The sequence below is a fragment of the Manacus vitellinus genome, unplaced genomic scaffold (assembly GCF_001715985.3).
Source record: "Manacus vitellinus isolate BGI_N305 unplaced genomic scaffold, ASM171598v3 scaffold_12_pilon, whole genome shotgun sequence".
Lineage (NCBI taxonomy): Eukaryota > Metazoa > Chordata > Aves > Passeriformes > Pipridae > Manacus > Manacus vitellinus.
The window spans coordinates 5,955,520-6,007,633 of NW_021938949.1; the positions used below are offsets into that span (position 1 = coordinate 5,955,520).

Genomic DNA, 52,114 nt, shown 5'->3' on the forward strand with positions numbered 1-52,114 from the left:
GGCGGGATGGAGCGCAGCGGTTGGTCGGCCTGCCTGTCAATCCATTCTTCTCTAGAGTCTCATTGGTTGCTTTCCCTTTCTTCTCCCCCCACCCTTCCCACGGAGCATTTCCCCCTGACGGAAAGGGGCGGGAGGGGGATGATTGACAAGTCATGAGACCAACTGGGAGAAGGGGCGGGTCCTGCTTGAAGAGTATGGCGGCATGATTGGGTGGAGCGGCCGTCAGTCATGTTTCAAGCCGAGAGCGGATTGGTGGAGGCCGCGGAGGGGGCGGTCCCTCCCAGCGCAGCCTGCGCTGCGGTCACATCCGCTGGTGCCGCTCTCGCCGCTCCCTCCGCGGCTTCCTGAGGGAAGAGGGATCTCCTGAGGGGAGCGGGACCACCGCGCTCCGGGGAGAAGCTCCGCGCCGCGCTCCGAGGAGCTCCCACGGCCATATATGGTCCCTCCATACCCTCCTTCGGCCTGGTGTTTCCATAGGGAAGAAACAAAAAGTGGTGTATAACCAGAACTGGTGTTGTTTCAGTTTTTTCCTATACAAGGAAATGGGGAGGCGGTGAAAAACGTTGGAATCTGTACATAGTTTTCAGCTCGTATGCCACACACACTATAGGGTTACATAATGGAGTTAGGCAAGAGGGAAGGGATGGGAATTTTGCCGTGGTTTCTGGAGAGAGAGAGAGGAGGCTTTGCAGAGGCTTCTTAAGGACTGTGCAACAAGAAAACAAGTGGTGAAGCACCACCACGTTATTTTATCCATCCATTTCTCAGTGAGTGCTAATTGCATTCTATCTCAGGAGCTGTACCCTTGAAATCTTCACCTGGCAGATTTTGATAAGGTTCTCAGTTCCTTGACCTGCTGCTGCAGCTTCCAGAAATCAGAGACATCTGTGACCCTCACCTGAGGACAGACTCGCTTTCCATTTCCTTCAGAGGTGCTGCCATTTTAAAAAAGGGAGCAGGGAAGCTGGGAGTAAAAGAGTTTTTAATGATTTGTGTATAACCATAATGTTGGGTGGCAAAGCAAACAGACCTGGGTTTGTAACCTCAGGGGGTGAGGCAGCAGCAGGACACCCTGTCCTGCCAACACACCTGTGCCATATGGGACACCTGTAATAACACGGAATGTTCAGTCTCCTGGCTCGTACTCCTTGTTAGCCTCTCCCTGAAATCCCTCTTCCATGCAGTCTGGGGATTACAGTCCAGCAATAAACCTAAAATTGCCCCACAGGTGGAAGAAAAAGCTGCCGAGAGCCAGGAAAGAGCCTGATTATCCCAATGCGTGCACAAGTTGCACTGAATGTTTCAGAAGATTAGAAGTGAAATCTGGAGTGAGGATATACCCTCTCTTTGATCCTATGTAATCATTAGACCTATTAAGTCATCCCAGTGCAGCCCACAGGGGCTGCACATCCTTCCTGTGTTAACCCATTACCCTCTGAGGTGTGTTTGCCCACAGCACCTCCAGCCACAGGCACCTGATTGTGGCAGCTCAACACCACCCACCCTCATGAATTTGACTTTCTTATGCTGCTCGAGGCATCTCAGCTTCAGAATATTTCATTCATTATTACCCAAAATAAGTTCCAAGGGTTCAGGTGCCCTGATACCTGTAGCAGGACAAAAGTACATTGACCCCCAGGGGAACCAACCAGTTTTCAAAAGCAGCAGTCACAGAGAGCCAGCCCTTTCTTCGCAAAAGCCACCTAAACATCCCTCAGAAGAGAGGGAAGTTAAGGATTATCAGTCCAAGGTGGATAGAAGGGAATGGAATGGGTGATTAATGTCCCAACAGCATCTAATATTTATTCTCTGCCATCTGAGTATTTCCAGTTAAACAAAACCCCCAATATTGCTACAGTCTAAATCCAAGCAGAAAGTTATTCTTATTCTGCACCAACCTACTGTTACTAATCTGGGGCTTTTCTCCATGGCTACCACATCAAAACAGGAGATAAAGATAAAAGAGAGAATTTCTGCCAATGAAATTTAAGTCCATCTCGCTGAAAAAATAGATACCAAGAAGACAATACATATGTTCAATGTCCTGCAGGCTCTGAAATTTTCACGGAGATTTCTGTGCCACTCTGTCTTGCAGAGTCCCCGTGGTTACTCCATGTAGGGTGTGGTGTCTTGTGCAGAAATAACAAGAACTGTGAGTTTAAACACAACTGTTTTAAGAAACACCTACAATTTTTAGTGTTTTCCTCTCAAGTAAATATTTTCTTTGGAAAAATACTAATTTTTCTCCCTGGCCATTTCCAGAGCAACTATCACAGTTAACTACTTTCGCTCCCTGAGGTTCCTGCTCGCTGCTTGAAGACCTTCTGAGGATGTGAGGAGCATCCTCTGAGCCACAATGAATCCACACACAGGACACCCATCCTGGACCACACCTGCTGTCACTGTGAGCTGAGAACCCACTCTCACCTCCAAAAGGCAGCAATGGAGAAATTTAAAGATCAACTCTTAGGGGGCATTTCCAAGGTATGGAGGTTGCCTTTCAAAATTGAAGTTCCCCCAAGGTTTTCTTGGCACCTTATTCTTCACTAAAAGGGGTCTATTTAAGCTAGAACTTCAACTTGAGGTTCTTGTTGTAAATCTTTTTGGAACCAGAATAAAATCCTCTCTAAACTCATGTGGAAAATAATGTCTCTTGAGATTTTTTGAAGCCAGCTCTTGACTGGGGGAACTTGAGGCAAGCTCTGGGGGAGGGCAGTGTCATTAAATCCTTTGCTTTCAGTCTTGTGAAGACACCAGGATCTTTCCTGGGAAGTATAAAAACTTCCAACTCTACAAACACTTCTTGTTTGTTGCAGCCCACACAACAAAGGTGACACAACAGCACAGAGCAGCAGCCAAAACCAAATAGGAGTGGAAAATAGTGACAACACTTTATCAGGTAGTAATTGTCAAATCAGGGCCTGCTTGCTGCACACACACACACACATGGGTTTACAAGTTTGCTGTAGTTTAATTTACTCTTGGGCATAGCTTGGGAGTGTTTCTAGAATAAAGCCTTTTGGTGCAGCAGATAGCTTGGGAAAGGGTTTGCCTCTGGGGGAAGGAAACAGTTTCAATCCCTCCTGTGTCTCTTGGAGGAATTTTTAATTTTAAAGCATTGATGATTATGCTAATTAGTGCTTACCCTCAAATGCCAGTGGAATATAAATGTTGATAGTAGCTAAAACATACTGCAAATGTGCAGCAAAGTCTTCCTCCAGAGAGTCATCTGCGTTCATGATGGCTCAGCTGGGAAGAAGCAGCGTTCTTCACATGGAAAAGCAAAATAACTGCCTCTTCAATCCATGTCATCCCAAGGTGGCACTTCTGGACTCCTCTGGATAGACATGAATCAACTGTTACCTTATCACTTGGGCATGCTTTTCCACGATATGTGTTAAAATGTCCAATTTAGCTCTCAGGTAAACAGGAACCTTTCCCTTTGATCGGGACTATGAGCAACATAGTCCAAGGACTGCACAGATGGGTGGATTTCAATGGATCAAACTGACTTAGAACTTGGTGACCCAACCCCTGCCGATTTCCTCTGGAATCATGGACTCCTGTATAGCTCACTTAAATCTACTGACAATAAAATGGTTTCTGCAGATCTCCTCAAAGCAGTGCACAGAACTCCAAGGATTCATGGCCCATAGATTGAAAAGAGTCCTAGAAAAACACAATGCTTGTGCTTATTCTTCTGAAGATCATTCATCAGATTTCCCATCAGCACTGTCATAGGATGAAATCTTGGCCCCAGCTGAACTCAACAGGAATTTTGCCACTGACTTGAATGGAGCTAAAATGTCACTCCTGCTATTTGTCAAGTCAATTATATCCAGACAATACTTTAACATCTGGCTTCAAGTGAACACAGAGAACAGTTCACTCCCTCGGTCTCTGAAGAAAACACAGGACATTGGCCATCTCCATAAAAATGAAACATTTGTTCTTGGCAAGCTGCTGTAATAGAGAGGGGATCCCTCCAGTGGCACTATCAGAACCCCATCCCTGTTCCTTAGCCTATAGTTATTGGCAATGGCATCAATTGATTCTCTGTCACTTTCTGGGAAGAATTTCAAAAGCACCCATCTACTGTTGCAAATCATTCTGTTGTAAAAACTTTGTTTAGAACAGCAGATCTGGCCTCACCTGTGGTTTCCCACAGACAAGGGGGGTTTTCACCCTGTTCATCTTCCATTTCCCAAAGCACTGGAATATTCCTTGTTGGGTCAGGGAGGAGCTTTTCTATCTAAACCCTTCCCTGAATATGGTGGTCAAAGGTAAAGATGAAGGATAACTGATTGAAGAACAGCTGGTATGAGGTTGTTTCCCTCTCTAAAAACCCACCTGAGACAAGACAATATTAATTTATTGCAAAATATCCAGGTGAGGTCAACGACAAGTGGGGCACACCTTTTCCTGGCAGAAAAAAATAAAGCTATGGAGGTATTTGATCAGTGGTGACTTTAAAAATCTATTTAAATGGAAAGGATCAGAGAATCATGGGATGGTTTGGGTTGGAAGGGACCTTAAGGACCATCCAGTTCCAACCCCTGCAATGGGCAGGGACACCTTGTAGTGGACCAGGTTGCTCCACATCCTGTCCAACCTGGTCTTGAGCACTGCCAAGGATGGGGCAGCCACAGCTTCTCTGGATATCTCTGGGCATCCACAACTTCTCTGAATCATTGGATGATGTCTGGAAGAACAGGGATGTACAAAGAGAGGGGCTTTTATGCATCAGGTGGACAAGGGTTAAGGTTCTTGTTCCCAGCTCCCAGTACTGGTGAGTTGCTGCACTGCTCACCTGTGCAAAACCAGCTTCCCTTGGTCTCATCCCGTCCCCTGGGAAGCAAAACCAAACTCAGCCTCCAGTATCTGATGAGCCTTAATTCCCAGCACTTAAATAATTAGCTTCTCAAATGTACGAAAACAACTCTCATTTTCTGGATTAATGAAGGGAGCTGGGTTCCACTGAGCACAGCTATTATGGAGCTGCTAATGCAGCGTTTGATTCCGTCGCCTGCCACTGAGCACAGAGCGAGCCGGGCTCCTGGGAGAGCGGGAACACAGGGAGAGCAACGCTGGAGGGTTACGGGGGAAGGCAGCGGGGGAAACCCTGGCAGTACCTCGTGGGTTTGTGCAGAGGGAGGGCTGGGCTTATTTCTGCGTCTGCTGAGTTTCATCTGGGTTTGTGAAGATGCCACATAACCCAAAGGAAGGCTAAAGCTCAGGGAGGCACTAAGGGTGGGTACTTTGCTTTAATCACGGGCCAGGCAAAGGCAGTTTCTGTAGGAGAGTAACAGAAATGTAACACACACAGAAGCCTAAATCCGAGGTAGCCACACAGCAGCTTCTGCCCAGGTGCTGTAGCCAGAGCAAATGGCAAAGAGCTGGAAGGCTACAGAGTGTTTTTGTCCTCCCTGCTCATTTGGCTTAGGAGCTGGTAGAAAACTGGTTGCAAAAATTCAGTCTTGCCTCATCTTGGCAGGTACAGGCATATAAACCCATCAAAACAAACTTCTGTTCTTTCTTTTGTATCTCAGCACAGGACTGGCAATTTCGCTTTTTCCCCAAGGGGATGGTGGAGGGACTGAGCAAATGTCAGAAGGGACTGCAAAGGCTGCTTTGCTCTGCCCTGGGAGATTTAAACTGAGGCCACATTATATGAACAACTCAATGCTATTAGGACTGTTCCCTTTCTGTCTCTTTATCACTGTTTTGCTGTCTTCTCCCAGACTGTTTCACCCAGGCAGAACCAAAAGCCCACACTGAACCTCTCTGTTCTACATGGAATGGGGGACAGAGAATAATTAGGAGATCAGGGATTTTGAGATGTAACTGCAGGCATTCAACAAAGTCATGCAGCTTCTCAGACAACTGGAGATGAAAAGGCCTGGATGTTGATTTCCTGAGATTGTTCAACCATCAAAAAACCCTTCAGTATGTGTCATTCTCCCCCATCCATTAGTACATCCAAATTAGTGGTCCTGCAGTTCTGGTATGGATTTGGAGCTAAATATCTTCTTACACTGATGTTCTTCTCCAACAATACACCCTCGAGTACCTAACATCTGTCACAGCTGCAAACCAAACCACACCAAAACTTTTGACCTCTGTAAGAAAAGCCTGGAATTGTAAGGGAAGTCCTGGGTTAATCAAGAACCTTGGTGCAGACATGCAGCAGGAATTGAGAGATCAAGAAGGAAATCCATGGAAGTGTGATGGTTTTTGCAGCAAAGTTTGTGCTTCGTAGCCCAGCTCTCAGAGCCAGGGACCAGGGACACAAGGGATGCTCAAGAACTTCAGCACCTTCCCAGATCAGGGGCAGTTTTCTAGAGGTGGGATGCTGCTTCTTATGTCAGGGCTTGCTGGGCTGCTGACTTCAGAGGAGTTACACCCCGTGCAATTTAGCTGAAGCAATCAGGAAATAATTATTACTGTGGAGAGTTAAAAGATGGTAATTTAACTGTATAAATAAATAACAGAAGTGACTAAAAAAGTCCACCCAAAGCCTACTTTTGGAGCACTATTTAATGTAAATGAATCACTTAGTGGACAATGCAACAATCATCTGTTCAGCTTCTATTCATTATCAAAAACAATACAGAAGGATTGGCAGGGAATAGCCGTGTGCCAGAGGGAGCCCTTTAGGAAATACCACAGAATCTGGACTGGCTTTTGTCTGTTCTTCTATTGTGTTCTGACAATGCTTTGCTAATGAATGTCCAACGTCATTTCAGTTGTCTTTTTCTTTTTTTCCCCCCAAAACCAAATCAGTGGTAATCTTGGCCTTCCAGGCTTGCTTGTTCCTGTTGGGAAGACTTCCACACATTATGTAACAGTTTTGCCAAGGTCCAGGAGGCTGAGGATGTTATCTCAAGTCCCCTGGGAAATCCCACTGTAGGTGATGAGACAAAATCCTTTGATTTGGGCAAAAAGCCATTAAGTTTTAAAGAAATCATCACCTATCTTTGAAACATGCAGCACTTGAGTGAGTTGTATACTCAGTAAATTCATCTTTTGTTACTCAATTTGCAAGGACAATAACCTCATTCTGAGAAATAAGCTACTTTTCCATTGGGAGTATTTACTCCCAGCATTATCATGGGAGTTATCTGCAGGAAACTGCAGGCTAAAGGGAACCCTCATTAGGGATCTGGGGAACTAAACCTACCAGGCTGACACCTATGCCAGCATGAACAGAGGTAAGAATATATCAAGCACTAAAATACTGTCAGTTATGCCTCAGAATCGATGATCCACTGACATTCACATCTCTTTAAGAGTTACTGGTTTGGAATATCTCAAAGTTCAAACCTGAAGGTGTAGCAGGTACCCAGAGGGGTTCCCTTTCTTACCTGGTTCCCTGGCTCACTCCTACGTTGCTGCTGCAACTTTCAGCTCCTGCAGTGTGGCTGGTTCAACACTGTGCAGCTCTGCAGTGTAAAATCACTGAAAACAGTCTGAGCTAAATAAAAAGGGCAACAATGATACACATGAGAGAATAAACAGGCTTTGCTGTTGAGAAACTGCATTTGGAATGGCACACAGACTCGACTTCTCAAGGTTGTCTCTGGGGTTATTTTATTTAGTATTAAAGAAAACCTTCGGCTCTGCAGCAAATCTCTGCAGCCAGAGATGATTTCTGTCAAATCCAGAGTATGTGGGTTTCTAGTTAAAATTTGAGATAGAAAGGCACACTTCATAAAATCTTGCTCTGAGCTCAGTCTTCCAAATAAAACAGACAGAGATGGCATCAAACCCCCCAGGGCTTAGGCTTGCAAAATCCCCACCAAGTTCACTGCAGGCTTGGTGAGAAATTTGGGAGTTTTACTCACAGCATGAACTCAGAATGCCACTGGAGGTGGGACTCGAGGGCTGACAGCCCCTCCGGGGACTATTTCTGATATTACTATTTCCAGCTTCTTCCTGTCCTTCATCTGGAGATCATTACTGCTGGAACAGGGGCTGCAGAATGGGTGGCACATCTTCTCCGTGTCACCACGACGCTCAGAATAGCAAAGGAACCTGAAATAGTTGGTGGTTTAGATTAATACTCTGGGCTGTGAGTGGTGATGCACAGTCCAGCTGCCACTTTGGGGACAGGACTGAGACCTCTGGGGCAGCAACATCTGAAATCAGTCCATCTGGAACTGCTACAGCTCTTTGGGGGACACCATTAGTATCACAACTACATCAAGACACATCATTCTTGGTACCTACTAGCTCCAGTTGCCATGTAGAGTGGTGAAAATGGGTGGTTATAACACCCTAAAACTGCAATCCTGAATGCTGCTCTTTCACTAAAAAAAGATTATCACTGGCCAGGGGTTGGGCAAGGAGGGAAAAGTACTGAGGTTCTGATAAACAATAGTCCGTTTCACAAGATCATTGCCACCATTTGCACTGATTGACACTTTTTCGTAGCAATCTCTGTTAAAAGACAAAAGATCTCAAGATCTTCTTTTGGAAGGAAAAAAACCCCTGACTATGTTAATGCCTGGTATATTAAAAGCATAATTCTAATATTGGGATACACTGGGAAGAAACTGGAGTAATTACTTCCCTTTTTTTTAATAAACTTCCTCTAAAAGATCCCCAAAAAATGTATTCAGTAAAATTCTGTTCCTCCTTGCTCTGGTATAGAATTTTTTTTTTGTTAGTCCCTCGAGTAGTTGCCTAAGTCAGGTCTCACTGTAATTACACACCTCGCAGCAGTGCGGGAGACTTAATTAAGAGAGTCACTGTAGGTGTGTTGTCAGACAGACAGAACCCAGTGCTGCTGGAGGAGGCACCGGGGTCCAGCTGCAGTGGGCACGTTTGGGAAGAAAATCCAAGTTTGCAGAGGATTTTGAGATCTTCCTGCAAACGGCAGCGTGGACACACCCAGCAGCTTCTATTCAAAGCCCCTCAACTCCATCATCAGGGAGTCTGTGGTTTTAAAAATCTCTCTGTACTCACCAGGAGACGCTCTGCCACACGGCAAGATTTCAGATTCTCTCCTCCCCTCCTCCCAAAAGTGTGACTCACCAGTTTCAAACGGTGACATTTCATTCCCAAACTATTCCGGGAGCATCTGGCTCCACAACACATGGGAATGTGGGGAGAAGGGAGGAGGGGAGGGACAGCCAGCTCGCACAGTGAAAACCACTCATTCTCTCCCCCACACAGGTATGTTGCTTTTAAATTTCAGAACCACGTAATTTGGGACACGCTGGCAAATTCCATCCGAGGAAAACAATAAAACAAGCACATTTCAGGGAGGAAAAAAATACCTTTACGAGCCAGCGATGCAATTCCCTGTCAGCCAGGAAGGACTGGGAGAGGGGTTTGCTCTCCGGATGGAATAGATGTGAGGAAATGCCTTGTCCCCACTTCTTACTGTCCATCCCTGCAGCTCTGGGCGAATTTCTGTGTGATGCAGACCCGGGGTTTAGTCACCACCGATATCTTACTAATGATGAACAAATGTATGTGCAGTGGGACGACGACAACAGGGGGGTGACAAATAAATCACTGTCAGCTCCCGGTCCCGAGAGGAGTTTTGTGTCACGCCGCAGCTCCGGGGACGTCACTTCCATGAGCACAACATTCCACACGTGAGGGGCGGGATGCTGCGGGCACCGGCCCTGGCACATGGAATCGCTGCCCCTGGGGCAGTGCCAGGGGCAGGAGCGAAATCCCTCCTGGCCTCAGAGTGTGAATCTGTGCACGGCTGATTGGGTGGGAGCAGCGATCCAGCCCCGTTCATTAATGTTTGTAAAATTCCACTGGGAGGGAGATGGGAGTGTCGGGGTGGCCGCTGGCAGCCTGCGAGGGCACTGGGAACACCAGCCGGGCACTGGGAACACCAGCCTGGCACTGGGAACACCAGCCGGGCACTGGGAACACCAGCCGGGCACTGGGAACACCAGCCTGGCACTGAGGTACAGGGACCAGCAGCCTGGCACTGGGGGACTGGGATCACCAGGCTGCAGGGACAAACCTCGGCCAGTGCCGAGGGGTGAGAGCTTCAGGGAGCCGTGGAAGGGGCCCAGCAGCTGGTTCTCCCATGTGTGTGCCGGGTTGGGATGCTGGGAACAGGCTGTCACGGCTGATGGCAGCACAGCCCTTCCCCGTGCATGTCTGCACAGGAAATGTTCGATTACAGTTTCATTCATCTCCTCTGCTGCCGTTCTAAAAGGGGAGGCTGTTCCTGTGGACTTTGGGACCTCGTGCTTGCAGATCCAATCCTATTCCCATTCTTTCCTTGGGGGAGCCCCACCGAAGTCAGTGCTCGTTCAAGGAAGAGGAGGCTGGCTCCCTGTTCGATCCTGGCATGCAGCAGCAATGACCTTGGCTAGGTAACCATCCCCTGAATACAAAGATGGATATAAAAGCATCAATTCCCTTTTTTAAAAACCAACCAGTCTTCTGCTAAGGTAGGGAAAGGCAGTGGTTTGTTAAATAAATGCGTCTGTCAGAGCTGGATTTTTTTTTTTTCCCAGCTTCCCTAAATGCCCTTCACCAGCAGAGAGGGGGAGGGGACCTGCTCTTTGAAGCCTTTTCCTTATGGGAATAGAAAACACGGAAAGAATTCAATTCTCTGCCACAGCCCAGCAGCACTGATCCAGGCTTCAAACCCCAAAGCCCAGGAGCCCGGCGGGCTGGTGGGTGCCTGGAGCCTGCAGTACCACAGATTAGCCTGGTTCGATATCCAGCATCATTAAGTGTCCCCCGTGGTGTTAAACACAGAAAGGAGAGGGAAAGGAATGGAGACTGGGGAAGAAAAATTAGGAAATTCTGTGCAGAAAGAACTGCGTTTATCCAAATCTTTGATCAAAGCACCATCTAGTGAAGAACAGGCTCCTTGCAGCTGGCAGCGCTCTGGGCAGCTGCACCAACATTTGCCTTTCACCACAGGTTTGCTTCTAAAAAACCCAAATATCACCCAAATATGCACAGCCCGCGCTGGATCCGAACGAACAAGAACGTGCCCCCAATCTGCTGCCCTCTGCGTAAATATTTCTCCAGTGGAAACGTGTTCCCCTCCTCCCATCATCTCCCATCGCCCCACTGAAACCCGCAGGGAACGGGGCACCACAGGAAGAGAATGATTTCCATGTTGTAGTTTGGGAGCTAAGGAAAAGAAAAGGTAAGTGAGCAGTCCAAGGTCGTGCAGGAAGCCAGAGGCAGATCCGGGAATAGAGATCAGCCACCCTGGACCCAGGGATGCCTGAACAATAGCACAGCCTCTCCCTCTGTTGTCATTTAACTCCTTCCTGACCCACCAAAACCCAGAAGAGTGGTGGGCTCTGCACTCCCCTGCACATGTACAGCTGTTGGGGGCCCAGCCCACAGCCCTTACCTGCTTTTCCCGCTCCAAACCAAGGAGGGAAGGCAGCAGGGAAGGACAGGGTTGGGTATCCTGAGAGCAGTGAAGCTGCATGTAGGAGATATTTCTCTACAGTGGGCCTGAGTTGTCCCCTCAGCAATTAAAACAGCCACAATTAGCATCTTTTCATGGAAATGGTACCTCAGCTTTGCCATTTCTGTGTGTGACAAAACGTTGTTATCTCCCCTGGAGGGATTCAACTCCATTAAAATGGTCGTGGTGTACGTTTGAGGATCTTCAGCTGCAGGAGGAGAGGATATTGCTCCCTCTCCCTCTTCCCCAGCTTCTGAGTTATCCGCAAGGATTGGGGATTTGCAGCACGATCACACATCAGCAAAGCAGTTTCACTAAGTCTACACTGTTCTCATACTGAGCTTGGAAATGCTGCAGTGCAGGGTCTGGAGAAGGCAGTAATTATAAACAACTGGAGCCAAACCTTATAGAAAATAACTGGAAAAGAAGAATAATACTCAGGTGGTGGAAAAAACCAGTGAGTGAACTGCAATGAACTGAACCTACAGCAAAATTCTCCCAGAGACAAGAGCTGAGAGAAACAGTGACCAAGTGTCCAGCGAGAGCTCTCTGAAAGGAGTTTGATGTCCTGGAGTCAGAGCCCAGTTCCAAACCAGAACTACCATGGGGGCAAAAATCAAGACCAACCTCTTGGGTCCACTGTGTGGAAGGGACACAGACAATTATCTGCAAAGAGCTGCAGGGGCAACGAATGGGAGAAGCCCCAAGAAGCCCTTATTTCTCTGTTTTCCATCATAGTTCTCTGGTTTTTTCCCCCTACCACCCTGGTCTGTTCTCATTCACTCCTATAGACCTGATCTATGGGAGCAGAGAGGGAAGGAGGAGAACCTGCACCCTCACATCAGAGGCTGAGACAAGAAAATCATTAATCACGCCACAGCCCTTTGAACATTTATATTTTCCAGCCAAAGGCACTGTGAAATTGGGAGCTTTCAGTTCAAACCAGTTCAAGGATGTTTTCCTCAGGGAAGGTTTTGGTTACCCCATGGGGATTTCTGCCCAGATCTTTGCTCTTAGGGTAAGCAACCAAAGCTTTTCTTACAGAAAGAAGCTACATCTTATACTCCTTGGAAAAAAAAGGGGACAAATAAGCGCCCAGAAGAACTAGGGCACAAAATTGCTGCCCTAGAGACTGGGGTTAAAAGGCTGCAGATCTGCACTTAGTGATGACTGCAGTAAAGCAGATGTCACCAAACACAAGTGCAAATAGTGCCCTGAGTTTGGAGATTTTTTTTTTCCCCCCTCAAAAAAGAGCTCCTGCACTTCAAGAGAGCAGCAATAGAACAGCAGGATGTTTGTCAAGGAAGTGTTAACATGCTAAAAGGATTCCAGCCCTTTGCAGTTGTGGCCTGACACGGTGAGAAAGAAAAGGGGAGAGATTCGAGTGCTAATAAAAACAACAGGCGTGGTTTTAGATTATACCAACATTTACCAGTTGGGGCTTGTACAGCCTCTAAAACCAGTCCTAGATTTGGGATAGATTCCCCACTAATGTTTCTGAGAACAAAGACATGTTGACTTATGTAAGTCACCTAACCACCATCCAGTGTGTGTGATGTGTCGACCAGCAGGTTTAAATCAGAGGTGAATTTGTTGCTAATTACAGCAGATTAACCTAAGAAAATGGAACCTCAATCAAAGCAATGAAGTCAAGCTTTATTTCAATGAATTTCCCTATCTAATTGCAGCTCCAGCCTTACCCTTTTTTTGTATGACTCACTAGGCACTTGGTTTCAATCAGCTTTGTCAGCACCTGCCAGTCTGGTGACAGACCATTCCCTGTTAAAATAAATGCCTGGCAGATACCAGGCAAGTGACCACAGGAGCTTGGGCACAGCTCCAGGGTAACTGCCATCCTGTGCATTAGGGTACAGCTCATCCTGCCTCACCTGGGTGGGAAAGATGCTCTGAAATGGCTTTTTCCAGCTCTGATTTTCAGAGGACTGAACTGACCACAGCTCCCTGCAAGCCTGCCATGACATAAACTACCTTCTTCTGGGTTCTATTTTTCAATTTCATGTCTGCAAATAAAATTATTGATTCTTCCATTTTGTTTCACGTTGGTCCTGAAGGCAAAAAAGTGCATTACCACCATTCCTTTCAGAATGTGACTTTTTAGGAAGATCTTGAATTCTTTTCTCCTTTTCCCTCAAGTATCGATCCCTTTCTAATGACAAACTTATGCTGAAGCTGTGAATTCATTTCAGTATTTTTCTTACTAGAAGAGAGGAACAGAACAAAGTTATCATAAAAACTGATGACAGAACTGTCTTTCAAAGACCTGTCATAAAAAGCTGTCCTTTATCTCACTGCTGTTCACAGGGACAGACATCTGGGATTAACTGCCCTTGTCTCTGGAAAACACTTCAGTATTTCTGAATTTGTAAAAGTACCTTCTGCTCAGACACACTGTAATAGGTGGGAAAGCTCCCTGTGCTGGGATGAAGCCATGTGCCTTTCCTTCCTCAGCCCTTACACATTTGGACTTTGGGCTTTTGGGATCACAGGGGCCTCAGGTTTCCAAAGGCCTGGTCAGGTTTGCACTATTGCCTCTTATCAGTGCCAGAACCTGGGAGAGGAGATTTAAAGCTGCAGAACCTGCAGCACAGTCAGGCCCCTTTCCTGCACAGAGCTTGTGGAAAAAGAGAGAATTCAGATTTCCCTGGTCACGGCTTTGAAAGGGGCTCTGCAGAAACACCTCTTTTTCTCCTCCTACACCCAGTGTGGAGTTCAGATTAATTATAGAGACTCCCCAAAACCAAGCCACAGGCACAGCCTGCCCAGCTCAGCTGTTCTGGAACAGCCAAATCTCTGTGTCTTGAATCTGATGGTAAAAACTGACATGAGCTGCAGATATTGGGTGAAGCCGAGCTGAATTCACCTTCCCATTTGTCCCCTTCCACCCATCCCTGAGCACTCCAGCCCCAGGAACAGCACCCCGGGGCCCCTCAGCACAGCCCAGGGACAGCTCAGCCAGAAGATGGAGGAGGCACAGGATAGAGGGACACAGAGCTCCTGGAGTGGGTCCAGCCGAGGCTGCAGAGATGATGAAGGGACTGGAGCATCTCTGTGATGAGGAAAGGCTGAGGGAGCTGGGGCTGTTCAGCCTCAAAAAGAGACACTGAGAGGGGACCCCATCAATGTCTGTCAGTGTCAGAGGATGGAGCAGGCTCTGCTCAGGGGTGCCCGGCAATGAGACAAAAGGCAATGGGAAGATCTGATGCCCAGGAAGTTCCACCTGGACATGAGGAAGAACTTCTTTGCTGTGCAGTGACTGAGCACTGGAACAGAGACTAGAGAGGGTGCGGAGTCTCCCTCACTGGAGATACTCCAGAACCATTTGGACACCAGCCCGTGCCATGTGCTCTGGGATGACCCTCCTTGAGCAGGGAGGTTGGACAAGATGACCCACTGTGGTCCCTTCCAACTCACCCACTGTGGGATTCTGGGATTCCAGGACAGGCAACCGAGGGGGAACGCCGGGGGTGGGGAGGGAGAGCGGAACCTCTGTCCGGCAGCGCTGCTCCCCGGCCGGGCGGCACGGGCGGGCGGACCGGTGAGGGCAGCCGCCCTCCTGCAGGGACTTCCGGTTGGCGTCACGGCGGGGCCGCCCATCAGTGGGCGCCCGGGCGGAAGTGCCCCGTCCCCGGCACTTCCGGCGGTGGCCATGGTGACGGCGGCGGAGGCCAGGTCGGGCCGGGGGGGACAGGAGGGAACAAGAGGGGACAGAGGGGGACAGGAGACACCTGGGAGCGGCCCTGTGAGGGGTGGGAGTCTGGGAAATGCGGGAGAGGTTGGGAGAACGCGGCCCTGGGACCTCCGCTCCCCAGTACAGAGTTCATCGCTGTTACCGCCATTAAATACATAATTATAGATAATTATATATTATCAATATATATGGGAGATACTCAGCCAGCTCTCTTGTTCTCAAGTTGTTTTAGGCGATTCTTGATTTGGTAAATGTCTGCTAAATAGTTTCTTTGGCACAACAATTTTTTTTTTTTTTTAATTTTCTAATTGTGCCACTTTTGTTTCTGTCCCAAACACCAGTCGAGGATTTCCGAGTGGACCCTGTGCCAGGGCCTCAGCACCCTCCCAGGGGAGATTACTGGCTTGACACCCATTCAGCGTGTGCACTGTAACATCAGTATATGCCCCAAAATTAATTACAGTAATAGAGAATTACAGCTGATTTACAAATTGCCTTTTTTTTTTTTTTTTCCCCCATCCAGAGCATGGAAAGACCAGCACTGGTCCTTATGGATGCTCTGAAATCGTTTGGTACTAGAAACAATCAGAGGGTCACTGTGAGTGTTGTCTCATTTTGAGCTCACTTCTGTCTTTTCAATCTGGGGGTTAAATTTCTCCCCCCTCCTTCCCCATTGGAAAGGTCACAGCCCGTATTCCCGAGGTTTGTTTTTAGAGGCAGCTCTTGGCTGAGCTGGCATTGGACACGGCACATTTGCTTGGATCTCTGCCACTTCCAAATTTAAGTGGGGGCTGTTACGGGACCGGAGGGAGACACCAACCCAGAGCCACTGCAAGTGAGCTCTTTTCTAAGGTAGGACATTGTGCTTTCTGCAGACTAAAGCCACTAATCAAGCCTAGAGCTGCTGTGCTTCTCCCTTAGGAAAACCAGATCTTTTTTTCCCCCCATTTCCTTTTATCCCCCCGGATTGGGATTTGGGACTGAAGCACCCCAGTTGCTGCCACTCGTCACGTAAAGGACAATGTGATTCTGGGAGGCTGAAGCTACAAAAGAGGTGTTTTTTGGGGGAGCTCTCAGGGGTTTGGTTTCTTTTAGGACTTGATCTCATCTTTGGTCCCTTTAAGTGAACCCTTGACCTTATTAACTAATCCTTGTTCCTTGAGAAACCATTGTCCTGGCTTTCATAGGATAACATCCAATTTTTGTTTTAAGGGGAAAGTTTTGATTTTTTGTTGTTTTGTTGTTTTTTGTTGTTTTGTTGTTTTTTTTTAATTGGATTGTTGTGATTTATTTTATGGGAAGCCTTCAAAAAGTTTCCAGTCACCTGTATTTGCTCACATTATCAGTGTTCTTATTTCTGCTCTCTAATAACCTGCATGTTCCAATCCTGCCTTTTGGGATGGAGAACTGGAAATTACAGGACTTGATTTGAACCTGTTAATGAGCAGTGGCTTTCCTCCTACTGAAAACTTGGTGTCATAAACATTTCCTGTTAATAACGGGGGTTTTTTCAGTGTGAATACCCAAATTTTTGAACAAAGGTGACAGTGGGGTCTCAGACCTTTGAGCAGGGAGGTGTGAGACACCCAGTTCATCTCAAACTGACTACAGAAATTCTTCCTTCCAAAATAATCTATTCAGCTGGGTTCTCCTCTCCCTCAAGTCGGAGTGAACTGAGATTTTCTTTGTTCTGGGGCTCTTTTAAGGGGCCATTTGAGCACCTTCCTTGGAAGAAGGTGCTGCATCCACGTGCCCTAATGGAAAGGGATCCAAATCTCTCATTGGCAAATCCTTCTCTCTCTTGCTCCACTCCTTTCTCTCTCCCATCCCACATTTCCCCTCCCCAGAATTTACTGGTTACCTGTTGATTCAAACACCAGCCTGGAAGCTGCCAAAGCAGATTGCTGCTGCTGACTGGGTTCTTGGCTTGCTGCAGCCCTCAGGCAGAGATGGATAATCTGCCCAGTTCCTGTCTATAATATGGAGAAAAAGGGGGGGAAAAAAGAAAATAAAAACAATAGAAGACCTGGAAATATTTTTCAAATCAAAAAGAATTAAAGGCAGAGCTTTTTTGTTTAGAAATTAAGTGAATAATAATTGTTTTAAGTTAACCAGGCACAACTATTTCATACTGAGGAGCAATGGATGCCATGTGTCTAAAATATGGCTTTTATTTGGTAGGTTTGGGGGCTCTTTTCCACCGTGACAGAGAGTTCAGGCCTTGCAAAGTCAACCTTTATTTTTACCAAAGACTGTGAAAGAACCATGCTGTAATCAAACAAGGAACTCCCTCCCATCTCCTAGTGTGATTTAATTAGGAAAGGTGTCAGGAAAGCCCCCCTTTCCCAGTTACCTTCTCACCTGCATTTCACTGAAATCAGAAGCAACCTGGTCAGGGCCAGATTTTTCCAGTGGCTCCACTTCAGCCTGTGCTCAGGAAGTGCCACTGCACCTGTCAGCTCCCACTCTGGGAATAATGTGGAGATTTTTGATTCCAAAATGTCCTGTCAGCCCAGTGGCAGCACAGCAGCTGTTGTCCCTGCCCACATCTTGTCCTCTGAATTTCAGGAGACCTTTGAGAAGCAACAAAAAGGCAGCTGCTTTCAGGGACCAGCTGAACCTTCTGATCCAGCCTAAAGAGGCCAGTGGCCTTGTGTCTAAACAAGAATTATTTTAGGGAAGATCCTCTCTCTTACGTTAAATCAACTGTACCAGTCCCTGGCTGTAAACCAGTACAAGACACACCCTGTGTGCACTCCCTCAGCACAGAGGTGGAGGAATAAGATGCTTTGCCAGTGGCCTGAGTTCAGTCCTCCTTTTGGGTTTCTGATTTCCCACTCTGGGCACACTCCCTGTGCCCAGGGAACCGGTGCCCTGGATGTCTCCCTGCATGATGCACAGTGGATCACACAGGGAAGTGCTCTGTGGACACACGAGTTAGCTCAGGAGTGGGAAGCTCCAAAGGACCTCGAGAAGAGTTGTGTACCAACTTGATGGGTTTTATTTTTAGATCTTGTCAAGTTTATTTAGAGCTGTCTTGGTGTTATATTATTGTGTTCCAGCTGTACCTCCAGTAATATTTACTTTATTCAGTTCACTGTTGTTTCAGAAAGCCTGTTCACTAACAGCTACTTGAGGAATTCTCTCCAGGCCCCTGATGGACATCCAGAAAGCCTGACATTTTCCACATTAGCTCTGTTCCATGGCATGTAGAGCCTCTGCCATCCCCTCAGCTCCATACAAACTCACTGTCACTCAGTGACACTAAATTCTGGCTTAGCATTGCAGTTACCTCTTGTTTTCTGCTTCTTGTGCCTTCTGTTTGAAGTAGCACAAGTTTTTTGCCCAGAACTTTCCAGTATCTTCCTAGTAAAGATCTGTCTTGCAGTTTGAACTGCAAGAGTTCAAAGTCTGTCTGCACAAGGACGAGGACCACTGAGATTTGGTTTTGACTTTAGGTGTGACCCAGAAGTGGTACAGATTCCAGGAAGGGGTTCTCATTGACTTCACTCTGACATCAAGCTTTAATAAAAGTTTGGGGGTAAATACAGTGGGGAAATCAGTGGCCTTTTCACAGCAGAAGTCTCACTTGCTCTTTGGCTGTAAAAAAAAACTACTCCCTTGAAGGAATGGCTTAGCAAGGAGATTAGGGCTATGCCTTGGTATCAGAATCCAATGCCAGGATGAGATTTCAGTGCATTAAGCAAATAACTTGCTCAGAGAGAAAACCTGGAGCCTCCAGAATACAGACTGGCTTATATCCATCTGGGATAATACACAGTAACTGATCTCTGGCTTGTAGGTACTGTGGTACTGGCTGTTTTAGAGAAATCTGAGAGGTTTTATTACAATCAGAAGAATGTGGAGACACATCCCAGCCCTGAGGAACTTTCACTCTAAATACACTTTGTACAAGAGGGTGAATCCAGAGCAAAACCCGGGAACAGCATCTCTGAACCCAAGTTGTTACATGACAGCTGACAGGATCCAATGCCAAGTGTCCTGCTGGGATGTCCAGATTAGCATTTAAATGCTTAAAATTGGGTACTGATGTGAACTTTCCAAAGTCTAAATGCAGGGATGAGGAAATCTGTTGATGATACCTCTGTAGGGGATTACTTTTTTGTCGGTCCAAGGCAAGGTTAAGAAAAATAATCCCCCTTGTTTTCCAGCCTCTGCTAATTTTCTTCACAGTGCAATGATCTGCTTCCTTTCATCCTGTGGCTCTAGGAAAACTGTTCAGAAAGGAAGATTCATGGATTTCACAAGCACAGTCATCATCCCGCTGCTTTTTGGCAGCCTGGGGATCTTCGGCCTTTTCCGGTTCCTGCAGTGGATGCGGATGCGAGCGTACCTGCAGGAGGCAGTGGTGGTGATCACAGGGGCCACCTCTGGCCTGGGAAAAGGTATGGACCCAAAGGAGGGCACCAAGGGCAGGACAGGCTGTGGAAGAGGCAGCTATTGGAATAAAGCAGTGATGAGCAGAAAGTTCCCTTGCTCTGAGTTTTGAGAGGCATGGCTTGCACTCCCACGTCAGTTATAACCTACAGCCAGCACAGATTTTGATGCAAGAAAGTCTGATCTGTTAAGGAAAATTTTAATCATCCTGTATAAAGTGGAGCTCATCAAAGCAAAGAATGAGATACACTGTTCTTGTGCTGTCAGGGGTCTTTTCCCTAAATCCTGAAAAAGCCAGAAGCCAAATTGTTTCTCTAAAACTTCCCCAAACTGGTGTTCTGCATTCATGTTGTACTCCCAGCTACCTTGCCAAACTTTCCACTCCCCACTGTGCTGGATGACACACACAAGGTAACTGTGGTCCCTCTTGAGAAGGGCATAAAGTCAAAAATGAAGAGGCACAGGCAAATTCAACCAGCTGATGGGGAGGGTGTGTAAACAGCACAATAACTGCATAACCAGCACAGTAACTGTGAGCACAGCAGCTGCCTCACCACTATCATGTGTCTGTCACACTCACAGGAGGGTGGCACGTGGCTGTGACCTTGCTGCAAATCAGCCTGACCATTACTCAGGAGCCATAAAGCCACCTCAGACCCCTGCCAGCTAACAGGGGTTTTACTTATCACCAGGTTTGATGTGGATCTGCTCTTTGTTATTCAAATGCTTACTTTGCTCTCTCCCTTGCTTCCTTCAAAGAATGTGCCAAAGCTTTCCATGCAGCTGGCTCCAAGGTGGTGCTGTGTGGCAGAGACAGTGAGAAGCTCAAGGAGCTGGTGCAGCAGCTTTCTGCTGTGAAGAATCACCGGAAGAAGGTGAGTGTGGGAGGAGGACAGGCTTCTGTGTGGCTGGGATTTCTGCTCGTGGTGTTAACAGAGGTTACAGAACTGCCTGTGGCTTGTTCTGTTGAGCAATAGGAAAAATGCAACTCTCTGCTTAGGGATAGATGTTGATATAGGAGTACATTGAGCTGGCGTGTCATTTCTTGTAAAACCCTACAAAAATAAGGCATCTGAAAGGCTTCTTGGCTAGAAATGGAAGGGAAAGCATGGGAGTGCAATGCCCAGACTCCTTGCACCTGTATGTCATATACTGAACCTGAAAAAGTGACTTCTGCTGGCTTTTATTTTTAATGTCTAGTTCTGCTGACAGTGGCAAAAAAAGGTATTGCTGGCTTCTGTAGAAAACACATGGGCTAAGTTTTGACTTTTTCAGATGCACTGTCTTTAATAAGACAACAGGAAACTTCAGTACTTGAAGATGATCTCCCTTGCCCTTTTCCTGGGCTCGGGTAGAAGGAAGGAGCAGACAAAGACAAGAGCACAACCTGCTTCTGTCATGTGTTCCTGCCATATGGAACTGCAGCACAAGGTCTGGATGGCCCTGCTCCTGTGCTTCCAGAGCTGCAAAATCCCATCAGGAGTGTAAACAACCAGCACAGCCTCAACTGGTATTTTGCTAACTTTGATTTATTCGCAGACACACAAACCCCACACTGTGGTGTTTGACCTCTCGGACACCAAAGCTGTGCTAAATGGTGCTGAGGAGATCCTGAAGCACTTGGGTCACGTGGACATACTGATCAACAACGCAGGCATCAGCTTCCGAGGCACAATCGTGGACACGGGGCTGGATGTGGATAAGAAAGTGATGGAAACAAATTATTTTGGACCTGTAGCCCTCACCAAAGGTACCTGTGATCCACGTGGATTTGGCTGAGGTCCCTGCAACCAGCACAACTAAACACAGCTTAACTTGTGTTTGTGATTGTACCTGGTGCAGTGCAGCCTGAGAGGGGTGGGTGGAAGGTTTTGGGTTATGGACAGGACTGAGGAGGTGCTTGGGCAAGACTGTGTGGGAAGAGCCTGATTAGAGATGATTCCTCGTTCCATCTCCTGACTCTAGGCTGGCAGGAATTTGGGAAGAGATCCAGTTCACTTCAGCATCTCTAAACACTCTGAAAGCTTTGATTCTTGACAGCAGCAGTGGCAGGAGTGTTGTCTGAATGAGTCTTTTCTGTCCTTTGCTAGCACTTCTCCCCTCCATGATCAAGAGGAGACAAGGCCACATTGTGGCCATCAGCAGCGTTCAAGGCAAAATAAGCATTCCTTTCAGATCCGCATGTAAGTACCTCCACAGAAGATGGGAAAGACATATTTGGGGCACCAGGCTGAATAAATACTTGGCTCCTGCTTCCACATTTAGCTCTCCATGGAGCTGGCTGCGTGCAGGGAAGGCAGAGCTGTGCATCACCCTCAGTGTGGTCACAAATCACTGAGAGAAGATGAGGAAGGTACTCTCAAATACAAAACCTGAGTCCTATCCCGAAGTTGTTAAGGGATGGAGAAGGACAATATGTTTTCAGTGTCCTGAAAACACCTTGATAATCCTATTTTAACACTTGAGAGTCCCTGTAAATCCATAATTTTATTGCATTTTATCCTTGCTGTTTGCTTGGTTAATCTCCAGTAAGAAAGTAGGAACCTTTTGTTTCAGTAATTTATGAAGTGCTCTAGTAAAACCAACGCCAAAATAAAAGCCGAAACAGTCATCTTGATCCAGCAAATGGTTCATGTTAAATCAGCTACGACAAGAAATAACATTGGTGAGATTACTGGAAAAAGCCTCTTAAAAGATGGATGAACCAAGAGTAGAGTGTTTAGCACACAAGCACCTGTAAATCGCTGAAAATAAACACTGAAAGGACAGTGGTGGTGGCATAAGATGGGTCAGGCACAATGCTGAGTGGAGGAGAGCCTGGAATGTCTGAGCCATGGGGTCTTGCAGGTGATGTGGGTGTGACTGCTCCAGGAATTGTGTTCTGAAGAGTCCTTGCCTGGGTCCTCACAGGGTGTGCAGCCCATGCTGAGCTCCTGCTGCTGGAGTCAGCCCTGCAGCCATGGTGAGGTGGTGGCAGTGACCATGGATATGGGAAGGGAGCAAGGAAACGGAGTCACTCAGCCATTTAACAGGGGGAAATCCTGCCCTAGGCCACATTTCCCTGCTCCTGCCTGCTTGTGAGATCTGGTTTTGACCCATGTGCAGCCAAGCTCTGAACCTGCTCTGCAAGTCCCCAAGTGCTCAGCACCGTGCAGGGACTGCCAGCTCTGCCCTCCCCAGACAGAGCCTGTCTGACCAACACGTCCTAAGCCAGACTTTGGGTGTCCTTTATCAGGAGTGGGAGGCAGCCTGGGTTCACTCTGGAGTGCTTTGGCAGGGCTGTGATAGTAAGCTCAGGATCCCAGCCAGTTTTCAACTTGAGTTTACAGTTTGCCTTCCTAAATTGCCTCTCACTCCCACTACCTGTTGCTGCCATTCACTAAACAAAAACAAACGTAGAAGCTGGAGAACAGCTGCTGGGTTCTTGCTGAGAAGTGGCTGCTCTGCAGTGTTAAAAAGCCACTTGGGCAGTGAATATTCCTTCAGCCCTGCTCCTTCTCTTTGGTGCACAGCCCTTTCCCTGTTTTTCAGATGCTGCCTCTAAGCACGCTACCCAGGCCTTCTTTGACTGCCTGCGAGCAGAGGTGGAGCAGTATGACATTGATGTGACAGTTGTGAGCCCCGGATACATCCAGACAAACCTCTCTCTCAACGCTATCACAGCAGATGGATCTCGCTATGGAGGTGAGATACGATTTGGTGCCCTATTTCTAAAGCATCTCCATCTCACTGGGTTGCTACAAGGTGTGCTTGCCTCTGGTGGGGACACAGGTTAGTTCTGAAGGATCAAAAAGCAACTTGGGATGCAGGGTAGGAACAGTAACCTCCAAAATTGAACCTTCCTAGACAGTGACTACTGGCCCAACCATGAGTTACGCCTGCCTGTGCTCCCCTACACAACTGGAGTAAAAGCCAATACAAGCAGCCATGTACAGTTAGAGCATTCCTAGGAAAGGTACCTAAGTGTGGGTTTACCTGCTGATACTGATGCTCACTGGGCTTTCCCTTGGCAGTTATGGACAAGACCACGGCCCAGGGACAGACGGCGGCCGAGGTGGCTCAGGTGGTTCTCAATGCAGTGGGACAGAGGAAGAAGGAAGTGCTCGTGGCTGGCCTGACTCCCTTCCTGGCTGTCTACCTGAGGAACCTCTGCCCCAGGGTCTTCTTCACCTTAATGGCATCTAGAGCAAAAAAGGAGAGAAAAGCAAAGGACTCTTAGAGCTCAGATTGCCTGAGCAGTACCTGCAGGGACAGGCTGAGCCCCTGCAGTCGGCTGGGACATCATTGGAGGTGCTCCTGCAGGAAAAACCTTTCTCAAAATACTGAAGTTTACTATTGCATGGAGAGTGGGAAGTGGTTTCCCCCACACTGGTGGAAGAAAGCACCTAAACCTCACCTGGAGAAGGAAGGGTGCTCGGACAACGGGGGAGAGCTGAGGCTGCAGGGGAGGGTGACTCAAGGGAACACTGCAGCCGGGGAGGCCCCTGTGCTGGAACACAGCACCTCACCTCACTCCAGGCATGCTCAGATCTACTGGGCTGCTACAAATAAAACCCACCTGTTTTGCCTTCACACAAGCAGATCTTGGCTTTCCCCACGCCATGGCCCCTGTGAAATACAGTCCTTGGCTCTCGTGATCAGTGTCTCCTTCCCACTCCTTCCAATCCGATCCAGAACATGCTGCTTGAAGTGGGAAACTGCACAGAGCTTCTGCTTGTTAACATGCCAGGTCATCTGATATGTTAAGTTCAAGTCCAGTGCCATTTTTAAAGAAGTAACTGATGTACAATTGAAGTATATTTGGCCATCATTTTACCTGTCTGAACTGTGTCTTACTGATGTACGGGGACATTTAACTCTGCACTGGCAGCACAGTATGAACCCCAAGCACCAGAGAATGCAGGAAAGCACTGAACAGATAGAACAGCACAGCAAGTCACAGCAAGGTGAGAGCAGCACACCTGGCCCAGCTGCAGGCCTGGAGCACAGAGCAGGTGTGATCCCGTGGATGCCAGGCCCTGTCTCCTGGATGCAGAGGAGAACCTGTGTGTGTAGGATGCACAGTCTGGCAGACAGACCCTTAGTTCTCATTGCTTCAAAGCAATCACAGATGCTAATTAGGATCACATCCAGTGGGGAATGATACCTGCCTGTTCACTCATCACAGGCTTCAGGGAGTGCTATATTCCATTCTTTGCCTGTTCTCATGTGAGAGATACCAGCTCCAGGAAAAAGGAATTGCTGCACAGAGAGTTCAGTAAGGACAGAAATAATCTTTTTAAACTTGTAATTAAAATAAAACCGACTAATAGGAAAACAAAGGTCCAGACCCCTGTTGCCACCTCCATGCACTTGCCAGCATTTTCCATGTCCTGCCTCGTAAGTCCTGACTGTGAGTGCTCATCTGATGACAAATAAATTACATTGCTATGAAATGAATCCTTTGGTCTACTCCAGCTCCTCACAGGAGGTAACGTTAGAGGAAGGGAAAGCAGGAGGGTTTTGTTTTCCTTTTCTTATATCCCTCACAAAAAAAATGCCAGGACCACAGAGGTTTGGTGAAGAAAAGGAACTAAAGGCCCTGAGAATTATTCTGCATTGAGTAAAAAAGAACAGGAAGGCATTTGGTGTGGCCAGCACAGGGTATTTCAGGGCCTTCTGCAGCAATAAGTAATAGTAGCTATGGCAGATGTGCCACCAGCTTCAAATCCATCCAGTAGACAGGACTTTGGAAACATGTCAGGATGGACAGGCTACCTGCCCAGCCTGGCCTAACCACAGAAAGACTAAGTAGTTGCATTTCTTCCCCTCCTCTCTGCCAAGGCAACTGTACATTGTTGCTATAAATAGACACTCTGGATCCCAGCTTCTTTTAACCTTGGAGGGAGAGAGCTCAGCCACTGTACAAAGTGCTGTTGCCTCCCAGAAAGGTCTCCCTGCCACTGGAGTTTCCTCCAGCCCCTGGCCCGCTCAGGTACAGCTGCCTGTGCAGGTGCTAAAGGTTGAGAACTCCCAGCAGCCCCAGCCTGCCCAGCACACACAGACAGGCTGCCTGTCCTGCTCACACAAAAGCTGCCTCAGCAGAAAAGCACAAATCACAACTGCAGATGCTGGAGGCAAAGACAGGGGGAGTTCTTGGTGCCTGCTGTGGAAATTTGGAGAGATACAGACAGAACAACTCCGTTTGGTGTCTGACCTTGTGAGAGGCCCTGCCAAGGTCGGTGTTTCAGCCGTGGAGGTCAGGCTGCAGCTACCACTGGAGCAGGGAGCACATCTGTGCACAGGCAGCTTTTATTGCAGGCTTTGCTCTTGTATCCTGATGCCAACACCTGAAGCTGTGCCAAGCTGTGCCCTGCAAACGCCAGCCACGCCCATTTTCCATCTGGTATGAAGAGATTATAGTCAGCCAGTCCCTATCTTTTAGAAGTAACAGGCAGACCTTGCAAAACAGTAAATACTTCCCAAGCTAGGAACAAGATTTTGAGTTCAGAGCTAAAAGATGCATTAATGCACACGACTGAATTCTACAGTTTCATGTAATGCAGTTACAAGATGCAGTCACCTGGATGCCTTGCAGCACAAGGAGGCAGCTCCAGAAGCGTGTTCCAGGCAAGAGCAGTGGAATTGCACAGTCAGCACACAGCACAAAGGTAGGACAGGTGGACTCCCACCTCGGCAGCCCTCAGCTGCACGTGGTACAAGGCATTTCAGTGGAGATGTAGCCACGTTAACAAGAACGGAGCAGAACGTGTTTGTAGCTGGAAACTTACTGTGTGCAGAGGAGTCATGGTTGGAGGTGGCAGGGCAGCAGAGAACTGCTGCTACCCCCAGCCATCAATGTTTAAGCAATTACCAAAAAGGTATCAACCTGAGGTAACAAATAAGGCTCCTCCAGGAAACACAAGCAAGAGGGATAGCAACATCCTACAGTTGTTCCTTCAGCAGATGGCTGCTGTGAGGTAACATGGACACTGCTGCCATGTGCAATGGACAAGAGGAGTATCAGGTCTGTGTGTGACCAGGCATTAATAATTATCACCACTGCAACTCTCAGAGCAAAGCCTCCACCCCCAGGAAGCACAAGAGCAAAGGGAACTGTGATAACAGTGACAAGAGAGCAAAAGCATTTGAAATTCTCATCCTTTAATGGTCAATGATAACTTCTGGCTGGTTCTGTGTAATACAATTAAACAATATACTTAATTGTTTCCAAAAAAAAAAAAAAAAAAGCAGCTCTCACACCCCCTCTTTCTATTGCTTTATTTCATCCACATTCCGCTGCTGGATTGGACTCCCCTGGCCTAACATACGGATCTCAAGTCATCACACATCCACATCTCAAGTGTAACGAAGAACTGAAAAACCTTGGTGCACCAGTGATTTGTTATTTGAAAAATAACAGCTCTATTAAACCAAATCCTTCCCAGTCTCCACTGCTTCTCAAAGAGGAAAAACAAAATGTTACTGTGGGAGTCTTAATACACTTGTCTTTGTGGGTTTCTCTCTTCCCTGCTGAAGTCATACAGCATAGAGTTCATAGATCTTCTTTACACAGTACACCAGGGCAGCGAGTGCTATCGTGTTGTGCAGTCTCTTTCTGTGCAGGTCGTCCTTCCTCACCAGCACCACGGGGGTGGACGAGGTGAGCGTATGCAGGGGCAGGCGGGAGAGTTTATAGGCATCGTACTCGACTTGGTACTTGCAGCAGGGATCAAACTGCCACGAGATCCCGTAGAGGGTGCAGCAGGCCACGCTCAGCACTCCAGCGGGCAGGGAGATGTAGTGAGAATAATCTACTGGAAGTGCCAGGGGGGTGAAGAGGCAGGTGGTGCCCGCCAGCACGGCCGTCTTGTGCAGGCAGTTCCCGACGGTGATCCATCGGGCCGTCTCGTCCCCGATGCGCGTGGGCTCGATCACGATGTACTTGTACTGCGCTTCCAGGGCCTGCTCCAGCTCATACTCAAACTGGTCCTGAGCATTCTCCCCGTTGTAGATCTCGTGCACAATGTAACAGTCCGTGGAGGACAAGGTGACCCTGTTAACGGGAAACTCGGAATTAAAACGACAGAGCCTAAGGATGGACTGTTCACCCACCTGGCTGTGAGAGCAGCAGAGAAGTGCCCCAAGTGAGGGCAGCCCCTCAAGGTCAGGCACTGCCTGTGTTCCACAACCAGCAGCTTTTTGAACTCAAGCTTCATTTCACATCAGCTCATTACACCTGCTGTACAATAATTCATCCCAAAATAAGGCAACATATTTTTCTTACCTTTTCCTGACTTGGGGGATATAAAGCAATTTGAGAAATAGGATCTTGTTGACAGTCCTGAAATGGTTCCTCACACTGATACCCAAGCAGTTTCTCTGGAGACAGTGGAAGTGTCACTCACACCTTAGTGACCATAATGCCCCACTGAACAAACCACACAGACTTCAGGAGTTTTCATAGAAAATAAACCCAGCAGCTCATCCATCAAGAGGACAAAATGCATTGGAAGGTTTTGAGAGGGGAAGCATCTCTAGATGAATACGTTTGCTTTCACCCCACAATAGTTACCTCCTTGCCACTGATGAAGCTTGATATTTAGTCCTCCATAGTAAACCCAACCTAGTAAATCCATAGCAAATCCAACAAGGATGGCCAAGATACATTGCTGAAACAAGGTGAGGAAGGCAGCAGAGCACTCTGTTGCAGAACACTCCCTCTCCTGACGTAGGATGCAGCAAAGCAAGAAAGGAACATTTTTAACCCAGACACGCTTTAGCAGTGAAGAAAGAGCTGCTTGTGTTACCTGGGAGCACATTCCCTACTGACAGGGGATTCACGGGACTTGTATTGGAGCAGGAGCTTTTAACTACCTGAAATCACATCAGTTTCCACCTTCCCTTCACCCTCCACCACATCACCACAGCTGCAGCCACATTCATGTACAGACTGCTAAGAAACAGGATTATGACTGCTCACCTGCCCTGAGAAAGGGTAAAAACCTATCCCTTGGAACACAGCAAAATCCTCCCTTCTAAGCAGAAATGACTATTTCTGACATACTTGTGTTTAACCAGAGCAAAACTGAGCACGTGGCCTCTCAAGGATAAAAATATCTAGCAGATTCCTTTAGCAGAAAGAGAACAAATCACACACACGTTTGACCTAATCTCAGCAGACAAAACAGCCTCATCCTAACAGCATTTAGACCCTCCTGATACCAGGAGGAAAACACTGCTGATGTGGAGAATGGAAGGAGCACTTTTTGCTCCATTAGTGCAGTGGTACTTATGTGCATGCACTGGAAAATAAGGGAGAAAAATACACATTCACAAGCTGCTGTTGCCAAACATTATCCTTAATGTGCAGCTCCACTCATGCTGCAAAGGGGATTGAGCAGTGGCCAGCTGTAATCAAGAATATTGTTAAATTACAAGCTGTTGCCAGAAGTAGCTGCGTTTGTAACAGCAGCAAACATCAATCAGCAGGACGGGAGAGGCACCACCCTCTCCCAAAGCAGAGTAATAAGCAATTTCATTGAAAGTCTGGCTGGAATTTATATAACCCACAATGAAAACTCAACTTACAAGGCAGTTATTGAGTTCTCTGCACTGCATTTCCCCCTTGGCCTGTTCATGGGTAGAAAGAAAAATAAAAATCCACCTGAATTCCGTGTATGCCAGGGGCTTCTTCAGGGCCATCAGCTTGTCAGACATTGTTTGAGAAATTACCATTAACTCTTTTAGCACAGGATGTGGTGGGCTCTGATGTTCTGTGGTGAATTGGAAGGTATTTAAAGAAAAAAAAATTTAAAGAAAGCACCTATATAAGAAGTTTCTAACAAAGAACCAGTTAAGCAGATGTTACACTGACATTAAGGACACTGCTGGTCATGGCTGCTGCCAGGGACTCTTTTTCTTGGTGGCCCAAGTGCAGCTTCTTCCAAATCAAAAACTCCAGTTTCATTACAAAAGACATGCTGAGACTTAAGGTAACTCTGCACACCACCACCCAGACTATGTGAAACCACTCGCTAGGGCATAATGACTTCATGGAAAAGCTATTGCTGAAAGGCATTTTTGAGCTGGAAGCTGACCCAGTGCTAACACAACCCTCCAGATAAAATTAGTATTTCCTACCAAGGAGCACTTTCAGTGTGTTGTAATACTTAGGAACATGCAGATGGGTCTGCAAGATAGAGAAGCACAATCTAAATTCAACTAAGAAATTCCCAGAGGCTTAGGAATAGCACAGTGGCCTTGTCACTCCAGGATCTCCTGCCATCAGTGGGAAAACACACATGAAGAGAGCCCATTCCTTCTCTGCCTGTACAAGAGCCATGGGAACTGGGCTTCCAACTCCAGGAATTCAGTAACTACATTACATGGGATTTTTCCAGGCTCAGCACCAGGACAGGTGGCATTAACCCATCAGCCTCACTTCTCCTTATTGAGAGCTCCTTGCTGTCCTTCCCTCTGAACACCCCCTTTTTCCTTTCGCCATCACTGCACAAGCAGAGCCATACCATGAACACCTGTCAGAGAGCAGGAATCCAACAGATTGGCCAGAGGCAGCACTGTCCATCTCCAATGGAATCTTTTGGCTTGCCAGGCTCTGGGGCTTTATAACAATAAAGTCAAGAAAAGCACAATCCTCCTACGCCAAAACAAGCAGAATTTAAAGTATGTTCTGTTGGAAAAGAAAAACCACTGGCAACTAAGCCACACAAAGGCTGAAAAAGTCTGTCCCCCTGACTGTGCTTTTTCCTCAAATTAGTCCTCTAAAAATCAGAATAAATCTGTATCACAGATTTCACTGGCTGCCCCCAGAGCAAGAAAAGCTGAAAACTGGTTTGATTTCAGATGATACAGAAAAAGACACAGATGAGATACGTGGGCTTGAGGAGGTTTCAGCTGAGTAGGAGCAAGGACCTCAATGCACAGAGTCGATCTCTCCTGACACAGCCTTTCAATTGAACACAGCAGCTGCAAACCAACAAATCCAGTCAAAGCAGTTGGATTTGCTCAAACACTGGAGGCCACGGAATTTGCCTTTTGGAGCTTGTCACCCACCCCCTGGCCATGACAAACACAAATGCAGAGCTGTGCAAGCAACTCTGAGCTGGCATCAAGTCATCAAGTGTGGGGATTTTGTATAAACTCTGTTTTATTGAAAAGAATAGTAAATAACCAGAGAGCACCTAGTTCCAGAAGACATAAAATGCTGCCTGGTGTTCAGAAGCCCATCAGGCTGTTTACTAGACAGACCAGAACCTAAAAGCAGTTGTTATTACTGAACCAAATGATTTTCCAGGACCTGTCTCCCCACTCCAAAAAAGAGGGCTAAATTAAAGTTGTACAGTTGTTCTGTAAGAATAATTCTGGACCTTATATCCAAATATTTGTTCTATTGCAGCTTTGGGCTTTCTATACTTGAGAAATTTTAGTGTCTCATTCCAGCTGCAGAATGAATGCCTGGGTGGGGAAATGTGACAGAACTCTGAACTATTCGGCACAGCAAGATGTAAATCACTTAAAAATCACCAATGTCAAATTTTGGTATTGCCAAAGTTTTAAATAAGGAATCCATTGTTAACAGACCTACAGCAGCAGGAGGGGCAGAAGTGTCTGTGTTAGCTATAGGGCAAGGTTCAAATTACATTTGGATTGTCTTCCTAACATGGGAATATCAGAGAGCACCAGGAGAGGGGTGCTGCAGCTGCTGAACAATAGCAGCTCCAGCAGTTCATAAAATCATGGAATGGTTTGGGTTGGAAGGGAACTTAAAAGACCATCCAGTTCCACCCCCTGCCATGGGCAGGGACACCTTCCACTAGCCCAGGTTGCTCCAAGCCCAGTCCAACCTGGCCTTGGACATTTCCAGGGATGGGGCAGCCACAGCTTCTCTGGGCAACCTGTGCCAAGGCTTCACCATCCTCACAGGGAAGAATTTTTCCCTAAGTTCCACCCCTCAGAGCAGCTCCATTTCTGTGCCTCCAGCTTGGAAGCAGGCTCCTGAAAACAGCAACTTGCTGCTTCAATTCAATTCAACGGAAGTTTCAATTTGATAGTTTTTTTTCCTGCGGATAAAGAAATAACATTCCAAGGAGGAAGCACAATGGCACTCCATGTGAAAAGACCATCAGTTTTGCCAGGTGCCAACTGGAAATGGGAGAAACAAAGGAACAGAGTGCTGAGAACAGGGCACCTAAAAACATCCTGGGAGAACCCCCAGCCTCCTCCTGCCACTGCTCACCTGCCTGAGCCTCCCAAGTTTGTTGCCCTCAGCCTAATGGCATTCCTCAATCTGCCAGACAGTTTTGGTGAGGGTTTCAAGTCATCCAACTATCTCAGTTCTGCAAAATGCTCAGGATCACACTTAGAAACAACCTCAAGCTGCACAAAGCGCAGGTGCAGTTCTGGGCAAAAGAAAGTTCCTTTTAAACCCCTCCCTTAACACATAAGTTGAGTTTTATTAAAGTTTTTTTTAAAACAGGAGAATATTCCTGGGCAACAGTATTGCACAGAGCACCAAACAGGCAATCAGATTAACTGCAAATGAAGACCGGTTTGATCAGTAGTTAAGACAGTAAGAAAGGAAAGGCTTGCATCAGTGTGATAAGATGTGTCACAAACAGCACACAGAGTCTAGTTCAGCAGTGCAAGAGGGGCTTTGTGCTGGTTGTGCAAGTGATCTGCAAAACAAAAGACATTCTAGATGGCCAGAGTATGTCTGTGGGCATTGTCAGCCTCTCAGCCAAGCTGGAGCAAGTCAACAGAGTCAAGGCATGACAAATTCAAACACTAAACTTCCCTCCCTCCTAACATAAATCCTTCTTGAAGAAATTTAATTTAATTTCGAGATTAAGGAAGGAGCTGTGGACTGGCTTTAATTCTCAGTGGAAATATTCCACCTCCAAGTCATATTCACAAGTGTGCTCCTACTCAGGGTATGGTGCACAGAAAGCACTAACATGTCCCAGCTCAAACACCTGGGGAATTGTTTCTCTGCTGAGTGCCCCCACAATCTTCCAGGCCTGGGGCCTTAAGAAGGGCATTAAAGCAGAGGAAGAACAGGAAAAGCTTAGCAATAAAGCAAGACCTTAGCTCAGAAGATGCACCTTAAACACAAATAGGAAAAATGACAGGACAACACTGGGGAGATGGTCAAGCAGCCTCAACAAGGGACCAGAACATTCCCTGAACACTAAGGAAAACATCACCAAACCATAACAACAAACTCCAGCCCCTGGACAACGAGGAGGTGTCAATTTTAAGTCAACTAATGATTAGCCAAGCTGATGGAAATAGGTCAATCATTGCTGCAAGCAGAGTACCAGAAATCTGAGCAGTGCAGGTAGTGAGAGAGCTCAGAAAGGGCAGAGAGGAGCCAGTGCAGGCAGCGGTGATGACATGAAAGCTGTTCTTTCCAGAGTTTGTCAGAACATCTCCCAGGGGAACAAACGACACGCTGTCCACTGCCTTTTATACAAACACACCCAGTACAATCCAGTGTCTGTTCTGTATGAAAAAGTTGTTTTGGTCTACAGATCAACAATTCCCTTTAGACAGTCTCCATTAAAGAGTCTATCCAGAATGAAGAAAAACAAATATTTAGTTGGTTCCCTTCAGTGTTTTTGGTTTTTTTTGTTGAATGTTATTATTTCACCACCAGAGCCAGCTGGAGTTAACAGTCAACATCCTTTGAAATTAATGTCCTTACATTCACTCCTAGCCAGGAAAGTGCTTTTTGACCAATTACAGATTTCTCTGTATCAATAAAGCCATTTATGAAGGGATTCAGTCTCCACAGATAGAGTTGCTGGTCTTTTTTTTATATATATATATTTTTAAATGAAAGCTGCTCTAGTCTCACAGCAGACAGGATTTTATTCAGTACTGAGTCTCCTCACACCACCTCCGGCACACAGATGCCTTTTAGACCGTCTGGCTGACAACTACAAACACTCCTTGAAGCAGCTCAGTTACGAGGAAAACTGGATCAGCATATTCAGCTCAAAGGAATGTGTCTTTGGACAAGAATCCTGCCCAGAGTAAGAAAACTGTATTCACCCTATAAAAAGCACATGTCATCATGTGATGACATCAGGTCTGTCAGCGCTGCCTGTACACAACCTGTGCTGCAGCAGCCAAACGAGACAGGCAGGTGTGATTTGGGACCAGCCTCTGATGGAGAGGCAGAGGCCCTGTCATGTGTATCTCCTGCTCTGCAGCTGCCAGGAAGAAGCAGCACCTCGCTGTCATCACCCAAAACATCATCCTCCATCACGTTTGTACAGGGTGACACCTAAAAAACCACCATCTCTTTTGATGGAGATTGTGAAACGCTGCTCAGTGGTGGATCTGTTCTGTTCCATCTCCTTCTCACTGGCAAAGGAAAAATAATATATGCAGCAGGTTCATGGAGTGACTCGTGTTTATGAATATTTTTCATCATAAGATCAAGAGCAATCACAGCTTTGAAAACAAATCACCTCAAACAACAATTATTGTACAGTTCACAGATGAAGTTACACGGCAAGAACTCACTTTTAAGTCTGCGTCAGTTTTCACCCTGGAAGAATAATTTTTATTGAAGTTATTAAGTGCTCTTTTCCATACCTTTTTTGTTCCCCCCCTTCTCTTCTGCTGAGAGGACAGGTCTGTGCCACATGAAAAAATCCCCATGAAAACTCCACACCTCCCGTGCTGGGGCAGTGCCAGCACTGGGTGCAGACAGCTTTACCACTGTGGTATTCTTAGCTGTTTATATGAACCACACTGATGCAGAAATTCCATTGGCTCTTCCAGTACAATTACTTTTGAATTCCCTGAACACAGACAGCATTCCTGCAATTCACATCAGCGCCAGAATTTTGAGGGCTACTTGTGGCTCTCCCTTGGCTGTGTAGATTCAACACCGTCAAAGCAAATAGTGCTGAATTGCAGTAAGGGAACAAAGTGAAGGAAAAGCCACAACAAAAATTAAGAGGGATATCATAGTTTCTAGTTAAGAGGGATATCAGAGTTTCGAGGTGAGGCAGCAGGACAAAAGAAAACTCACAAAACACTGCAGCAGCTTTCAGCAGCTGCCGGTTGCATCAGTCAGCCCTGGGGCAGGACAGAAAAATGCCAACGTCAGGAAATGCAGGATAAACCCAAACATTTTCAGCAGGTGGAGAACTGTGCACACAGATTTTTAAAGTAGCTCAACGAGACACTGTCTTGAGATGTGCCAGGGGAGGCTTATAGGTCGGACATCAGGAAGAATTTCTTCCCAGAAAGGCCGATTGGAAGAGGCTGCCCAGGGAATGGTGGAGTCACCGTCCCTGGAGCTGTTTAAGGAAAGACTGGGTGAGGCACTCGGTACTCTGATCTGGCTGAGAAGGTGGTGTTCGGTCACAGGCTGAACTCGACGATCTCAGACGTCTTTTCCACCCTAAGTGATTCTGTGACATTTCTTTCTGTCTCTTTCTTCCCATTTTAAAGTTACCGATTCCCAAACTTCCACCGCTGCTCCGCGGGCAGTCCCAGCCTGCTCTGGCGGCTCTCCCGCCCCAGCGGCAGCAGCAGCGGGCGCCTTACGAGGCCCCGCGCCCGCCGGGGCCCCGCAGAAAGGAGTCACCTGCGAGGACTCGCCGCACTCCCTCCCGCTTTTAAAAATAGCGTGGACGGAGGAGCTCCCGCGGCCGGCCCTCCTTCCTCCCGGGCTCCCGGGGCCGCATCCCGCCACGAGCAGGCGCCGCCGCCTTCGCGGCTCTGACCTTCCCCGCCGCGGCCGCCCCTCCAGCCCCGGCCCCGCGGGCGCCCCCGGCCCCTCCGCCCCTGCGGGGCCGCGTCCCGCGCCCGCCCTGCCGGCCGCGCTCCCGTTCGCGGCGCCCGCCCCTCGCCGCGGCGGCGCGGGGAGCAGCGGGCGGTCGCGGCCCCGATCCCCCCGCCTGCCCTCGCCCCGTCCCCGCCGCCCCTCACCTCTCCCGAGCCGCCGCCGGCTGTGTTTGCCGCCGGCCACGCGCCTCCTTCCCCACGCCGCCATCTTGGATGACCACTCGCCCCCCTGCCCCTTAGGCTCGCAGAATGTCTCCACCGGCGGCGCCGCGGCCGCACGCCGGTTGCCGACGGAGATGTAAGTGGCGCGAGGGCGCGGACGGCCCGTGCGCGGGCGGGATCAGACCAGAGAAGGGACTACAAGTCCATGGTGCCTCGCGCTACCGCGCGGCCGCGCGACCTCTGGGGTGTTGTGAGTCCCCCGGCGGGGAACGGGGCGGCGGCGTCGGGCGGGCACCGCGGCGACGACCCTGGGGGACCCCGGCACAGCCCCGGCACCGGGTGCGGGCACCCGCGGGAGCTCGGCGCGGCCCGTCGCCGAGATCGCCGCCGGAGGCGGCGGCCGTGCGAGGGGCGCGCGGCGAGTCCCGGCCTGCCCGCGGCCCCGCCATGAGGGGGTGCGGCCGGGGCCGCGCGGAGCGGGCGGCTGGGGTCGGCCAGAGCTCGGTGACCTCGCATTTGCCTCGTGTTGCTGCTCCGAAAGGACCAGGTGGTTCCCTCCCTGCAGGGGAGAATGGATGCAGGATCCCCTCGAGCAGCGCCTCGCAGAGAGGAGAGGATGGGCGTTTTGGGGTGAATTTGGCCCCTTTAATCGATCCCGAAAGAGGAGCAGGGAATGGGGAGGCTCCCCTGTTGCATCTCTGAGGAGGAATAAATCACCGGATCACTTAGGCTGGAAAAGACCTCTGACATCATCGAATCAATATAAAGTTTATCCCCAAATGCTTCTCTAGAAACGAAATGCAGGTACTGCCAGAGGTCTCCCAGCTCCTGTGGATCCACCAGAAGTGGATGTTGAAGGTTTTGTGGGGGTGTCCCAGGACCATCTTGCCCTCAGCCTCTGGCCCCAGGTCCGCTCCCCAGCACAGCAGGGTCATCCAAGGGGACCTGTGCCAGGGCGCTTGGATAGTGATCTCACAAGGGATCCTTGTGCCTCTGCAGGGCCCCCTCTTGCTCCTAGTCTGATTCCTCCCAGGAGAGGAGCCTTTTTCTCAGGAATTTTAAGTTTTCCGTTAACAAACAGCAGCTCCCTGCTCTGCAACCTCCTTGCTCTTGGGGATAGATGTGCCCTCAGATCCCATCACCCCTCAGGAGAGAGCGGTGCTGGCTCTGCATCTCCCAGAACTAGGAAAACCCCTCTGTTTGACAGCATTATTCCCAAGTGATGCAATGTGACAAGCGAACAAACTCCTGGCTGCCTCCACCTTCCCAGCGATCCCGAGGCTGCTCTTCCAGCCTGCAGGGCCCTCCCACACCGCTGCAGTTCAGCTGTAACTGGGGGGGCAGCTGTTTTGCTGGAGGTTAAGGGCGCATTTGCAGGAACAAGAGGTGTTTGGGAAGCGTGCCCAGCCCGGCAGAACGTGCAGCACTGCTGGGACAGGCCGGAGCATGGACTGTCTGGAATGTGGAATGTAAACAGAGTATGTTACCAGCAACAGCCCGGCTACAGCCCCAAACCTACCGCGCTGTCCCTGGGGAGCAGCAAACCCTGCTCCGCCTGCTCGAGCTGCAGCCCCGGGGCCACTTGTCACTTCGGATCAAATTATAACTGTAAATAAGCTGGGCCCCTTCTCCACACCACCCTCCCTGGCACGTTGAGTTACCCAAACTCCAGCCTCCACTCAGTGTTAGAAAGTGGCACAAATACTGTGCTGGACCCTGAGTGCTGAGTGCTCGGGCTGTGCTCCCAGGGCTGAGGAGTGCTGGCTCCAGGAGGGAAGTGCCTTGTGTCCCTCTGAGTCACCTGCCTGCCCGCCTTGCTCTGGACAAGCACAGCAGCTGGATATTTAAATATTTTCTTACCTTAATGTTTTCAAACATCTTAAAAAAAACAGACACAAGCACCGAGTGACTGTTCACCAGAGACTGCACTTGCAGGATAACTCCCAAAGAGTGGCCTGAAATTCCAAGGAGGGCTGATGAGCGTCAGCTGGCAAAGGAAACAGACTGTCAGCTGACAGGACCCAGCCCAGAGGTGACAGAGCTGGGGGTGCCCTGGTTCCATGGGCACCTCCTCCCACCTCCCCCCAGTATGGCACAGCCACTGCGGGTCAGTTAAACCACACTTTTATTGTATTGTATTCCATGCATTATGTTCATGTCTTATAGTATGACAGAGGGAGGGATAAAGATAAAATGTTAAACATAAACAAGAGCAGAAAGGTCATTTGTAACAGGTCCTGAGAAGGAAAGGCACATCGTAACCACCGAATCCAACAGAACGGAAACCTGGGACAGAGGAAGACAACGCTGGAGAGCGGATGAGGGAGGGGGGTTTCAAGTCGGGTGCTGTGGAAGCAGGTTTGACAGCAACCTGCATTCCCCCACCCACCAAGGTCTGTAGTTCAAATGGGTTTGGGGACCTCAAGATTCAACCAAACCACTTTCCACACTCCTGTTGCCAGGGAGAGTTCAAAATTCCCTGACTCCTCCAGGCTTAGTGAGCACCAAGGGGCAGCAGAGGACTCAAAGCTCCTTTCTGCAGAGACCAGCTGGGAAAGGGCAGCTGGTGGGGAGGCAGGGAAGGGCTGCCCAGCACTGAGGGATCCCGAGCCATCTCCTGCCCGTCAGTGCAGGATCCCAGGAGCGCCATGGACTGCAGCATCGCTGGTGACCTGTGGGTATTGCTATTCACCGGCATCAAGGACCACAGGGAAGGGAAGGCAGAGGGTGGATACAGCAGAGAAACGGTTGGCACGGACACTGGCACACAGCTCGTCGGGTCAGACACTGGAGGGGTTGTAGCACCTCGAAGGGAAGCAGCAGCAAAACCATGTGCTGTGCCTGATTTAAGGCAGCGATTGCCACTTGTGATCCAGCGCTGGGAAGCACGAGGTTCCTGCCAGAGCAGCACAAAGGGCTCCAGAGCCAGGCTTGGACGCCAGGCCACTGCTGGTGCAGTGACCACAGCACAGCCTGCAGTGAGCTGACACAACAGGGAACTTCTGGGAACTGCCACACAGTGGAAATGAGCACAAAACCAGGGCAGAGGCTCGCAGAGGCTCACGTGAGGCAGCCAGGCACACATCTCTCCCAAGCACCCAGCCCTGCTGTGACAGACACAACAGTGCCTTATCTTGGCTTGCAGTGGAGGAGACGGTTCAGCTTCACCTTGGGATCAAGAGCAGGGACGGTTCTGTCGTCACGGCTGTACCAGAACCAGCCTTGCTCCTGCTGAAGTGTGTTTTGCATGTTAAAGAAGGAACACTTAGCAGCCCAGATTTCTTCTTGAGCCCCTTTAGTTTGCTACCTGCAACCCTTTCCCAATCCCTTGAAGCCATCCTGAAGGTCACAGCTCAGGTGGAATAAGCAGCAAGAGGGCAGAAACACGAGGCAGCAGCAGGGCTGAGCCCGAGGCCTTTCCTGAGCAGCACAAGGCAGAGGTGGGTCTGCTGCCGGGCACAGGTCCTTCCCCAGGCAGGAGGTGGGCATGGGCAGGGGTCTCACAGCCCTGTGCAGGGCAGGGATGGAGTCTGGGAGGTTTTACTCAAGCCGGAGAGGGCCGTGTTATGCTGGTGATGGGCAGCCCAAGAGCATGGGCAGGCAGCAGGGCTTTGCCTTGAGCTGGTGACCAGGAGGAACAGCTCAGGGCCTCCCTGGCTGAGATCAGCCACAAGGTCTCCATCTCTGACCATCCCAACCAGTAGAGAAGGCTGGAGGAGTTTTGTCTTTGCCACCACGGACTTTGTGCTGGGCTCTGAGAGAGGGCTGAGCTGCCTCGGTTGGGGCTTCAGTCACTCCGTGGCACAGATTGTAAACTTTAGTCCCTGCTGAGCTAAGCTAGGTCTGGATTTGGCCTCCAGGTGAAAGGCTCTCAATTTCCTTCTGCCTGGCTGCAGCCCCCAGTGGCTGCTCAGGGCTGGGGGTGTCAGAAGCATCATCTCCTGCACCACATCCCTGCCCTGGGACACTGCAAAATCCCGAGAGCTCGGTGGGAGATGCTCTGAGGTGTAGCTCATGCCCTGTAAAACCCAGGCAAGGCAGGACAGGCAGCAAGATGGAACCAGGCAGCGCCCTACCATCATGGTGTTACCTGTACATCCAACTGTGGCAACACTGGGCTGTGCTACAGGGTCCTTGTCCACGGAGGGAACAGCACGAAATGAGGGTGTTCCTGCTGCTAGCTGAGGACCCTGCAGTGCTGCCAGCACCTGAGCCTGGAGCTGAGCGGAGAGGTAATGCCCTGAGCCAGGGCTTCTTTCCAAAGGCTGTAAGGAGAAGCCATCAGCATCCACGTAGAGGCAGGTGGCTCCAGGAGATGGGCCAGGAGCAGGTCCTGGAGGCCTTACCCATGTTGCTCTCAGGATGGGATGATGGCTCTGATCTGGGGCTTAGACGGGGATGCAGAGCTGGAGTTGAGGGAGATGGGGGGAGCCTTCCTCTTCAGCTGCAGGAAACCACGCTGGTGCCCTGGGATGTCCCCTCATTGCTTAGGCCAGGGCTGGCTGTGGGGGCTGGTCTTTTCTCCTGAGCAGGCTGTGTCCACACCAGCATGGGCAGCACCGATGGCAGGGGGAAGAGACAGGAACGATGGCCCGTGATCCTGTGGGATGCCATGCCGGGGTTGCGAACAGAAGGCTGGGCAGGAGCTGGAATCTCTGGGGAGCAGCATCTGCGGCTCAGCCACCTTTCTTCCTCTGCACAGACTCTGCCACAGCCCCTGCAGCTGAAGTGTGCTCCTCACAAGGCTCCTGTCCCTTGCCTCGGAGGTGTCACCGTCCTAGTGTCTCCACAGCTGGTGCAGGAAAGCCCCCGAGGTGCCACCATGGTCCACATGTTCTCATCCGTACTCCACATGGGCTTGGACACAGCTCAACAGGGGCTGGAGGGGATGAACCTGCCTCAGGGCTGGGGCTCCTCCAGCACCTCCCTCTGTTCCACAAAGCTTAATCTACAGCATCTCCCCCAGCTCCCAGAAGGAAAGGGGGGCTGGTGCCCCACGACCACCCCTAACCAACATCCCCCAGCAAGTTCACAGTTGTCGCCAAGCGGAGCGGGGAGGATGAGGTGCAGCACGAGTCATCCCCTGGTCTTGTGATGGAGTCTGGTGGAAAAATCATCCTCTTCCACCCCCTGGCTTGGGAAAAGCACTGGGGGATGCCATGTGTGCCCAGAGCCAGCCTGGCCCAGGGGCTGTAGCCATGCTCACACGTGGGCAGGGAGGAGGAGGTCGTGCCCACACTCACGCACCACATGGACACACTTAAAAAAACGGGAATTGCGAGTGTGGGAGGGGGTTTCCTGAGACCGCAGAGAAGCGAAGGCCGCGTTGGACAGTCAGGGACAGGTGTGCTGGTGTCGGAGCAGTCCTGCCTTAAGGCTGCAAGTGTTCCAGGTACTGCGGCAGCGGGTTCTCCTTGACGTATTTCTGAATGTACCAGCACGTCAGGTGAGCTTTCAGGTCCTCCTCCACCACGAAGTCCAGGGCTGCCTGTGACCAACCAGAGAAAACACACAGGTTACAACCACCATCCCCAGCCTACGCTCTCCTCTGAAGCCTCATGGGGGTCTGGACTCCTGTACCCCTCAGATAGAGGGGGAAAGCAGCAGGTTGCCCTCAGGTACCCCCTGTGCGAGGCAGGTGGAGGGAGAGGGTTGTGGGGAGAGCACAGCACAGGGTTCTCAGTTTAACCCACATCCAGCCTGGTGGATGCTGCACAGCAGGTGACCTAGCCCATCATGCCACCCATTTGCCCTGATCTACAGGGCCAGGGAGCAGCTGTAACCCCAAAGCATCACCCCACATTCCCTCGTGGCTCCTCAGCTCTCCCTGCATGGCTGCAGAACCCAAGGCAGGCAGAGGGCTCACAGGGACAGTGAAGGTTTGAGAGGAGGGGTCCAGCCCCCAAGTGAGGTGATCCATCAGCCCCTGCACAGTGGGCACAAGAAGGAATGGGCCAAGCACTCACCCAGCCCCTCTCGCCACCAAAACAGGAATGTCTGACCCCAGATTTCCATCTACCCCACCAGCCACCCCACCTCCCATTGGAGCAGGGCTCCCACACAATTCCAACGTGATGGGGCCTGGCTTCAGCCAGGATATCTACCCACAGCTGGGATGGCAACAGCTCTTGCCCTTCTGGGTGTTTGGGGCTGTACCTTGGCCAGGTGCTTGGCTATTCCTCTCCCTCGATAGGCATCCGGCACTTCCGTGTGCTGCAAGTCCACGATCCGCTTCCCCACGTACTCGTAGAGCAGCACTGCCTTGTCATGGCAACCTGGGGGGTGTGAGAGAGGGGTGAGGACTGGGAGGTCTCCTGGGAGCCCACAGCAGGGGATGGGCAGCTTTGGGATTGCTACAACAGCCCTCGTGCCCATGGCTGTGCTGGGTGGCTGTGCTGGGTGGGAGACTTTGCTTTCAGTGACACCTGGATGTGTCCTCCTTGGTCCCCCAAAGGTGTGAGAAGAGCCAGGTCTGCTCAGCCTTTCCAAGACCCTGGAACAGAGGCAAGTTTTCTACCCAGCCCTGAATTGCTGATGCCAACACAACACGTTTAGGGTAGGAAAGCAGCTGTGGGGAGGGGTGGGATGTGTTGATGTGAGGGAGAGCGCAAAAAACAGGAGGGGGAAAAACAATTCCTTTCTCCTCCAGCACAGAGTTTTTTGTTGTGGCACATAAAACAGGACAAGACTCCTTGGTCTGGTGTTGCAGCATTGCCTAGACATGTTTTGGGGAAGATGCTGGAGAGGTAAATCCCACAAACACACAGGAAAGTACACACAGGTGTGCAAGGGGGTTTGTGCACACAAATTCACATGTACACACACAGGTTTCCTGTTTCAACACCCTGACCTTTCTCACAGCAGCTCAGTTACAGGAAAGAAGAAGTTCCAGCACACATGGGAATCAGAGGAGAGCTCATAACACCTCTCTGGCTTCATCTGCAGAACCTGAGCTTCTGCCTTTAATGCAAAACCAAACACTTCATTTCTAGATGGTTTCTGGATTTAAAAGTGAGTTTCAGAAATACAATTCCCCAATCAAGAGACAAGCTCATTTAAAATAGTGGAACTTTTCCCTTCAATGGTTTTTGGAGGCTGAAGGGCTGCAATGTCCACTTCCATTCACTGTTTGCTTTAGCTGAGCTCAGTACACCCTATGTCATTGCATTTCAGCTGACAACTCCAGCCCAGTTCGCCTCATCCCTGCATTCAAGATGCACTAGAAATAAGACCACTGGAATTTTGTGCTTCAAGAGAAGCAGCTCAAGTTTTTGTTCCTGCTCCTTTTATGCAGACACTCGATTCTCCGACATCGGATGGAAACCTTCGCATTTCCAGCCCGAGTTTATTCCTGCTGGTTTGTACCCGCTCGTTCTCGTGCCAACATTGTTCTTGGGTGGACATAAATAATTTCTCTCCCTGCTGTTCCCCCAAGTATTTATAGGCATCAGTCCTGCCCCTCTCAGCCTCTAGTTCACCAAAAAGCCAAGCTCTTTTAGTCTTCACAGACAGAACAACGTTTCTCCATGTGGATCCAGACACCCAAAAAAAGCCATGGGAGCAGGTGAAGCTCTTCCCCAGCAGCACAGACCTGTCTCACTCGAGAGGAACCTTCCCAGGTCAGGGCATGAGCAAAGCCAGGTGCCCTCACCCTCACAGCATATTTGGTGGCAGCTCTCCCAGGGGTGGCAAGGGCAGAGCTGGCAGTGCCAAAGGCTGTAAAATGATCTTATAACAGCAGCTTTCACACGCTCCAGCCCTTCCACCCCACTCTCCCCCCAGGCCAAAACTTTCCATAGCCTCTGCCTGAAACTTTGAGAAATTTAAAACTAAACTGGTGACAGAGCAAAAGGTCTTTATTTTTCCTAAAATATACTTTTTTTCTACATGATCTCTTTAGAAGTATCACACACAAAAATGCATTTTAAAGCAGAAGGTGATTCAGTGTCTAGAGGATCTCAGATCTGGCCTGGGCAGGCTTTTCCTTGATATTCCCTGTAGCACAGCAGCACCACAAATCCCCAGCCAGGACAGGAGCTGCAGGGTGCCACCAGCACACAGACGAACACACACAGAGTCCAAATGATTTTACAAACAGCTCTGCAGAGAAAGCCAGTGCTGTCAGTGCTCCAGGAAACCAGTCCCAGTTCAGAAAAACATCCCAGTTCAGCCAAGTACGTAACCACATCTGTATGTGCTCACCTCAGTGACGGGACCCTGAGCCACACAGTGCAGGAAAACAGGGACACTCGTGCCACAGGGTTTGGTGTGGGCCCTGCAGGTGACAGCAGTGGCTAGGAAGAGGCCAGTCCTGGACATGGGGGGCTGCTCCCAGGAAAGCTGGGGTAGCTGGAAGCAGTCCTAACCCTTTGCTGCATTCACCCTCAAAGAAAGGGCACACAAGCAGAAACCCCACAAAAATGTGGCAGAAGAGACTCCTGCCTGCCTCATCCCCTTGGACTTTGGGACGGGGGTTTTATCAGCCTGCACAGACAGAGCTTGGCAAAGCAGGCTCAGGTCTCAGCCAGCCCCAGAGGTGCCCGTGAGCCTGACCCTGGTGTTTGACTCGCTGACACTCCCCTGCGAGGCCATAGGGAGGAAGTTGAGTCAATGCAAATCAGCACAGCCAGAGCAGGAGCGGGAGGAGGCTGCAGCAATGGCAGCACAGCTGGTGTCCTGCTCTCCCCAGTCCCTCACTCAAATCACAGGGTGCACAGGGAAGGGGAAGCTTTTCCAGGAGTTGGGTGACAGACCAGGTCTAACCTTGCTCTCCATGGAGGGTTTCCACCAAGACCAGTGTCACAGAGCTCCCATCCAAGCAGGGGCAGCAGAGGCCCCTGTGACACAGCTCAGCTGTGACACCAGACATGAGTCCCCAGGCTGGGTGGCTCACGAGCCTGAGGGGAAGAAGCAGAGAGCCCAGCCCCAACCTGAGCTGAGCAAGGGACACATCAGGCATCTGGGAAGATACAAGCACCCTGTTCCAGCCATCCTTTGCTGACCCTCTCTCCTTGCATACACAAAGTATCTGTCAACCCTTTTCCCTTCTCCCTGTCCCTCTGTGCTGGCCCCAGCCCACAATACAACTTTGTGTGCCCAGGACTGGAGCAGGGCAGGGGCCTGGTCTTCTGTGCTCCAACCTTTGGAGCAGCCCCTGCACTCCAGCCTCCTTAGGACACTGCTGCAAAACCATTCCCTGAGAGCAAGGGGAGGGAACAGACACCAGCCCCCATTTCCCACTCTCAGACACAGGAAAGCCAGAGGCAGGAGGCAGCTCAGCTCATCTGCTGCTGAGCCAAAAAGTGGGGAAAAAAAAAAAAGGAAAGCAGAAGCTGTGTGTGGGGTGAGCTGAGAGGACAAGACGTCCCGAGGAGCTTGTGCATCCCAGGCTGCAGCCACGGGCTGGCCTTGTTCCCCAGGGAGCTACTGGCATGTTACTACGGAGAGAAAACACAACAGAGGACAACAGCCAGAGCAGAGACGGCACAACCCTCTCGGAGGGGCCTCACTCACAGGAATGGCAGCAGGAGGGGCTCTGGTTTGGAGCAGTTTCCTGTTTAGGAGCTCTCTGGAGGTGACTGTGGCACAGGAGTAAGTGGGGAGCTCTTTGATGCAGGGTCTGGTGACAGATCCCTTGGTGCCCACTGCAAACTCGGCACCTTTTCCCTCCTGGAAATCATCTACCCCAGCATGGGAGGAAAGCTCCAAGTTTTCCCAATAAACCTGAGCCCGGACTCCTGGACAAGGAGCTCCTGAGACTCAGATCAGCAGGGGCCAAAGTAGGACTTCCAGCCTCTGGATGCTGCCCAAACCCAGCTGGGGAGGAGTGGGAGGTTTGGGAAGCATAGAGTGCTGCACCCAGGTGTTGGATGAATGGGAGTCTGAGTGTGTGAGAAGCTCACGCATCCCCAAGGAACTGGAGCCACTCTGCACATGTGGTGAGCCTGTCTCCCAGCTGGAGAGCCTGATGGGTTTGATGGGCATCAAGAAGTCACAGTGGTTGCTGCTAAAACCAGTTTCCTTGCCCCAAACATCGGTGCCAGCAGCTGGACTGACCATCCGACTACTTTGGGGTAGGGGGGGACGTCTTTGGGTTTCTTGTTTTGACCAGAAATTTCATCTTGGACCCAAAAAAACCCCAACTGCTCCTGAACAAAACAGTGTGTATGATTCCCATGGAAGCTTTTAGCTTTGACAAATTGATGTTTTCCAACAGAGTTGCTGCACGGGGAGGTTTCTGGCTGGCTCGTGCTGTTAGTCACATCCTAAGTGATTACAAATCCAGTCGGGCGTCTTTCTGCCCTCCTCTCGAGGGATAACAAAGCTCGGTGAGGTCTGGTTATAATCAGCTTTACTTTCAGCTTCTAAATGCTCCTGCATTTGGAATGCAAGGGAAAAGGGAATGTGTTCAAGTGAAGCAGCCTCTCCTATCAGAATTTTAGGAGCCACTGAGGGGAGAGCGGGGAACAATGAGCAGAGACAGGAAAGATGGGGCAACCCCAAAAACACCAAATGCATTTCATCTTCCTCCTGTACAGGGAGGAAGTCCTGACATGAGGTTACATGGGGGCACAGAGGCAAACACAGGATGATGCTGAAAACAAACACTTTCACAACTAGTTCCCAGCTTTCACTCTCTCAGGCCTCTTGCAACAGGGATTTCCAGAAAGATATCACTATGAGAAGTTTTCTACTCAACATCACACTACCCTAATCCACCGAGCCCAGAGACCAGCTCTCAAAGCCTGGCTCCTTGGTCCCCAAGCCTGATGCACCCATGTTTTCCCAGGATATCACCCACACTTCACATCTAGCAGAAATGAGGACCGAGACACCAGAGAAAAGCTGACCCTGGAGCCCACAGGCTGCCCTTCATCTCTGCCACAGTGCAGTAACATGGGACAAAAGTGCTCCCAGAGGGGCACGTGGGTCACATTGATGCCAAAATCTGTGTCTGACCCATTTCTTGTCATTCCCTACATGCTGCAGGGAAAACCTGCTGGAACATTCCACACCACTGATGCTCATCGTGCCAGGAGTGGAAGCAATGAAGAGAGCAGTGCAGGAAACAAACACCCTGCCACGCACTCCCACAGAGATGGTTATCTTCTGACCATCTTCCAGGGCTTGGCTGCTACCAGCAAATGCCTAACAAGGATAGATTGATCACCCACTCCCCATGCATGTTAGTCAGCCCAGTGGCACGGATTCCATCCCACCAGGACACTGCTCAGCTCTGCTTCTGTATGTGGCTGGTGCTGAACTCACAAAAAAGGGGCTCAGTGCCTCTGAACTCCTAGAAAAAACACAACCTTGATTGTGGGAATCCACCTACAACCCTGGGCAAGGCCATGGCCAGGTTGGACAGGGCTTGGAGCAACTTAGTGGAAGGTGTCCTGGCCCATGGCAGGGGGGTGGAATGAGATGAGCTCTGAGGTCCTTCCAACCCAAGCCATTCTGTCATTCTGTGATCGTGGAGCAGGAGGTTTTGTGCTGATTCACACACGACTCCCACCACGGGTCCCACAGTTTATTCTCTCACTCTCCAAGTTCACCCTCTGCAGTCACGACTCCTCCCTGCTCAGCCACCGAACGCTACTCTGCCCACGGTGTGGCTGGCAGAGGTTTGATCCAGAAAACCACAATAAAAGATTATGTTTCCCTAATAACTGCTGGCCCTTGGCTCTCCCCTGCACACACGAACAACGCCGTGTGACAGCTCCTGCCGTGGCAGCGGGGACCCGTCACCTCGGACCTCGTTTGATCTCTGTGCCTGAAATAAGCAGTTGGTGAAATTGTTCCCTCCGCACCCAGCACACACGTCTCCTCCTCCCTCGCTCCACCACTGCCGAGCCTCCAGCCTGCACTTTGTAATTAGTGGTTGAAATGAAAATGGGGTGAGGGGGGGGAAGAGGAGTCTAAAATAAAATCTGGACTATTCCTGTTGTTTTATCGAGAAAACCTCCTGCATCCCCTATGATTTCTGAACTACCCATTTAATTTAATTTTTTTTTTTTTAAAAAGACAGCTACCCTGCAATTTCTGTAGGGCAACGAGGCAGCCTGTTTTACTCAGAGTAGTTCTCAGCATGACAAATGGACAGGGAAGAGAAGTTGGGATCGTTGAATATTTGGGATTAACCATTAAGAGGATGGGGCACAGCACTGCCACATCATCCAAAGGCACCTGCTCCTGGGGGGAGCAAAGGGTAGTACCCCCAAAACCTGCCTGTGCCACCACTGGATTCCACACACCAATCCCAACCACATGAGCCAAGAGATCCCCAGATCTCCTGGGGGAAGATTTTAGGGAGCAGGAAGAATGGGGTGGACTGCAGGAACCAGGGGCACTGGGGGTGATGGTTTAGAGGAGTATCAGGGGGGCACTGGGGGTGACAGGGGGGAGTTTACAGGGGAAGGTGCTGCGAGACAGCGGCACAGGGGGAGGAGGGATGGGGGAGAATGGAGGAAAACGGGGGGAACATCGAGGAACAGGGAAGGGAGGGGAACGGCGAGGAACGGGAGAAAAAACGGGGAAATGGGGAAGCCGAGGAGGAAAAGGAGGAAATGGGGGAGAAACGGAGTAAAAAGGGGAAGCGACGGGGGAAAAAGGGGGAGAAGGACGAGGGGAAAGGGGTGAGCGGGAGGGGGGAAAGGACGGAAAGGAGGGTGAGCGGGGGGGTAAGGGGAAAAGCGCAGGATGGGGGAAAATGGGAGGAAAACGGGAGACAAGGGGGGAGCGACGGGGGGGAAAAGGGGGCGAGCGGGGAATGGGAGGAAAAGGGGGGCGACAAGGGGGAGAGAGAGGGAATAAGGGGGGGGACAAAGAGGGGGACAAAGGGGAGCACGAGGAGAAAAGGGGGACAAGAGGAGGACAAGGGGGAAGACGGGGAGAAAAAGAGGGCGCGGAGGGGAAGACGGGGGGGCAAAACGGGGGTCTGGGTCGCCGGCGGGTAGAACCGGGGGTAGAGGGCAGCAGGTAACTCCCCGGGGGAGCCCGAGCCCCGCCGTCGCTCACCGTTGAGCCGCACGGTGAACTGCCGGCGCTTGCGGTCGTGCTCCACCTGGATGGGCAGCCCTGCTCGAGGAGGCCGAGCGGCGCCGAGTGCGCCATGGCCGGTGCGGGTGCCGGTGCGGGTGCGGTGCCGCTGCCGGTGTCGGGCGCTGTCGGGCCCCACGCGGCGGGAGCGGGGGCCGGGCCCGGGGCTGCCCGGCCGCAGGAAACCAGCTGTGCGGGCACGTGCCCGCCCGCCGGCCAATGGCCGCGCCGCGCTTTTGTTTTGGTACGGGCGCGCGCCCTTAAAGCGGCGGACGCCCCTCGGCGGTGGGGCCCACCGACAGCGGCGCCCGGCTGCCCCCACGCGGGCGGGCACCGCCACCAGCGCGGTCCGAGCGCCGGCACTGGGGCGGTACTGGGGAGGTACTGGGGATGGACTGGTGCGATACTGGTCATGGACTGGTCGTGTACTGGTGCAGTACTGGTCATGTCGTGTGCTGGTGCGGTACTGGTCACCTACGGGTGCGGTACTGGTCATGTACTGGTCTGGCATTGCTCCAGCACTGGTCATGTACTGGTCCTGTACTGGTCTGACACTCGTTTGGCACTGGTCCTGTACCGGTCTGGCATTGGTCTTGTACTGGTCCAGCACTGGTCTGGCACTGGTCATGTCCTGGTCTGTCACTGGGTTACTGGGGCTGCACTGAGGACCAGCACGGGCCCTGCTGCTGCTCCGCTGTGCTGTCTCCTCTACAGTAGTTCCTGTACTGGGTTCTCTGCCCCTCTTGTACTGGTGCTGCTGGGCTGGTGCACTGGCCCTGCCATGCTGTACTGGTGCTGCTGAATTAGTGCACTGGTCCTGCCCTGGTGTACTGGTGGGCTGGTGCACTTCGAGCCCCTTTGGGCACTGGAAGGGGCTCTCAGGTCTCCCTGGAGCCTTCTCTTCTCCAGATGAACACCCCCAGCTCTCCAAACCTGTCTCCAGCCCTTGGAACATCATTTATCATATACACATCATACCCCTGACCTGAAAACTCTTGGTGGCAGGAGCTGAGCCTGCCTGAGGTGTCTGCAGGCTGGCAGCTGCCTGTGCAACAGGAAAAGCAGCAACACCTAAAATTAACCTGGAACTTGTAATAGTTCACCAGCAGCTCCTTTGCTCCTAAACACCATCTTGTCCTCTGTTTACTCATCCCTTCAGCTCCTGCTGCCCAAGTTAGAGCCCATGAGCTGATGAATTCCTCAGGCCACGGGACTTGGTTGGTTTGTGCTGCTCCATCAGCCAGTGCTGGTGTTGTGCCTGTTGGGGTCTCCTGCTGTTTTCCCACTCCTATCAAACTGAGGTGCCCACAGCACCCACTGGCCCACAGTGTCTGCAGGAGACAGGGCTTCCTTCCCCTCCTCCTCCATGAATATCAACAGGGAGATGTTGTCTTTCTCCTCATCCCCTCCCTGGCATCCTTTGTTCCACATTTCTCCCACACCATACAGTGGTGCAGGAAGATACAAATGGCAAAACACCCGGAGCAGGGGAACAGAGGGAATGCAAACAGGCTGCAACAGCCAGACTGTTTGCAGCCTCCCTGCAAAATCCAGAGCCTGCACATCCAAAGATTTACCTACAGCCCCCTGGAAACATGGAGAGGGCTTTCCAGTGGTGCTAAAAATCCAGCACACTTGCCAAAATTTCTGGGAGCACTTTCATTTGCCTGGGATGGCTCCACTGGGATGCTTTCATTTGCCTTTGCCTGTGCTGATTCCCTCTGCCCCAGGCCAGCAGATCCAGCTGCCTCTGATCTGGCAGACACCCTTCTCCAGCAGGGAATCTGCCGGGTCCAATGGCAGCAGCTCAGACAGAGGAGGTGGAGGCAGAAGGAGCCATGCTGGCAGGCACTGGGAGGCTGCAGAAGAAAAGGGGAGATCTCCCAGGAGTTCCCCATGCTCTGTCATGATCAGCAGGTGACACGGCTGCCTCTAGTCCCCTCCTTGCAGCCCCTGCCCAGCCCCACGGCCTTCCCACCCTGTTGGATTTGGATGCTAAGTGTGCCCCAGTTTCCATTTGTGTCTCTGCAGCGCTCCAGTGCTGGAAGGCCTGGGAGCAGGTGACAAACCCCCACCTGTGAAGTGCCTGGTGACTCAAGGCAGGTGAATCAGAGCCAGGCAGCTTTTTCACCCACCCCTGTACCCTCAGCTGGAGTCAGTGGTGACCTCCAGCCGTGTTCTGGGATGCAGGCAGAGGGATGGTGCCCACTGGCACATGCCTGGGGACAGCAGGGTCATGCCCTGTGCTTGCAGTGACACCCCAGGCACTGCCAGCAGCAGGGCCGGGTGTCAGGGCCGGTCCCACCAGTCCTCGCAGCTCCACGTTCGCTCTGCTGCAGCACCCCCCAAACCTCACACCCAAGCACTGGCTCAGCCCAAACCTGGATCAGCTTTGGGTCAGCCCAACTGGGGTTCAAACCCTGTTGTTGGTTCCCAGATCTGTATGGATAAATGCCAGAAAGGTCCACTGGGCTCCTGCCTGCCCAGCCCGGCAGTGACATCCACGGCTCTTGCGTCAGCACTAATGACCCGCGGTTGGACTGGAGAGGAGTTTTTTTGGAAAGACTCCTCCTTGCCTGTGTTGAAAGACTTGAAAGGTGGTGAATCTACGACGTCTCTCAGGAAGGTAATTGCTCTCCCCATTAAAAACCCGTAATTTATTCCCCATTTGAACTCTTCTACCTCCAACGTGCAGCTGCCAGATCTTGTGCCATCGCTGCTGGGTCACAGGTCTGCTTGAGGCACCTGTCCTTGTGCAGCCACAGATCCAGGTCCACCCAGCTCCTTCCCTCTGGCAGTGATTCCCTTGAACTGCTGGGGTTTGAGGAAGTTTTTTCAGCCCTCAAACTTATCCCAAATGCTCTGCAAAGCCCAGAGCTGAGAACTGGCTGTGGCAGAGCAGCTGTGATCTCAATGCTGTCAGCAGCTGCCACCCCTCCAACCCCTCCTTTGTATCTGTATGGATCACACTGGGAATTCCAGCCAGAAAATGGTACTTGGAATCTCCTTTTTGCTTGTTCAACTGCATCTCTCACATCCCATCCTGCACCTCTGTCTGCAGCCCAGTTCAGGCGTTTGAGGGAGCATCCTCGCCCTGGGATGTGCCACAACACATTCCTGGGCTAGAAGGGATGGATCCCTCAGCAACAAATCGTGAATTATAGAATACCCTGAGGTGGAAGGAACCCACAAGGATCATCCAGTCCAACTCTTGACCCAGCACAGGACACCTCCAACAATTCCACCCTGTCCCTGAGGGTGTTGTCCAAATGCCACCTGAGCTCTGGCAACCTTGGAGCCACGCCCACTGCCCTGGGGAGCCTTTTCAGTGCCTAGCCACCCTCTGGGGGAAGAACCTTTCCCTAATATCCAACCTAAAGCTCTCCACACACAGCTCCGGCTGTTCGCACGCATCCCCATCCACTTTTCAGCCAGACTCACGGTGCTCAGGACCCGCGGAAGATGCGATGAGTTGACTGTTCTCAGCTGAGAGCACCAGCCCCTCCAAACCACCACCACGATGCCAGCGCGCGTGGGGGTGAGGTGTGGCGCAGTACAGGGGTCCCGGGGCGATGCTCCGCGCCCCA

The 52,114-nt window shown here is 50.4% G+C and overlaps 3 protein-coding genes across 6 annotated transcripts; 1 reads left to right on the forward strand and 2 right to left on the reverse strand.

The window, feature by feature from the left end:
• Positions 1–15,014: 15,014 nt before the first annotated feature.
• DHRS7B (dehydrogenase/reductase 7B) lies at positions 15,015–24,959 on the forward strand. 4 transcript variants are annotated; one of them, XM_018067262.2, is made up of 9 exons: positions 15,060–15,103; positions 15,646–15,720; positions 15,837–15,974; positions 19,353–19,528; positions 20,280–20,395; positions 21,060–21,270; positions 21,611–21,703; positions 23,052–23,204; positions 23,534–24,959. In XM_018067262.2, the coding sequence occupies exons 4-9, from the start codon at positions 19,378–19,380 to the stop codon at positions 23,737–23,739; spliced, it is 930 nt and encodes a 309-aa protein (XP_017922751.1). In that variant the 5' UTR covers positions 15,060–15,103; positions 15,646–15,720; positions 15,837–15,974; positions 19,353–19,377; the 3' UTR covers positions 23,740–24,959. The 4 variants fall into 4 exon arrangements, with proteins under 4 accessions (XP_008926314.1, XP_017922749.1, XP_017922750.1 ...); XM_018067260.1 differs by having other exon boundaries at positions 15,036–15,103; positions 15,646–15,974; XM_018067261.1 differs by lacking the exon at positions 15,837–15,974 and having other exon boundaries at positions 15,047–15,103.
• A 1,690-nt stretch (positions 24,960–26,649) lies between these two features.
• TMEM11 (transmembrane protein 11) lies at positions 26,650–35,535 on the reverse strand. Its single transcript, XM_029957827.1, has 2 exons — positions 35,088–35,535; positions 26,650–27,706 (listed from the first exon to the last, which is right to left on the reverse strand). Exons 1-2 carry the CDS (start codon positions 35,533–35,535, stop codon positions 27,039–27,041), a joined length of 1,116 nt encoding a protein of 371 aa, XP_029813687.1. The 3' UTR covers positions 26,650–27,038.
• Positions 35,536–37,597: 2,062 nt separating this feature from the next.
• NATD1 (N-acetyltransferase domain containing 1) lies at positions 37,598–48,602 on the reverse strand. The gene is given in 4 exon segments (XM_029957855.1): positions 37,598–40,977; positions 41,646–41,764; positions 48,507–48,557; positions 48,560–48,602. Coding segments are annotated over 4 exon segments (330 nt in total). The 3' UTR covers positions 37,598–40,860.
• Between the last annotated feature and the right edge of the window lie 3,512 nt (positions 48,603–52,114).

Coding starts and splice junctions, on each gene's coding strand:
- DHRS7B (XM_008928066.2), top strand. CDS start 15,081: ATGGTGACGGCGGCGGAGGCCAG. Junction 15,104..19,352: donor GTGACGGCGGCGGAGGCCAG/GTCGGGCCGGGG, acceptor CTGTGGCTCTAG/GAAAACTGTTCAGAAAGGAA. Junction 20,396..21,059: donor TGAAGAATCACCGGAAGAAG/GTGAGTGTGGGA, acceptor ATTTATTCGCAG/ACACACAAACCCCACACTGT.
- TMEM11 (XM_029957827.1), bottom strand. CDS start 35,535: ATGGCGGCGTGGGGAAGGAGGCGCGTGGCCGGCGGCAAACACAGCCGG. Junction 27,707..35,087: donor CCCGGCGGGCGCGGGGCCTC/GTAAGGCGCCCG, acceptor ATGAAGCTTGAG/TTCAAAAAGCTGCTGGTTGT.